Raw genomic sequence first — 72,089 nt, 5'->3', positions numbered from 1 at the left:
AGAAATACTGAACCTTGAACTCAGGTCCTGGTATGTAAGAAAAAAGTTATTGTCAAATGTTATTTTAAAATAAATGTGTAGAATAAGTCTACCCATGTATTCTGTTAATGATTCAGGATGTTAAACAATGTCTTAAATTATTTTACAAACATTTCAAAAAGAAAAGGAGTACTTGTGGCACCTTAGAGACTACTCCTTTTCTTTTTGCGAATACAGACTAACACGGCTGTTACTCTGAAACAAACATTTCAGTAAACCTTGAAGTCTCTGCTCTCTGACTAGCTCAGGGGCCAATAGCTTTCTCTGGGCCTCTAATTTATAGCCTCTTCAGAATGTCACATTTTTTAAAATGAGACACTGAAGAAATTCTTGGCCAGAACAGGGAGATTGCCAGATACGTCTGAGGGGGGTGTTCAGAATGTCTGAAAACAACATATACATTGGCTTCATGTGTCAGTGAACATCAGGAATTGTCTTCCTGCGTCAATAAATCTTGATTGTCATCTTTACATTTATATCTGATTATTGATCATGTCCACGGCAAGAGTTACATGGCCCATTAACTGTAGTACTAGGGTTAGAATTACTGAAAAAGAAATGGTCTCCTAATCTTCTACCCATAGCAATTAGCTTCATAAATAAGGTTAGTTAATATTTATAGCACTTTAGATAAAACATGGCACTATACAAGTATGTAAGAGATGTCTGCTCCCAATGACCTTTTAATCTAATGTAGATACAAATCAAACAATTAAGGATCAGTGGGTGAGTGGGAGCAGACAGTCTGACAGCAAAAGCTGTGATGGTTTATTAAAATCATCCTAAGTGGAGTTCAAGCTGTGACATTGCACTCCATATGTTTTATGGAAATATGCTAATGAGTGTGAATATAATGTAACTGGAATATGTTTCATGCAAAAGGTCTCTTGTGAGGTATCATTACAAAATTTATAATCTATTGAGTGTGTTCATCCTATTTGCATGCATGTATCATCTTGTATCTAAAGCTAGAAATATGAAGTATTTTTCTAAAGTCCTATTGTAACTATGCAAAGTGTGGGCCATTAATAATAGCTTGGAATCTTGATGGCTCCCATTAACCAGGAAAATTGTTTGTAAATGGCTCTGTTTACTCGCAAACCTTCCTGGGTACGCCAACCCTGAAAGAATGGAGAAAGAGGTCTTACAGTGACCTGATCATGTCACCTGGTAGTGGAATCCATCTTAAACCTGGTGCTTTTCCATTTAGAAGGGTGGGAGGAAATCCAGAGAAAGACAAAAGATTCCCACCTTGGGCCAAAGCTATAAAAGGGGGTGGAACAGAACAAAGGTGGCAGTCATGAGAAATCCCCTAGCTACCACCTGAGCTGGAACAAGGACTGTACCAGAGGAAAGGATTGGGCCCAGACTTGGGGTATGTCTACACTACGAAATTAGGTGGAGTTTATAGAAGTCAGTTTTGTAGAAAGCGGTTTTATACAGTTGATTGTGTGTGTCCCCACACAAGTGCTCTAAGTGCATGTAGTCGGCAGAGTGTGTCCACAGTACCGAGGCAACGGTTGACTTCTGGAGCGTTGCACTGTGGGTGGCTATCCCACAGTTCCCGCAGTCTCCGCCACCCATTTGAATTCTGGGTAGAAATCCCAGTGCCTGATGGGGCTAAAACATTGTCGCGGGTGGTTCTGGGTACATATTGTCAGGCCCCCGTTCCCTCCCTCCCTCTGTGAAAGCAAGGGCAGACAATCGTTTCGTGCCTTTTTTCTAAAGTTACCTGTGCAGATGCCATACCACCGCAAGCATGGAGCCCACTCAGCTAACTGTCACCGTATGTCTCCTGGGTGCAGGCAGACGTGGTACTGCATTGCTACACAGCAGCAGTTAATAGCCTTTTGGCAGCAGACAGTGCAATATGACTGGTAGCCATCATCGACGTAGTCCTGGGTGCTCTTTTAACCGGGCACTTGGGCAAACATGGGAGTGACTCAGCCAGGTCATTTCCCTTGTTTCGTCTCGTGGCGATTCAGTCCTACCAGCAGTGTGTTGTCTTTTAACCTCCAGCCAGCAGAAGATGATGGCTAGTCGTCATACTGCACCGTCTTCTGCCAAGCACCCAGGAGATGATGATGGCTAGCAGTCGTACTGCACAGTCTGCTGCCAGCAAGATGTATAAAGATAGATGAAGTGGCTCAAAACAAGAAATAGACCAGTTTTGTTTTGTATTCATTTTCTTCTCCTTCCCTCCTTCCCTCTGTGAAATCAACGGCCTGCTAAACCCAGTTTTGAGTTCTATCCTTGAGGGGGCCATTCAGTTTCTCGCAAAGCCACCCCCTTTGTTGATTCTAATTCCCTGTAAGCCAACCCTGTAAGCCATGTCGTCAGTCGCCCCTCCGTCCGTCAGGGCAACGACAGACAATCATTCCGCGCCTTTTTTCTGTGAAGACGCCAAAGCACGACAAGCATGGAGCCCGCTCAGATCACTTTGGCAATTAGGAGCACATTAAACACCATGCACATTATCCAGCAGTATATGCAGCACCAGAACCTGGCAAAGCAATACCGGGCGAGTAGGTGACATCAGCGCGGTGACGTGAGTGATGAGGACATGAACACAGACTTCTCTCAAAGCATGGGCCCTGGCAATGTGGGCATCATGGTGCCAATAGGGCAGGTTCATGTGGTGGAACGCTGATTCTGGGCTCGGGAAACAAGCACAGACTGGTGGGACCGCGTAGTGTTGCAGGTCTGGGACGATTCCCAGTGGTTGCGAAACTTTTGCATGCGTAAGGGCACTTTCATGGAACTTTGTGACTTGCTTTCCCCAGCCCTGAGGCGCAAGAATACCAAGATGAGAACAGCCCTGACAGTTGAGAAGCGAGTGGCAAGAGCCCTGTGGAACCTTGCAACGCCAGACAGCTACCAGTCAGTCGGGAATCAATTTGGAGTGGGCAAATCTACTGTGGGGGCTGCTGTGATGCAAGTAGCCAACGCAATCAAAGCTCTGCTGATATCAAGGGTTGTGACCGTGGGAAATGTGCAGGTCATAGTGGATGGCTTTGCTGCAATGGGATTCCCTAACTGTGGTGGGGCCATAGACGGAACCCATATCCCTATCTTGGCACCAGAGCACCAAGCCATCGAGTACATAAACCGCAAGTGGTACTTTTTAATAGTGCTGCAAGCACTGGTGGATTACAAGGGACGTTTCACCAACATCAACGTGGGAGGCTGGGAAAGGTACATGACACTCGCATCTTCAGGAACTCTGGTCTGTTTCAAAAGCTGCAGGAAGGGACTTTCTTCCCAGACCAGAAAATAACCGTTGGGGATGTTGAAATGCCTATAGTTCTCCTTGGGGACCCAGCCTACCCCTTAATGCCACGGCTCATGAAGCCGTACACAGGCAGCCTGGATAGTAGTCAGGAGCTGTTCAACTACAGGCTGAGTAAGTGCAGAATTGTGGTAGAATGTGCATTTGGACATTTAAAAGTGCGCTGACGCAGTTTACTGACTCGGTTGGACCTCAGCAAAACCAATATTCCCACTGCTATTACTGCTTGCTGTGCACTCCACAATATCCGTGAGAGTAAGGGGGAGATGTTTATGGCGGGGTGGGAGGTTGAGGCAAATTGCCTGGCTGCTGGTTTCACACAGCCAGACACCAGGGCAGTTAGAAGAGCACAGGAGGGCACGGTGCGCATCAGAGAAGCTTTGAAAACCAGTTTCATGACTGGATGGTATTTCGGTGTGAAAGTTCTGTTTGTTTCTCCTTGATGAAACCCACCGCCCCTTGGTTCACTCTACTTCCCTGTAAGCTAACCACACTCCCCTCCTCCCTCGATCACCGCTTGCAGAGGCAATAAAGTCATTGTTGCTTCACATTCATGCATTCTTTATTCATTCATCACACAAATAGGGGGATAACTACCAATGTAGACCAGGAGGGGTGGTGGAGGAGAGAAGCACCAGGAGGGGTGGTGGAGGAGGGAAGGACAAGGCCACACAGCACTTTGAAACTTATTGAATGCCAGCCTTCTGTTGCTTGGGCAATCCTCTGGGGTGGAGTGGCCGGGTGACTGGAGGCCCCCCCACCACGTTCTTGGGCATCTGGGTGAGGAGGCTATGGAACTTGGGGAGGAGGGCGGTTGGTTACACAAGGGCTGTAGCAGTGGTCTGTGCTCCTGCTGCCTTTCCTGCAGCTCAACCATACGCCGGAGCATATTGGTTTGATCCTCCAGCAGCCTCAGCATTGAATCCTGCCTCCTCTCATCACACTGCTGCCACCTTTCAGCTTCAGCCCGCCACTTACTCTCTTCAGCCCATCACCTCTCCTCGTGGTCATATTGTGCTTTCCTGCACTCTGACATTGTCTGCCTCCATGCATTCATCTGTGCTATGTCAGTATGGGAGGACAGCATAAGCTCAGAGAACATTTAATCACAAGTGCGTTTTTTTCGCCTTCTAATCTTCACTAGCCTCTGGGAAGGAGAAGATCCTGTGATCATTGAAACACATGCAGCTGGTGGAGAAAAAAAAAAGAGGCAGTAGTATTTAAAAAGAACACATTTTCTAGAACAATGGCTACACTCTTTCATGGTAAACCTTGCTATTAGCATTACATACACAGCACATGTGCTTTCGTTCCAAGGTCGCATTTTGCCTCCCCCCACTACGTGGCTAGCCCCTCATCACCACCCCCCATGGCTAACAGCGGGGAACATTTCTGTTCAGCCACAGGCAAACAGCCCAGCAGGAATGGGCACCTCTGAATGTCCCCTTAAGAAAAGCACTCTATTTCAACCAGGTGACCATGAATGATATCACTCTCCTGAGGAGAGCACAGAGAGATAAAGAATGGATGTTGTTTGAATGCCAGCAAACATACACTGCAATGCTTTGTTCTACAATGATTCCCAAGTACGTGCTACTGGCCTGGTGTGGTAAAGTGTCCCACCATGGTGGGTGGAATAAGGCTGCCCTCCCCAGAAACCTTTTGCAAAGGTTTTGGGAGTACATCCAGGAGAGCCGCAAATGCCAGGGCAAATTAATCACTAAACATGCTTGCTTTTAAACCATGTATAGTATTTTAAAAGGTACACTCACCAGAGGTCCCTTCTCCGCCTGGCGGGTCCGGGAGGCAGCCTTGGGTGGGTTCGGGGGGGACTGGCTCCAGGTCCACGGTGAGAAACAGTTCCTGGCAGTCGGGAAAACCGGTTTCTCCGCTTGCTTGCTGTGAGCTATCTTTCTTGTCCTCAAAACCTGCTTTTGTGTTGCCTCCATCTCCATTGAAGGAGTGAAACAACATGGCTGGGGTAGTGGTGGCTGAACCCCCTAAAATGGCCTGCAGCTCATCATAGAAGTGGCACGTTTGGGGCTCTGACCCGGAGCGGCCGTTTGCCTCTCTGGTTTTCTGGTAGGCTTGCCTCAGCTCCTTAAGTTTCACGCGGCATTGCTTTGGGTCCCTGTTACAGCCTCTGTCCTTCATGCCCTGGGAGATTTTGACAAATGTTTTGGCATTTCGAAAACCGGAACGGAGTTCTGATAGCACGGATTCCTCTCCCCATACAGCGATCAGATCCCGTACCTCCCGTTCAGTCCATGCTGGAGCTCTTTTGCGATTCTGGGACTCCATCATGGGCACCTCCGCTGATGAGCTCCGGCCAGCGTGGCAAGCTGCAGGTGACCATGCAAACAGGAAATTGAAATTCAAAAGTTTGCGGGCCTTTTCCTGTCTACCTGGCCAGTGCATCTGAGTTGAGAGTGCTGTCCAGAGCGGTCACAATAGAGCACTCTGGGATAGCTCCCGGAGGCCAATACCATCTAATTGCGTCCACAGTACCCCAAATTCGACCCGGCAAAGCCGATTTAAGCGCTAATCCATTTGTCAGAGGTGGATTAAGGAAATCGATTTTAAGAGCCCTTTAAGTCAAAAAAAAGGGCTTCATCATGTGGACGGGTGCAGGTTTACATCGATTTAACGCTGCTAAATTCGACATCAACTCCTAGCGTAGACCAGGGCTAGAAAGGAGTCTAGTCTGTGAAAGCAGCTTATTGGAACATCTCTGAGGGTGAGATTTACCTGTATTCAGTTTCTTAAATCTATTAGGCTTAGACTTGCATGTTTTGTTTTATTTTGCTTGGTAACTTACTTTGCTGTGTCTGTTATTACTTGGAACCACTTAAATCCTACTTTTTATTCTTAATAAAATCACTTTTATTGAACGCATAGTAAGTGATTAATACGTAAGGGAGCAAACAGCTGTGCGTATCTCTCTATAAGTGTTATAGAGGATGGACAGTTTATGAGTTTACCCTGTGTAAGCTTTGTACAGAGTAAAACTGATTTATTTGGCGTTTGGATCCCAGTGGGAGCAGGGTGTCTGGGTGCTAGAGACAGGAGTACCTGCTGAGTGGTTTTTCAGTTAAAGCCTGCAGCTTTGGGGACGAAGTTCAGTCGCTGGGTCTGTGTTGCAGCAGGCTTGCGTATCTGGCTCAACAAGACAGGGTTCTGGAGTCCCAAGCTGACAGGGAAAACAGGCTCAGAGTTTCAGCACATCAGGTGACAGTCCAAAGGGAGGGGTCTCTGTGACCAAACCCATCACACAAGCATTTGAGGAAAGTTAGTGGAGTAACGAAATAAGCAGTTTTTAGCTCAGATCAAACGTCTGATATCAAAGACACAAAAGTCTGTGTTTGGAGTAGAACATGTGCATCTTGACCATTACCCAGAGAATTTAAAATATGCTGATATAGACTGAAGATAAAACAAGGTAAGTTGAACAAGTGTTTAAATGTACAGATTAGGGCGGTCGATTAATTGCAGTTAACTCACGATTAACTCAAAAAAAATTAATCACAATTACAAAAATTAATCTCGATTAATCGCAGTTTTACTGTTAAACAATAGAATCATAAACCAGTCGGAGAACACTTCAATCTCTCTGGTCACGCAATCACAGACATAAAGGTCGCTATCTTAAAACAAAAAAACTTCAAATCCAGACTCCAGCGAGAAACTGCTGAATTGGAATTCATTTGCAAATTGGATACTATTAATTTAGGCTTAAATAGAGACTGGGAGTGGCTAAGTCATTATGCAAGGTAGCCTATTTCCCCTTATTTTTTCCTACCCCCCCCACCCCCAGACGTTCTGGTTAAACTTGGATTTAAACTTGGAGAGTGGTCAGTTTGGATGAGCTATTGCCAGCAGGAGAGTGAGTTTGTGTGTGTATGGGGGTGGGGGGGTGAGAAAACCTGGATTTGTGCTGGAAATGGCCCACCTTGATTATCATGCACATTGTAGGGAGAGTGGTCACTTTGGATGAGCTATTACCAGCAGGATAGTGAGTTTGTGTGTGTGGTTTTTGGAGGGGGGTGAGAGAACCTGGATTTGTGCAGGAAATGTCCCACCTTGATTATCATGCACATTGTGTAGAGAGTTGTCACTTTGGATGGGCTATTACCAGCAGGAGAGTGAGTTTGTGTGTGGGGGGGTGGAGGGTGAGAAAACCTGGATTTGTGCTAGAAATGGCCCAACTTGATGATCACTTTGGATAAGCTATTACCAGCAGGACAGTGGGGTGGGAGGAGGTATTGTTTCATGATCTCTGTGTGTATATAAAGTCTGCTGCAGTATCCACAGTATGCATCCGATGAAGTGAGCTGTAGCTCACGAAAGCTCATGCTCAAATAAATTGGTTAGTCTCTAAGGTGCCACAAGTACTCCTTTTCTTTTTGCGAATACAGACTAACACGGCTGTTACTCTGAAACCAATTTAAATGTATTACATATTTTGGATGTTTTTCTACATTTTCATATATATTGTATTCTGTGTTGTAATTGAAGTCAAAGCGTATCATTATTCTTGAATACAATTATTTGCACTGTAAAAGATAAACAAAAGAAAGTATTTTTCAATTACCCTCGTACAAGTACTGTTGTGCAATTTCTGTGTGGTGAAAGTGCAATTTACAAATGTAAATTTTTTTGTTACAAAACTGCACTCAGAAACAATGTAAAACTTCAGAGCCTACAAGTGCACTCAGTCCTACTTCTTGTTCAGCCAATCGCTAAGACAAACATATTTGTTTACATTTACAGGAGATAATGCTGCCCTCTTCTTATTTACAACGTCACCAGAAAGTGAGAACAGGCACTTCTGTAGCTGGCATTGCAAGGTATTTATGTGCCAGATATGTAGGGTGACCAGACTGCAAGTGTGAAAAATCAAGACAGGGGTGGGCGGTAATAGGAGCCTATAGAAGAAAAAGACCCAAAAATCAGAACTGTCCCTATAAAATCAGGACATCTGGTCACTGTAAAGATATGCTAAACATTTGTATGCCCCTTCATGCTTCAGCCACCATTCCAGTGGACATGCTTCCATGCTGATGATGCTTGTTAAATAAATAAAATGTGTTAATTAAATTTGTGACTGAAAAAATTTTTTTTCTTAAATCAGAAAAAAGCATTGCACTTGTTTTGCTTTTTTTTTTTTTAAAAAAAACCAAACAAACAGACAAACCCCTTTTCAGGCTTAAAATATACATTATAATATTTTCATCCTTTGTTTGTTTAGAACCAAGTGGGAATTTCACCTGGGGCACTCACATTTCTCAGGTAGTCTGTTAACCAATGAACCCCCCAATATTACTTACTAAAGCACACTGAAGTTTTCTTGAAAGCCCCCCACCAAAATATTAGCCAGCAGCATTTACATATTTCTTGTCAATCATGTTGAGCCATGTATTCTGTGGAGTATTTTATGATAAACCCTGTTCCCGCCATAAAACCCAGGAGCTGTATGGAGCCAATGAGGATGTGCGTGCTTAGGACTAGTAAAGAAATAACGAAAGCAAGGTTGGCCTTTGGTCAAAAAGAGCTCTTGGAAAATCAGAATTTGGCATCTCCATACACATTCTGCAGCCTCATTTGCCTTTGGGGATGCACCGGAGAAAGGAGGCAGAGACAGATGGCTGAAAGACTGGAGAGGAACCAGAAGCGTTTTCTCCCTCCCCATTTTAGGTTGAGGGGAAGAACAATAAATCAGTCTCTCAAACCCTTGCCTTTGAGAGAAGCCAAAGTTTACTTTACTGAAAGAAATTTGGAGGATGGGGAAGGTAGAAGGGACACAACTTTTCTGGGCATGAAATATTTCATCTTTTTGTGAGGAATAATATGTTCAGTGTGGTTATTCAGTTAGTGAAGCCTTGCTAGTTTCTTTAGTACATCTGTAGTGAAGCATGTCTCCCATTTACTTTTCTTTCCAAAATTCGTGCAATTAACACATACAGCGCTTACCTTAACTTTCCATCTGTCCTGTCAACACACACTGGGAGATATCAAAATGTCCTAAAGCACTCGCTCCTCCCCACACCTGAGAGATAGGCACCTAATTCCAGGCTGCAGGGAGGAACTCTCTCTGTCAGGGTTCCGCAAACAGGAATCCTGGAATCAGGCAGCTTAGGCACCTTAGATGTTTCTTGAGGGAAATGGCCAGAGGAGGTGGTGGTGCCCATCTCAACTTTCAGCACACTTGTCTGAGATGTGGGACACCCAACTCCAATTCCCCCCCTCTATCAGAGGGAGAAAGGCTTTGAACAGGGGGTCTGTTGCCCTGCAGGCGGGTGCTCTAACCATTGAGTTGATGTAGGGCTCCCTCAGGGCATGTCTACACTACAAAATTGAGTCAACTTAAGTTCAGAAGCTATATGTTGATGTCAGTAATTAAATCGTTTTTGCGTGGCCACACTATGCTCCTTGCGTTGATGGTGCTCATCACCAGGAGCATTTGTACCGACTCTACTGTCAGTGCAGGGCATTGCGGGATGGATTCTGAAAGCCAGTAACAGTCGATGTAAGTCTATACTGACACTGCATCGACCTAACTGCACCAACCTAGCTAGTGCTAACTCTACACCTCTGATGGAGGTGGAGTTAAGTCAGTGTAGCGGGGCAGTTACATCAGCAGGAGCAAATTTTTAGTGTAGACACTTAGGTCATCAGCTGTCTTGAGTCTACTTAACTCTGTAGTGTAGACCAAATATATGAAAAGTCCTGTTTCCCTGAACACAGTAGGAATCAAACAGTAGTTTCCTTGCTTAATATTCCATGGCTTTTTTTCCAGCCAGCATTCTATCCAAAAAGCTGTTTCTCAGCTCTCTCTCAAGGTCACATTACAAGTGCTTCTCTGGCTGTTCTTGGCTTCCTGTTGCCTTCTCAGTACTTCTATGGTGTTTCTGGCTGGGTCTGCTCCCAGCCACACAGCTGCCTCCTCTTCAGCCCTCTCAACCGCAACAGAAGAGAAGAGAGACACTAACAGCCAAGTTCTTCTGCTGTTCATTTGTCCTTAACCCACACAGAGCCTCAAATTTGACAGGTTGACCATCAGCGTATTCCACTCCGCATTTCCTCCCTTCAATTCTTTCCTTTACAGATAATTTGCCACAGCGTATGGAGCGATGGAGATAATCCAGTTAAAAACACAGCCCACCTCCACTCTCTTCTGCTTCTCAGCCCCGCCCCCGCGCCCATCTCTTCTCCAGGGAGAGCTCTCCTGCATTACTGCCCAAGATAGAGATGAATTCTTTATGAATAGGAGCCACTGAAGTACCAAACCAGTACAGAGGGAAATGTTTCTAAACACATTTTGTTCCTCCTGTACTGCTCAAATAGTAGTAGTGAAGTACTTTCAGCTTATTTTAGCTGAAGTTTAGCTTTTTCTGCTTCTGAAAATCTTAAATAAAACTTTTAAATGACAAAGCTGGGGGGGGGGGGGGCAAAACGGGACAGGAGATAGGAAAGTTTGAATGACCAACCTGATTCACTGCCCTTATGACATTTTCAAGCAGCTTTATAAAAGGATGGCTGTTATGTTAGATGCTTGCTTGCCTCCACTAAGCCCAGGACAGTGGAGGCCTGATTATGCTCTCACTAATTTAGGCTAGGGCTACACTACAGCTTAGGTCAATATAACTTATGTCGCTATGGGGTGTGAATAAGCCACCCCCATGAGTGACATAAGGTACACCAACCTAAGCATCAGCAGGAGAGCTTCTCCCATAGTCATAGCTCCCGCCACTCATTGGGGTGAATTAAATGAACAGGAGAGCTCCCTCCCATAGGCTTAGGGCGTCTGCACTAGCAGCTCTACAGCAATGCAGCTGTAAGCTCTCTAGTGTAGCCATAGCTTAAATCAACAGCACACCCATTGGACTGGAATGGCTGCATTTTACTAGTTACCATACAAAAATGCTAATGACATCGTACTTGATATTTTTTCTTCTACGTTGGATTACGGGTTTATCCTTTTCTTTAAAATGTCATACATGAAGTTACAACTTTAATAGTACTCAGTTCTGTATTTAAGGCTATTAGTCTGCCATTATGGTACTAAGTAGATAGTTTAGGTTGCTGGTTCAACAAAACATCCCTCCCCATATTACACTTCAGTTTCTACCCCTAAAGATCAGGTAAAAAGCACAAGCAAACTGTAGGTTATGGCTTATTTCTTGCTAGTTGATCATCTCACAATGGTGGTTTACTTCATTTGGGACATAATTTTCATTTTGCTTCAACGGTCATTTTAGTCTATCTGTTAAAACAATCTTCAATATGTGATAACATTACTAAAATTAAAAAGTAATATTTATATATTTCAGTATTGGAGACTACATATTTCAAAACAAAAGGCATTCTTAGCAATTCTTACTGAGCAGAAACTTAAAGAATTACAACAGTAATGAGCTCTAACAATAGTCCATACGCTCACCAACAGAAATGCTTATTTCTTTTAGTAGTAAAATACAAATCAACTGAACACCATGATTATGAGTTGTCATACTTTGCATTCAGATTTTATTTAGTATGAACATTGCTTCTGTCAACAGCTTTACAAGCTACAGGTTAGCTGAGAATTATTTGATTTCTTTTCACTGAGTGATTTCAAACTAGAACTGTTCAGATTATAAATCTTGCATGCTCCTCTGGACCCAAGCATTTGGTGGGCGGGGGGGTGGGGGGGAACTCCACAAGAACAGACTTGCAGCTGCATAGTTTCAGCTTAGCAAGGAAAGACAAGTGGGAGAAGAGCCATTAATATACTTTAAATTTTGTTGCTTTATCTGACTAAACTAAGTTATAGATACAAATTCATAGCCAAGAATGCAATTATCAAATTTTTTTTCAGTCTCCCCAGCCTCACTTAAGTTTCTCTGAAGTGCAGGTTCTCCTTTGTCCCATAACACTTGGATCTGATCATACTCTGCCCGTCCCACTAATCATCACCTGTGTAACACTGTTCCCCACCACCAAAACCCAGAAGCCTCTCTACATGTGGGGTATCCACACTGGTGGCAGTAGCAGTAATCAGGAGCCACCACGCTGCTAGGGAATTAGAGTACATCTGTTATGTTTCATTTTAGGTGCTTTTCTGAGGTGGAGAAGAAAACTACTTCTTTCCCTGCACCTCACACAGAACAATGAGGAGAAATCTGAGTGGGAATGGACAGTTAGTCTCTATTTGTAACTCCTGCACCTAATTACTACCCATTTTCAATGAGGTTAGGGTTTTGGTTTTTTTTAATTGTATAGCCTTGACACTTGCATTCCAAGGAAAAACTGCAAGCTTTTTGAACAAATAATCCAAATCTAGTCTATGATTGTAGGCAGACTGGCTTTATGGTACTCAGAATAGTTTCAGGTTTCAGAGTAGCAGCCGTGTTAGTCTGTATATCCAAAAAGAAAAGGAGTACTTGTGGCACCTTAGAGACTAACCAATTTATTTGAGCATAAGCTTTCATGAGCTACAGCTCACTTCATCGGATGCAGTTTCACTCTTTCCTACTAAGGTGGCATAGCCTTTCCCTGATACACATAAGTTTTTATTTCTGAAGTATGAGGCTAGTACTGCCACATTCATCACACTTGGCATGGACACAAGGAACAAAGTTAAGCCTCTACTTATAAGCATCTACTTATTGCCAGCTACATGCATGACATGCTCATGTCACACACGGACTGGCACAGGGATATGGGATCATCAATATGAAGGTTGGTTGTTGGCACACTACAGTGTGCAATTTACGATGATACATAGATTATTCCATCATGTATGCTCATCAGTTTTAAGCAGGACATACAAAAATGAGCTGTTGTGAACTGGCCAGAGGTCTAGTGTAGCTGAACACAAACTAATGCATATAAAGGTAAACGTGACTGAAGGAGGGACTGTCCTACTGTGGATTGTACAGAGATATTACTGAGCTCTTAATGGAAGTGAAAAATAAATGTACAACCAGCAGATGGCATAATGCCAGAGCTGCAAAAACTGCACTAAGTGGCATGTAACCAAGGAAAAAGCATGAACATTGTTTTTTTTACAAGTCACTATCAACTGTAAGTGTTTCTAATATATTCACATAGCCCTATACAAAGCAAGTTTGATTCTTTATATTCCAAAAGTAGAAGTCCTGTGAGAAAAAGAACAATACACATTAAGTCTATTACCACACTCCCCCAAGGCTACTTCATGTTGTTCTGATGAATATTCAAAAGCCTGTGAGGTAGCCAAGTATTATCTCCATTTTACAGACAGAAAAAGATACAGAGGTGAAGTGCCATTCAAAGCCATCCTGCAGGTATGTGGCAGAATCTGAAGAGAATTTAGCAATTCTGAACCTGTCCCATTTGAGTAAAGCAACTAAAATATCTGCTACACTTAGTGACATCATAGACCCCATTGATGGCATATTAGGTACAATATGTAACTGAAGAAGTGAATAAACATACAATGTTATTACACATGGTTGCAAATTACAAAGTAAAAATTAGCATGTTGGAGGAATAGCCAAAGTCTGAAATTCACACAGCAAGACTGCATTGCTAATGCTCTGCCTACTCACGATTTCTCCAATATGTCTGATCCTGACGAGACCACATCAGAGGGAAAGGTGTTAGTGAGCTATCTGTGGTTATTCACTCCTTGGTGGTTCTTCCCAAACAAAAAGGACAATTTTTATGGGTGTCTGTGTACTAGGAACTGAAATCAAAAGCTGATTTTAGATAGGTTACTACTAAGTCATGGATCCTCGCCCTAGATCAGTGGTTTTCAAACTTTTTTTCTGACGACCTAGTTGAAGTAAATTATTGATGTCCGAGACCCAACAGAGCTGGGGATGAGGGGGCTGGGGCGTGGGAGGGGCTTAGGGTTGGGGCAGAGGATTGAAGTGTGGGGGTGAGGGCTGTGGAGTGGGGCTGGGAATGAGGGTTCAGGGTGTGGGAGCTCTGGGCTGGGGCAGGAGGTTAAGGTATAGGAGGGGGGCAGGGCTCTGGGCTAGGGCCAGGGATGAGGGGTTTAGGGTGCAGGAAGGGGCGCGGGTTTACTTTGGGTGGCTCCCGGTCAGTGGCACAGAGGGGTGCTAAAGCAGGCTTCCTGCCTGTCCTGGCACCGCAGACCATGCTGCGCCCCAGAAGCGGCCAGCAGCAGGTCTGGCTCCTAGGTGGAGGCATGCAAGCAGCTCTGTGCAGCTTTCACCCGCAGGCAGTGCCCCCCACAAGCTCCCATTGGCCAGCAACTGGCTAATGGAGTGCGGAGCCAGTGCTCAGGCAGCACATGGAGCCCCGTGGCCCCCTCACCTAGGAGTCAGACCTGCTGCTGGCCACTTCCAGGGCACAGCGCAGTGTCAGAACAGGAAGGGACTAGCCTGCCTTAGCCGGGCAGCACCGCCGATGGGACTTATAACGGCCCGGTCAGCAGGGCTGACCAGAGCTGCCGTGAACCAGTGCTTTACATTCCATGACCCAGTACTGGGTCGTGAACCGCAGTTTGAAAGCCACTGACCTAGACCACACAAACCAATGACCTAGAAATGAAAGACAGACAACAACGGTCTGGAGCCTAACAATTCCCCTGAACCATCCAGTCACCTCCCCTTCTCCCCTTGGCTGGTTCTTCTAATCAGCAAGTATGTCAAAAAAAAAAAGTTGTAAAATTTGTATATAGATCTTAAAAAGGGATTGCAGATTTGTTGTACAATAAATCATTGTTCAGTTGCAGCTGCTATAAGCTATTATCCTGCCAGTGTTTATTGAACAATACAGCTAGTTTGCAGTATATTTTCAATATAGCATTCAGATAGTGTTCTGCCTATCAGTTAAGTTTTGAAAGAGTATGCAGCTGAGGAAAATCAGCTCTTCTACAGTCTCAATACTGTAGAGTTGCAGAGCTTGAATTCTTGAAGTTACTAACAGTTATATACCCTTCCACAGAAAGACAAATAAGGTGTGCCACCTTAATCATTACTGTGATTAGTTTGCATAAGCCTACGTCCATCATACTTCTCTTACTATACCATGAACTATGACTTAAACAGAAGTGATTGGGTCATCATGCTGTAAACAAATGAGAATTCTGTTCAGGTTTTGATACTGTGCTCATTCTTGTATCTGAGCATCTTCCAGGAATGCGTGCATTAATACACACCACACTTATTGTCTACAAGAATTCCCACAATTTAAGTAAAGCTTAACAGCTATAAAAATCCAATTATTTCTCACTTAATTAGTGGTTAAAAAGTTAGATTTTCAAAATACCATTCTTGACACATCACACCTTTTTTAAAAAAAACAAGATTCTTTTTATGCAGGTTTTTAAAAAGAAACCCTATATATTTCAAACTGCTGAAATGTTTGACTGCATACCTTGTTCTTTGCAGGGTCTCTTTTTTAACCTAAAAAACACTTCAATCCCAAAACAACTGCAGCACACAAGAAAAGGATTCCCCTCTAGCAGATTGAGATTCGTTTTGGTCTTCACAGGCACCTAAATTTCTTCTATTCCCTACAGCAAAAAGTAAGTTATTATAAGCTAAGAACTTCAAGCAGTCCTTAGTAGAGAGTAATATTATGAGCATGCATCTTACAAATGGGGAGATGGAGAAATGTGCTATTACAGCAAACCATATACGTACCCCAGCATTTCTAATTGCAACCAGTAAGCGACCAAGTTTCAAAGTGAAAATATCAGTTTTAGGCAATGTCCATATTTTTAAAAACACCACGCAACAGGATCAATCAGTAAGTGATTTGCTACTCAAATAAATAGAAAATCTGCATTTTAATGTCACATTGAATTTTAGTACATTTCAATCCAAGAAAAAAAAAAAACAGACATGGTAATGAGTACAGGATTATATATTACAATATGCCTTGTTATATTACATTTGTGGCTGTATGATAAAAATAACTCTGGCAGATGGAATCTGAACTCATTAAGTAACTGTCAGGAATAAAGCATTAAATGCATTTCTGAAATAAGTACTTTATTTAATTTCAAAATCTTCAAACAGCATAAGACCGTGGCCTTGTTTAAAAAAAGTTAACACTGAGCCAGCTGAATAAGTATTTTGAAAGGTTTTAAGATACTTAAAATAGACAATGCTTTCCCCAATCTTGCATCCAATGAAGGGCTGGATGATTTCTACAGCAGCACAGATGGCTAAATCCATCATGAGCCTTGAACTAGAAATGTACACTACTGAAATCTTCAAGGAATCCAGCAAATTTCAGAAGTTGCTCACTTCATATGAAAGCAAGAGAGTTATTGTATGCAAAAATATTTTTTAAACCGTTCTTAATTTTAAATGGAAATCTAAAGGCATGGTCTTTTCATTATAAAAAAAAGTAAAGGTACAACAGAAACTCTAGAGGAAGGTTTTCAGCTATATTGATTTTGCGACCCTCTGAGAAAAAGGAAACAAACTGAAAAAAAACAAACAAAAAAAGGTTCATTCGTTAAGCTTTGTGCTCTAACCAAAGTACTTACAGTGATTTTTCAATGGCAAAAGCCCATGCTGACTGGGTGACAACAGTTCCAAATACTTTTTATTTGAAAAGAAAGAACACTAAAATTATCCAGTCATGCAATGTTTTTCTTAAGCATTCTGCATCTCTTTTCCAATCTTGTAGCTAAGGATCTTGTTCCAGTCAATCTTAGTGCGGGTAACTGGCAATTGTCGACGTAAGGCCTTGAAAGTAGTGTCTGACATAGTTTGATAATTCTCACTGATAGCAGTCTGTTAAACAGAGCAAAGAGTTAGAATTATTCAAAACAAAACTACACTGGAAAAAAGAAAATAACTGAAACAGTGGCATATGTATACAGATAATTCAAATAATCACAGGATAATGTGTAACCTATTGCCTCCTGTTCTTAAGTCTTACTAAAATTATGCAGTCTAAAAAAAATTAAGATCACACATGTTTTCAGTAAGCTGTCAAATGGGAGCCCAAACTCTGTCTTGGTTTTGAAAGTTAAATATAGGTTTTGAGAGCTAACAGCATTACCATAGACCATAACCTTTCACTTTTTTCCCCCCTATGGGGGTGATCAGTTTGCACATACACTACATTTAGGGTCAGCAGAATTAAAAAATTCAAACTGATAATATCAATGTATATTTTAAAGCATTTTTAAAAAGTTGATTTAAATTTTCAGTTGTGGGAAATTAATGACAGCAGATGCTGAGATTAAAAAAATTAAAGCTTTATAACTGTTAAACAAATTGCTTACATCACATCAAAAATATGCCAAGTAAATATCTTTAAATCAAACTCAAATTCTCAAGCAGCATTATTCTTCCTTTGCCTCGCAGTAAATTTTGATTATTGATGGAAATATTTGTTTGTGAAATCAATGCTTAATGATAAAAATCCAATCATTCCAAGACTAAATACGTGTAAGCACTACAAGTAACACTTTTAGTCATCTGAATTTAAAGTGTACAGTGTTATTTTGCTAAAAAGCACAAGTGGGATATAATTTCGTGCCTGAAAGTGATCCCTTAGATCAAAAGTTTAATGAACATGGAACTCAAATTTCCACAAATGACTCCTAGAACAGTTATATTTTGCAAACTCTATAAACCTCATCCATTTGAAATACTTGTCTTATTCAAATAAGGTGAGGTTCTGATTTGCTTAGATGGAAATTTCCACCAAAATGTGAACTTCTTGCTCTGGTGAAATATTATCTACATAATCAAGATGTGTCCATCCAATCAGAGTATTTAACTGTGGACTTGCCTTTCATAAGAGGTTGTGCACTTCTGAAATGAAATAATGTGGATTACACTTGTGCCTAGAAACTCTAGTGAAACTCAGGGTCCCACTGTGCTATACTGACAAAAAAATCTGCCCTCAAAAAGCTCACAGTCTAATTTAAAACAAGACGCAACAAGTAGGTGGAACAACCAGAAGGACTGGGAACAGGAAATGCGGGTAACAGAGATAAGTTTTAGTTCTGCACTCTAGCTATCAGCACAATTAGACTGTCTTGACTCTGTTTCTTAAAGTTATAAAATGAATGGTATTATAGCAATAATCCTTAAAATTGAAATGAAATACCAAAACTGCATTCACTTACAAAAGCCAGTTTTCCTACTTCAGTAATATTACACGAGTTTTGGTACTCAGTCTAAGTGTACACAATATTAGGCGAAATTACGCATTGTTTTACATATGAGTAATAGATTTTGGATGTTTCAGAAGTCATACCTGATACTCATTTTCTGCAGCCTCTACAATTTTTATAAATTCCTTTGCTGTTTGGGCTTCGTTCTAGGGAAGAAAGGATTTGTTTTCAAATTAAGTAACTAAAATATAACAACCCTAAAAAAGCTGTAAGTGAATTATACTTCTCCTGCAATTATAAGATGCTTAAAGTAGCCTCCAATAGCCAGAAAGTCTATAATAGATTAATTGGGCTTTCATAACAAGTGTTATTCAGTTCAAGCCTCAATTTGAAAAACTTTGTGCTTCCTAAAGCCTGAGTAACTCCATTTTCTCTTTGGTACTATATTTTGAATGCCTGAGTTATGCCTTGGTGCTACATATCTCTAAATATAGTCCTTAAGTATAAACTAAGCTCATTACTGGAAAGAGGAAAAACTAGTGAATCTTAAGAAAATTTGCAGCAGTATCACTGTCTAGTTACTTTTGGGCAAGTCACTATAGAACCATTTATGGAAGCCACGGCTATTAAATACCTGTGGGCAAGAGAATATAGAGCCATTTAAACAGCTAAGGATAGTACATACCAAAACAAGCAGATCTCATTGAGCCCTTCTCCGGTTATTTTTGCCAAAATTATTGGCAAAGACCAATAACAATAACAAGACTGTAGAGAGATGCATTTGAAAGTACTCGTACTATAACATATTTGATTATTCAACAGAAGTGAAAAATAAGTCTCTAAAAATATTGTAAAACAAGGGTGTTAAAATGTTTTAATCTTTACCATAAAACTCAGTTTACACAGGGCAACCTTAAGAATATGAACAATTGATCAGAGCTCCAAGAGGATTTCCAGCAAGAGGCTACTGCTGAGCTGAGCTGAGAAATAAGGGATACTGGAACTTGGGGGTCTAGCTTGCACATTTTTAGGAGACTCGGAGATGAGGGTGCATCTGGAGCAGGGCATCCTAATGCCAACATTTTTAGATAGACTAGCAGAGCGCCTTGGCCAAGAGTCCCATCCTAAAAGAATGGGTAATCCTCTCTCCTTGTCTTCTACCAGTCAGAATTTGATCTTATGGGAAATAAATTAAGCTAACTCCTTGAGGGGTATGCCTAGAAGGTGGTAGCCTCCAGATCTGCAAGAGGAGCTGCTTCCACAGAGATGGGAGGAGTTGTCTTCAGCAGTGGAGCTATAAAAAGGTTCCTGGAAATTACAGAGGAGGAGACCAGTGGAGGTGGTGCCCACTTAGCGAAAAAGAAGAGGCCTGAATCCTGCAAAGAGGCAAGGAAGAGAGACCTCATATGCTCTATTGAGTCAGGCAATCTTTCCTGGATTAACAGCTTCTGCTCAGCTTCCAGAAAAAAAGGCCATGTATGTTGGGAGGGCTGAGAGACATTCAATGAATCCCCTACTGATTTGGCATACTTATTCATATCTGTCTTTAGCAAGGGAGCTTTGAAATTATTCATTTCAGGTCTGCTGTTGCTGGTAGGAAGCTGCTGCTCAGCCACATGGTGAAGAAAAGGAGGGAGCCCGACAGCTAAGGCACTTTTCCTGCTCTCTCCAAGAGGACAGTGGGCTTTGCCTGTGTTGTCTTCTATGCCTTGTATGCCTAAAGTCTAAATATGCCTGAAGAGGACACATTTTGTTGCCCTTCTTCCCTGCTAATAGCAAGGAAGGCAGGCTGTTTGAGGAAGTGCTAAACACCAAATCTCTTGGTCCAGATTGGTCCTTCAGTATCTGACTGATATGGCAGGACAGGACCCACTGTTGGAACAGTCCCCTCAGTCTCCACTGAAGCAACTGTCAGATGAAAAGAGCATAAGTAAGGATGTTTGGTCCCTTTACTTGACTCAGAAATAATTTCCATGTCTACAACTTCTGAAATTTTATCATTTAGCACCACACTTCCCCACTCTGTATGCTGTTATTGTGATTGGAAAGCCAGCGAGCCTTGCTTTTTTTTTTAAAATATATATTTATTTTAATTCGCAATGTTCTTTGTTAAATCCAGTTTGGCACTCGGAGCCCAGTTCTTCATCAGCATGTCATGATCATCTGAGATGCTTTCAAAATGTACTTTTTCCATTCCCTTCCGCTAATTTAATTTCATTGACAAGTTTATTAATGGACACCCCAAGCACTAAATATGTTTATTCACTTCCTCATGCCTTCTACCAGTCATGGTATTTTATTATTAAGAGCAATTATTAGTTCATTCTGCACTCAGACAGCACCAGTCCCTATAGTGAACAGGCCTTAGGATGCAACTGTTTCCACACAAATGGTTATTTTTAGGCATCTCCTCCCTAATGCACCATAATCATCTCTATCAAAAAGGGACAGCTAAGAAGAAATAAGGCCTGTATCCAGCAGGCGTGGAGCCTCTCAGCTGCAGAATATGTGAAGTTTTGTCTCTGTCCCCTGAAATGGATTTAAATGTCCATGAAATCAAAGGCCTGATATCACTGGTTACAGATAGCTTGAACTAGTATAGCCTAACACTAGTTATGGAATTCTCCCCTAACACACTGCTATTTTTAGAGCCCTCATCTTCTCCTAAGCAAATGCTGCCAATTGTGTGGCAATACTTGGGAGGGGAAGGAGAGTGTGTTCAGCAGGTACTACAGACCAAACTCATTGCACATTCAAAATATAATTCCATAAGCCACACAGCCACCTAAAATTAACAGTTTAGCAAGAGTTAGAGTAAGTGCAGATAAATAATAATAAGTGCAGACAGTTTAAACTAGCTATAATCTCACAACTAAAATTAATCTGTCTTGTTTCTTTAAAAGTCACAAGCAAAAAAAGTCATGCAGCAAATTCAAATTACAGTACTCTGGAGGACTTCACAGAACACAGAAGACATCTATACCTAAATGTACACGCAATGTAAAAATATTAGCTAGCTACTTGCATGTACAATTTTATTCACGTATTTCTAAATGGTGAAAGTATCTTATGTCAGAATGTCTAACTAGCACTGTTGTGTAGAATACAAGAAAAAACACTTGCAGTGTAGAATACAAAGGCCAGAACTCACGCTGAGCATCAAAAGTCTTAACAGTGTCATATTAAATAATACATCCAAAACCTATACCAAAAATGTGTCACTTAAACAGATAATGAGATCTTGTAAAAAGATAACTTACAGACACTGTTAATGAATCTTGTATGTCTTTATGGCTCACTAGCTGAACATTACCATCTTCATAATAGTGAACCTATGCAAAAATAAAACAATATTACAGTACGACAGATAGTGAATCAGCATGGTGGTAAAATGCCAACGTTAGACAATATGTAAACACACTTTTCTGGGGAAAGGGCGGGAGCTATTGGTGGTGCATTTTCACTGAAATGCAGAGTTATACTTGAAGTGCTCAGCATTTATGTGCTCAGAGTAGCACTTTTCGTGTCTAGGAATTTCTTTTGCAATTAACAGTTCATTTTATCCAAGCTACTTGCGGTAGCAGAAAGGTGTTGTTCTTCAGGAGACTTTTTGGAAGCTACTCAAGTAGCGAGGATTGACTTTGTTCAAGGAGAGTTTTGGCAAAGCTTCAGACTGCAGTGTGTTGCTGTCCTCCTTGCTCACCCAGACTTTTTGCTGGAGGCAGTGTGACATCTTGTATTAAGCAAGCCCAGGTGATCTTTCTAAAAAGAATTCCCTCCTGCACAATAATATTAGTAACCTAACTAGGAGACAAAGCAGAATATGTTTTGAAACTCTTGATCTCTCCCCACAACTGTTTACTGTACTCCCCCCCGGCCCTCAATTTACAGTCCTACCAGTCTTAGTCTTAGATTCTTTAAAGGTATTAAAACTAATCTTGATAAAGTCAATGAGTTAAAAACTGGAGTGATTTGAAGACACTGAAAATGTAGGATTATAATGCAGAACACTGGTTTCTATGTGGAGGATTTAAACACCAATGGGAAATTAAAGAGGTACTTAGATGCAAGGTTATTCACAACAAATGACATGGTATTGAAGAGGAATGGATATCGTTACAATTTAAACTGGAATCTTTGGAAAATGCTAAGGATAAAAGGATTGTGGCCTTTAATGCCAGAATCAAAAGGAAATTATGATTCACATGCACTTGCAACTGAAACTGAGAGAAAGGTCTTGGAACTGAGCCTTGAGACAGAAAATTAGGATTTTTTTGTTTGTTTGTGTTTGTTTTTACACTTGTGGCCCTAGAGTTCACTGATAAAAAAAATGGGCAACTGAACTGTAAATTGTACCTAATAAATTGTGGGATATGCCCATCCATGTTTACCTTTCTAATCACTTTCACAGAGGAACATCAATGGCACTGTATCAATATAAATGCTACTTCCAAAATGAAACAGAGGAGGAGAATTTTTTTTTTTTAAGGGTAAGAGGACATCTGTTTACCAGTTGTGGCAAAAATAACTGACACCATTCATTCACAGCTGAATTTACAGAGAAGGAAATCAATTCTATTTTTTACCCCTCTAAACAGATGAAAAAGGTGCCATTCATTATCAGAAAATGAGAATTTGATACAGTTGAAGAAACATTTATTGAAAAAGACAGACTCTGCCCATGATGCACAGCAAAATCATAAAACACAGGCATTAGGATTCCTCTAGTAGAGGCTCCAACAATCACTCTTTTGGGAAAGAGTTTCTGCCTTCCCATAGGGACTGGTAAGGACGTACGTTAGTGATTTCTAATGTATATATGTACTCATTACTTTGGCTGATCTTGTAATAAGTCTGGTACGGTATTCAAGGAAATGTTTGACTTTTTTGATAGTGTAAACGCTGATTCTTAATCCTTTTTTAGGAAGTGTTTCCATTTGCATTGTAGAAGCAACATACAACTTCTGGAACAAGAAGTATATTCCTCTAATCCTATGCCTTCAAGAGAAAATAGCCTAAAGCTGCATCCAGCCTTCTTTGACGAGACACCAACCCTTTTGATTCAGGAGGCAAGAGCGCCAACAAAAAAACCCCCCAAACCAAAAACCCAGAACAAAAAACCCAACCCCCCGCTCCACAACACACAAAATGAGATGAGTCTCCAAAGCCCTCCATCATCCATTTTTACAATATATATATATATATATGAATGCATGAATGACTATTTACAGACAGAATTAATGTCAGTTTATTTTAAAATACCGCAGAATGATTAAATGTGTATTTGTTCCATTTTTTCTTGTACCACAATTATTATTGTTGCTACATCACCATGAGATTCCCGTGGTTAAAAAAAACCTAGAGACCTACTATACGCTGAAGTATACAATTTATGATAAGCCTACCTGAATTTTCAAGATGCCAGCCACCTGAGTGGTTGAAGGGGTAATTGCAAACTTCCATTCTGACCTCCAACGGCCATTCCTTAAAAATAAAAACAGCAGCTATAAATAAGGCAGGGAAAATAATTTGAATAAAATGTTGAATTTCAAACACCTAGTTTTGCACTACTAATGACACACTTGGATTTAATATGAAATCACTAAGGGAGGTAGTATGGGAAACACGCAATACTCTTACAAAAGAAAATCACTCATGGTTTTAAGACACAAACAGTTGAGAAAAACTGGGACTCTGTAGGAACACTTATTGCTGCTTTTGGATACAAAGCATGATTTTTTATTCATTTAGCCATTCTAACAGGAACTTTTTCTTGGTCTCTAAAAATGTTCCTCATTATTAATTATTTGTCAATTGGGCATGTGTAGCTAAGTACTGTTTAGAGCAAAGGAAGACTCTATTACTGGAAATCTCCAGTAACAGTCACCTTTTTGCAGCTCGCTAGCTTTAGAATCTGCATTTTTATTTAAAAAAATACCAAAACACCCATGAATCACTACAATATTAACTGTAGCTAAGGCTTTGGACTGCTCTGACAGAAATATAAAGCTCCAGAACCGTAGGCATTCCTTCCATTACAAAGGAATGCAATAGTCTTCCCAAACCACTCGAGGGGAGATTGTATCTTTCCAGATGTCAGAAATACAGGTAGGCTACATTTCAAACTTTGCCTCCCTGCAAGGCATACATTTCTGAAAAGGTTAGTGGATCATTCTGTCAGGGAGGAAAAAAAAGCTGTATTAGGACAGCCACAATTTCTACTCTGTGCATGTTTAAGAAACAAACAGTTTGGGTACAGCATAAACTCACTTTCCACAAGAAGATTAGCTACAGATTTTATTCCCTTTCAGAAGGCAACAATACAGAGACCAAAAAACAGTTTAAGATGACCAAATAATTAATCCACACAAATTGATGAAGAAATGCTCCACTGAACGTATTTCAGATGACAAGTTAATGTCCAAATCCATGATACCTTAGGCTATAATTTCAGAACTCAAAGTCCAAGCAAGGTAGGGTTTGATAGGTACTTAGCTATCTTTGGGTGGGGTGGAGAGCATAAGGTTCTGCAGAAGCTGTTGGTTCAGTGTTGAGTCACTAGTTTCCCAGCTAGGCTGCTAAATGGCACTGAAATGCTACAAGTGCCATAACACTGAGGTCCTGACATCTTGCAGCTACAAGAAGTGCCAAAGGATCAGTTATAAACAGATGTTAACCACAGTGCCCTAACTAAACTCTAATTTGTGTTACTACATTCTGCATACCTAATATTCTTCTTGTTTCAATGTGAAGAACATATTCTTCACTTCCTGAACAGTTACAGGATGGTAACTAGTATTCTGCAGGTTGTTAAATGATTGCAATATTTCACTCGAGCAGAGCCTACACTTTAGTGACAAGGTAAGTCATTTCAATGGTTTGTAAAGTCCTTTGTCATCCTTCAGTGTAAATGGCATTATCATAATTTAAGTTATAAACATTACTGTGTAATCATTGCTGAACCAAGGATTTCTAGAAGCTTGTTACACACATACCAAAGGCTTTCAACTGCTTTTTAAAATGATTTTATGCAATGTGTCTTTACTAATCTATCTATTTTATTTACTAGCTGTCAGCTGTTTTCCAACAGAATTTTCCATTGGAAAATTTCCATTGACAAAAATTAAAACGCATTTCACAGGAATATGTCAATTTCATTGGCTCTTGGACTAGGCAGGTCTGCCTGTTTTTCTGCCAGCTTGGATGCTATGCAGCTGGGAGAGCCTGGTAACTCAGGCTCTGAAAACCTCTAGTTTCCCTGATCTACAGCAGGAAGCACAGCAGCCCTTGAAGCCCCAGCGCAAACAATATGACTATCAGGGTTTCCAGGCTTCCAGCTTCTCAGTAGCCTGAGTTCTGGGCAGCTTAGTGAGCCTTGTCAATTTTGTTTGTATTGTGTATCCATTTCTCCTTTTAAGAGGAAAACCTCAAACAGCCATTTGGAATCTAAATGTTACTTATATTTTTGGACTAAAAGGAGTATTATGTCAATATATCCTAACCAAAGATACATTAAGATCAAATTAATTCACATTTATAAGCTAGTAAGCATAAGTCAGAACATTTTATCAGCTCTGCTGGTTAAGTGAACAGACTTCAAGGCATTATATTGCACCAAATCATCTCACTGGCTGATACAGATGAATACTGGAATAATTATGCATATCTAATGTCGGCTTCCTGAACTAATGACGTAAGACCTCTTTTTGTAGATGGGAATGGAAAGATGTGCATGCATATCGTGTTACCAAAGAGGGCATAGCACAAGAGATAGAGAAATAGTGTTCTCTAACAATTACATCCACTAACGGTGGAACACCTTAAAAATAATAGCAGACCATTGCACGCAACTCAGACCCAACTCCTTCTGAAGCTATCCAGAAGTTCACTTCCAATGTTGCAAAACAGTCTTCACACAATTGTGAGTGATTTAATTTTAGTTATTAACCAGATAAACTTTTACAGAGCAAAAAGGAGGAATCCAAAGAAATCCAACTTACACCAGATTTTGGCTTACTGTTTGCCAAAATCTGGTGGGTAAAGGCCTAGTGCATGTGACTATTTAGAGAAAATGAGTTAAAATGCTGGCATTTTCCATTCTTTGCCAGTCACATCCAAAAATCCTCACTATGGGACCTCATCCTGAAGAGTAAACAAATTAACAGGAGGGAACACACACAGACAGAAAATATATTGTGTGTGTTTTATATATATATATACACACATACACACACACTAAAAAGCCACATAAGGAAAAGTTCATCATTTTTAATTCTGCTTTTTTGAGGAAATTATACAAGATTCCACTCTTGGGTCTCTCATCTTCATAGCATGAGAGAGGTTGGAAATTCCCTGGCTTCTCAGACTTTAGGCCCTCTAAGGTTTAGTCATGAGGCTTGAGCACCTATATCTATAGCAACAAATGTGCTACTCTGATGGGAAAACTTCCAGGGAGTTGTACATAAGAATTAAAAAAGCCTCTGACACTGATGGGAAAAATATCTGCTTTGAGTTTGTTTCTCTCTTAAATCTTTCCTACTGTGAAAATAAAGTAATAGTAACTGATGACATTTTGCATCATCTCAAGTGTTTTGCTTGAGTTTCTGAAACATACTCTTCTCATTCTCGTTTGGTGTACTCTTTTGGAGAAGTTAAAACTAATGGATTTTTCACTTTTTGTATAGCTCCTTCATTGGGGGAGGTGGGGGGGGAGGAAGAGGGGGAGGAAGCTGGTTTTCCCTTTACCTGGAGAAACAAATTCCTGGAAAGTTTTAAGAGCTGGAGAATTTGAAAGACTGATGAAGTTTCTTAGCCACCACAGCTTGTCCTTTTGACACATGTTGCTCTACAATAGACTCCGATCTGGCCAAGAGGACTCATGAAGAAAAAGTCCTAACAAGACATTTCTCCTTATTTCTAAAAAAAAAAGCTCTCTGTATTACTGCTAGCAAAAACTCTCTCAAGAAGCTTGGATACAGATTTCCAGAAGTCATGGCTTGTCTTGCTCCCTTCCCCTCCCAATTTCCCACTTTTTCATGAACAAAACTGATGGGGGGGACGGGACGGGACGGACAGGACGGGACACAGAACTGTGTTTTGCCTGGCAGTATATGGCTGGACTCTGGGAGGGTTTTTTGATCACTGATCAGGTTCACTGATTATTCTTCCCTTTGCCTCGTGAGGAATTGGTGGTGAATGACTCATGACCAAGGAGCTGTTGGGTGAAGCACAGGCTAAATATTACTACTGAAAGAATCCTGCTCATCTCCCTTCTGACAAAAAGGAACCATTAGTACCTCTGGGGTAACTGAGGCCTTAGCTATTGATAGTTTAAAGGAAAAATGCCAAGTGGGTGGAAATTAGTGAGCCCACATCCTACAGTAGGCTTCCAATCCCCACTGATTGCCTGAGTGAACCTAAGATACTCCTACATCTGTGAAAGGACTGCTTGTGGGACTGGCTAGGAGAAATAGAAAGTGAAACAGTCTCCTTTGACATTTCTTCCTCTGCCAATAGAAAATAGCCGTAAATTTCCTGGTCCTCAATTTGCTTTTCTTTGTTGACATCTTACAGCTAAGAGAAAAGGACAGAATCTTAAAGCTAAAAATAAGTGGCTGAAACAGTGGTCAAGGAAGAAAAAATGCAAGTAAGAAAAATCACTGGAAAGTCCAGGCAAAAGAGTGGCTGGGAATTTCCCAAATGTTCCGCAAAATAACGTATCAGTAGCCTGCCATTTTGCTTCTTTTAGCAGCAAAGCTTTTTGCATAGCTCCTTATAGAAGCTTCTAAGTCACATAAAACAGATCTGGAATGTCTTCCCATCAAAAGAGGTGCACTATCCAATACTGAGGATGAGTGGATATGATTGTGATAGATAGAGTTACTTAAATATAGTGAAATATAACAAATACAGGATCAGTTAAGAACTTACCAAAAATTTTTTGCTTGGAACTGATGGCTCTCTATGCATGCAATAATGGTTTGCTGTCCATCAACTGTTTTACCATATACCTTAATTGCAAATGAAAGAGTAAAGTCATGCCAAGTTTTGAATGAATTCCTTAACCAAATTATAAGTACCCTGTGCAAGATATCTTTTTAAAAAGATATTTAGCTCTTGTATTGTACTATACTTCAGTGACATTACACTACAGAATTTTATTTTTATAACCACTTTCCATTATTTCTATGTATAAACAAAAGCAGTCAATAAATTAGCTTTAAACCATGCCTTGAGTGCTTGTATGATTTACAAAGGAGGAAAATTTAAGGGCTCAGTATTTGGAAAATCATTAGACCTGGTCAAACTAAAATTTAGATGCTGCAGTACATAAAACTTTCAGATTAGCAACAAACTAGATATATCTCAGCAACTAGGGATTTTAACCATGTAACTATGAGTGGTCATATGAGCGAGTCTTCACGAACAGTGCAACAATGGCTGGGTTTCAGATTATTCTTCGTCTAACTGGATATTTTAACTTTTAACTAGGGGAGAGGAAAACAGAGCAGTTAGACACCAAATGTACAACAGCAAGGTATATATTTGTTTCAGTATGTCTATGCCTCAGTATTTTGTCCACTGCAAACAATGGTACAAAAGAAAAAAAAGAAGATCTAAAAATCTAAGGAAATGGAATTGTAAAGCACGTAGCATGACTGATATCAGAATCAAGTGCTAGTCTGATCCACAACGAAGAAAGGTTGTATTTTTATGACGCCACCATTACCCACTTTTGCTTTTAAATGCTGAGGATGGGGCAAAGTGCTTTCTCTCCCTTTATCTTGCCATGCTATACCCAAAACTTTGTATTGTGTCTCCAAAGCAGCCCAAAAAAAGGCTATGAGTACACTTCATGTATCTTAAAGCAACACACCAAAGACCAGATTTATTCATACCAGTCTACAAGAGGCATTAAATATTAAACCTAAAACCTTATCCCCCCCCCCAAAAAAAGTGTTAACTCCTCTTCACTTTGCTTACAGATTGATGACTGCAGCCATAGTAACTTGGCCTACCCCCAGCAGGTTTGTAGAAACTGCACTTCCAAACTGAATCTTTCCCTTATTGTTTGCAGTGGTGCAGTAGCCATGTTGGTCCCAGGATATGAGACAAAAGATGGGTGAGCTTGAAAGCTTGTCTCTCTCACCAAACAGAAGTTGATCCAATAAAAGATATTACCTCACCCACGTTGTCTTTCTAAAATCTTCTATTGGACCAGTTTCTGTTGGGGAGAGACAAGCTTTTGAGCTTACAAACCTTGTCTCTTTCCCTTATCTCTAACTCCACTCAGAGTTCACTTAGTTACAGTGAAACGTCAATCCCTGTTTACTCACCCCCATAATTATCTGTTTTCTTACCAACACCACATTCTCTAGAGAAGATATAGCAAATCAATGTTCATTAAAATTTATGGTACTTCAGAGTCTAGTTCCTTCATGTTTGGAACCTTACAGATGTAGAACTGATGAAGAGCAAGGACTGTTGCTGCAGAACTGCCTACATTTTATAGAGACTCACTGGTGCTGAAGAGTTCTCTCCCCGTTCCCCAACTCTGCAAGACTGCACATCCAAATTACATTTAGCTATGATTTCAAATTGGCCTTTTCTTCCAGTTGAGATTAAGAGTTTAATTGCAGGTGTAAATAAGAGTAAAAATAAGTCACCATGCAAAATTCAGACTAGATTTTAAATAGCTCCTCAAGGCAGAGACTTTGTCTTCATGAACAATGCTTAAAATGTTCTCAACAATTCAAGTAATAATGTTAATATGATTTAGAAAAACAAATATAATCAATCAATAACATTATCAAACATTAGCCAGACAGGTATCTCCGCCGTCACAAGCAGAACAGGATTTGGGACTACTCTAAATTCTCACACACTTTGATCTTGGAGCAATACAAGAGATACCACTGAGTCTCAAGAGGCTAGTGAGTAGCTGATGCTGCACAATCAATACCCCCAGAAGTTTCAGGAGCATGTTGTTGGGGACAAGGAGAGAAAGAAAATATATGATCGTAGATGGTGCAGAGTGGTGAGTAATGAGAACACTAAAACCGAAGACATTCCCACCTGTCAATTTAAGGACATGTCTGTACTAGACTTTACTTTGTGTTTACATTGTCTTGTATTTCAGGTACCAATATTCTCCTGCAGACAAAAATATAAGCAGACAAGGGAGACTTCAATCCCCCATCATTTCATAGCTGTCTAGTACTTACTGTGCAGACACCACTGGGGTAGTGTTCTTTCACATAGGCTCTCATTGCAGTTTCTACTGAATTTCTCCAGGACTCAACCGCATTTTCAGCTTCATGTGGCCTAGGATCAGTAGCCTCCTTTCTTAAGTGATCAAATTTAAAAGCTATCTTGTTTTTTGGATCCAAAAATTTTCCATTGCCCAAATCACCGTGTTCTGTTATCAATACCTGCATTACAAAGTTGTAGTTGTAACCTACTTTTATTTTATTTAAAATATTTCTTTTTCACACAGAGTTTGGTCTTGACATCATTACACCATTCAGTACTGTGTAACCCCACCGAACAAAGGGAAAAGACTAAACTGTGCCAAGGTGAGGCTCATCCAAATCTCATGCTTTAAAAACATAAGATGTGAACTAAGTTCATGCACAGCAGCAGCAAAGAGGGGGGATGTAACAGATATTAAACAGCAGCAAACCTTGAGTTCTCATCTAGTTTACCCCACATTGTAGTAAATACAGAATTCATACATTAAATGGAGGTCTTCCAGTGTCCATGAAATTAGTGCATAATAATATTCCAAATTCTATATTACATTAATCTAATTTTTAAAAGATAGGGGTTTTTTTCCATTCATGATGTAACTATAGGGCAGAGTTAAGATTGTTTAGGTGACTTCACTCTGCATCTTACAGGATTAGAGACCATGTGTCCCCCACTGCTTATATTGTACTCTTTATGGTTTACATTATAAACAGGTTATTAACTTGGAATATTACCCAATGCATATTTTTGCAAGAAAAGAAAAGAAAAGAAAAAGTTCTAATATCATAGCATGCTCCTTAAACTTTAAGAAACCTGTTATGAGTTAATATTTCACTGTATCCATACCTGTTCATCATAACCTTCAATTTTCACTGGAGTAAACTGATCCAGATTGTACTGTGCAAATGCACTAAAAGAAAAAAAAAATGCATATCAAGTTTACCACACCACCTGTTTTGCAATAAATTTCTATACTATAGCACAGTAAAGACATTTTACAGAATAGTGTACTAGTTTAGTATGCTGAAATGCCCAGGATATATATGCTGACACAAAGCGGGCATACACAAAAAAAAAGTGTGCAGAATCCAAGAAGTCTATTTATTCCAAATGAGAATGAAAATTTCTGTCCTCTAAGGTGGAATCTATTTTTGAAGTAATTTTTAATATATAGTGTTGCTATATATACAGAAAGCTTTTAGCATAGAGGGCATGACTATTAACCATTCAAAAATCTTGAGAGGGTTAACCAACAGTTTAGAGATATAGTGCTGCCTAACAGAAGGAGCACTGAGACTCAGGAGACCTAGGTTCTATTCAGCCACTTCCCTGCTAGGTGACCTTCGGCAAGTCACTTTGCCACTATGTGCTTCAGTTTCCCCATCTGTAAAATAGGGATCACACTCATCTCCTTTCTAGAGCTTTGAGACCTGTAGATGAAAAGTGCTAGAGAGAGCTAGGTATTATCAGAATGCAAGAGATGAAACCTTTTGAGTAAAAATCTCCAAACTTATGGAGATAAGTATAAGTTCACTAGATGTGGTCCATGGCACGGGAAAATAAAGTAAGAGTCTACTTATCCCTCCCCCTCCACCATCACCCCCCATTCCACCATCTTTGGGAACTTATATTTACGCATAATTTTTCATCCAAGAGTCCCAAATAGGCTCAAACTTACAATTTACTTTGTAGTGATAACTTTGCCAACCACTTCAACACTATACAACTTTTTATGACAAGAAGTGAAGAATACCTCTAACTGAAACTGGAAGGGGATTTGTAGATAAGCATGATGTAAGTTACCCAAATAAATATATATAAACACCCCTGCAAAAAAGTGCTCTGGAATCGTTAGTGAACACAAGATACAGGACTGCTTACGCTTTATCCAAAGAGACAGCATTTATAGGAGCACTGCTCTCTTTAGAAAACTGCTCCAATGTGGTTTCTATATTCAAAGGGCTGATTCAGTATTGACAGAGCACAGATGACAGAGCCATCAACACTACTTCTGTAATGCCCGAGTTTCCCTTGGACATCTCCAATACAACTATTGACCAACGCTAACTATTTAGTTTATTAGCTCTGATGAACACACAGACAGAGTTACAAGTGCAGAAATTAACAAGTCAGATCACTGTGATCACTTGTTGGTAACAAAACTTTAATAGAATGTGAAAGACTGAAAGTGTTTAGATGCTAAGCGTAGTATGTGATACTTACTGGGCTGCTCCTTCCCTAAGAAGATTATCATTATTAAGCAGCAGCCGAACATCTGAAAGAAAATATTTAAGTCTTAAAACTATTTTCAAGATGTTAGAAGAATACTTATTTTAATTAGCCCACAAAATAATTTTAATGTACATAGTATTAAATGTAACTTATTCCCCAAGAAAATGGGGGGGGGGGGTGGAAAGGGTGGAAGTAGATAGCAAACCTGTTAAATAATAGATACTTCACCATCATGACTGCACAGTAATTGGATGCAAGACAGATGACTAAAATGGATTCTCCCAGCAAGTAGGTAAGCAGATATAAGTAGGGCCCTACCAAATTCACGGCCACAAAAAAAGCATCATGGACCATGAAATCTGGCCTCCCCTGGTGAAATCTGGTCTTGTGTGTGCTTTTACCCTATATTATATAGATTTCACGGGGGGAGACCAGCATTTCTCAAATTGGGGGTCCTGACCAGAAAGGGAGTTTCAGGAGGGTCACAAGGTTATCTTGTTGGTTGCGGGGGGCGGGGTGTCACAGTATTGCCACCCTTACTTCTGCACTGCCTTTACAGCTCGGTGGCCGGAGAGCAGCGGCTGCTGCTGGCTGGGTGCCCAGCTCTGCAGGCAGTAGCACAGAAGTAAGGTTGGCAATACCATGGCATGCCATCCTTACTTCTGTGCTGCTGGCGGTGGTTCTGCCTTCAGAGCTGGGCTCCTGGCCAGCAGCCACTGCTTTCCAGCTGCCCAGCTCTGAAGGCAGCACCGCCACCAGCAGCAGCACAGAAGTAAGGGTATGGCAACCCCTGCTACAACAACCTTGAAACTCCTCCACAACTCCTTTTTTGGGTCAGGACCCCTACAATTACAACACCATGAAATTTCAGATTTAAAGAGCTGAAATTATTAAATTTATGATTTTTAAAATCCTGTGACCGTGAAATTGACCAAAATAGACCATGAATTTGGTAGACCCCCTAGATATAAGCCATACTATACAAGAGGCATGATCAACAATCTAGGAAACTGTGCCGGATTAGCCACAAGAGCGGTGTAATGGCTCCACTTGTCTACAGACAAGTGTTCAAGATTACTAAAGATCGTACAGCAGCCTAGCCATAGACTCTAAGTACAGTTTTTGACAGTGGCGATTAGTGTTGTATACATAGTTAATTTTAATTTATTGTATTTTCCCTGCCCCTGTTCCAAGCTCCTAGAAGACTTTGCTAACCTGAACATATATTTCAATCCAGATTTCAAATCCGCAGGTGGATCAGAAACTGAATTGCAAGTAACTTCTTACATTCTTAAATATTAAGAATTATTTTCAGATACAGAAAATCTACACTCCTATGCCAGTAAAATCCTAACCTGATAAATCACCACTTTGTGGATGCTTTCATGTGAAACACCTATATGCAAAGTTAATCACAATACTGTTCAGTACAGAATACATTAAAATGTAAAAGGCTGGTTATAGGGTTAAAATTGAAAATAAAACCTAATATACGCTCCCACCTGCAAATCTGAAATTCAGATTTTCATTTAAAAGAACAATTTAAAATATTTCCTCATCTGAATGACTAATGTTACTATTATGCCACCTAACCCTTAATATTCTTTCCTCTCACCCAAATATTTATAAGGATCAAAATGATCAGATTATCAGAAACTGATACCTAGAATAGGAGATGGAATCTTTGTGTACTTAAATTACCAAATTTATTTAACAGACTTTGGAATTAGTTTTTCCACTGTACATTAAAACTTTGGTTGGTGTATAGTGTCTGAAGGAGAGCCCTCTCAACCATGGCTCAAAGCAGGGTTTTTCTATAAACATTCGCAAATTCATGAGGCTTGTGGGAAGGAGAAGGTAAAATATGGGAGATTTATCCACATGGAAAACCCCAAGTTTTATACCTAAAAAGTAAGCTTAACTTTTTAAATGACAACAGGGGGCTGCTTGTTCCTGTCTCCTGTTCCTTTCATTACTCTTCTATGTCTCCATCTTTATGTACCATCTAGGTTACATCCACACCTCCCACCTATACCATCATGTATAACTGTCCTTTCAATGCCGGCCTTCTACCCTCCTCTGTGCCGTACCCTCAATATCATACTCTCCCAGATCTTGCCCTCTTCCATACCCCCACACACCTCCCAATACACCCGCCGCCACACACTCCCTTTTAGGCTGTTCCCTTATGTACTCCCCTGCCTCCTTCCTCTATATCCCCAACATCTCCTGTACTCTATCACCATACCTTGGGCACTCATGCCTCAGAGCCATCTCATTCCGAAATAGAGGAATACAGCTCAATATCACTCCTCCATGTTCCCCACCCCCACCCATTTCACCTTCCCCCCAACCCTAAAACTATTGATTCATTACATTTCCCTTTGATCTCACAGCCTCCCACTCCATACCTTCCCCCCTGCAGCTTATCCCCACAACAGTATTAATGAAGTGTAAAAAAATATCAGCACAAGGTCAGTTTAACATTTATTCATAAACATTTTCACTTTAAACACTGCATTTTATATACTTAAACTCAACCAGCTCTTAAAACCTCCCCCCACCTGCCTCCAACTAACCACACCCAATATACAACAAGGTATTTTTCAGCAAGGTCAAAAAAACCTGGAGTGTCTAGCCTCGGTATATATCAAAGCATGAGCAGTTAACTGAAGTATCCTTCTTTTCATCAGATCAAACGCTATTAGCAGTTGTCAGTATTGCAGAATTGGCAATGGTGGCAAAGCAAGGTCTCATCCCCACAAAGCAGCGACTGAAGATAAACAGCATGAAATGGCAGAGAAGGGTGAAAAAACAAAAACAATGAACACCTAATCTCTTATAGCTTATTTAAAGTTATTAAACACACACACACACACACACTCTATCTGAAATGCATTAACAAGTTAGATCCAGAGCAGGGAAGCACAAAGATACTCACCATTGAACACCTCATTAAATTCCCCAGGAGGAGCATGAATGATGAACTTCGCTGCTATGTGCACCTTAGATAAAATAAAAAGTATATTCTTATATAACTCTACAGCAAAGGAAATAAAAATATGTAAATATCAAGACTTCCAAAACTCAGTGTCCATCCATGCAAAACAAATCAATTCTACTTTGTATGGTTTTAACGTCTAAAATATAAAGTCCTCCAAATCCCACTATTCAATACAATCCACATTCCCAAAACTATTTTTGTCTCTGAATATACCAGGAACAGGGACAAGGAGTTGTTTCTAAGCATAGGGGACAACATGGATAGAGGCTATCATATGCAACACAGAGGAGGAGAGAAGGGATACAATAAGTAACAAGACCCAAGTTGTAGAGCTTGCAATTCATAATATAATTTGCAATCACTATAATGTCCCTTTGTAATGCCAAGGCAGGGGAAATAGCTCTCTCTCTAATAGAATCAGGCCTCTACACTGGAAGCTGTCTATGGAAAGGGCCGTCTTTTGTCTGTACAAAACCTAACAGAGTGGGGTATTTGTTCCATTTTATAGTATTAAACTGAAGTGGAAGTTTCGTACTTGTTTCTTTAATTACCAGAATTTCAGATTTTTTTTTTCTAGGAAGAAACTTCACACTTAAAGCTCATCTATGCCAAAACAGACAAAACCAAGACCTCATTAACATCATTACTGTAAGACCACCAGAAACTCAAACAGAAAATTGCCCCTGTGCTATGTGCGCTATAGAGTACTGCTTTCCAATATACTGAATTTTCACAAATCAAGAAAGCTGAAATGCTTCAGACTATATTCCATCAGGGTTTGCAGTTTCAAGTCAATAGGCCTAATCCTTGCAGGTCACTTAAATGTTTTTTTTGAAGATCCCATCTAAACACAAGCTTAGGAGCTTACAGCTGTGTCTACACCACAGACTTCTACCAGTTATTGACAGCTGTATAAGAGGTATGATCTAGAGCAGCAGTTCTCAAACTGTGGGTCAGGACCCCAAAGTGGGTCGCAAGTTCATTTTAATGGGGTTGCCAGGGCTGGCGTTAGACTTGCTGGGGCCCAGGGCAGAAAGCCAAAGTCCAAGTCTTGCCATGAGGGGCTGAAGCCGAAGCTTTTGTTCCCACGGGGCTTGGGCTTCAGACCCACACTTTGGGCTTGAGCTTTTTGCCCTGGGCCCCAGTGAGTCTAATGCCAGCCTTGCCAAAGCCTACGCCCCACTACATGGGGCTAAAGCCCAAGCCTGAGCAGCTTAGCAGTTCATTGAGCCCCGTGGCATAGGGTCATGTAGTAATTTTTGTTGTTAGAGGAGGATGGGGAGTGGGGTAACAGTGCAGTGAAGTTTGAGAACCACTGATATAGAGCCCTGCAGTGGGACTGGGATCCTGCTCCCATAGTAGCAAAAAAATGTACTTTGTTGCAGGTGGGATTGGGTGGGCAAAAAACCAACCAACCAACCAAAAAAAACCAAAAAACAGACTGCAGTAATTTGTGGGAAAACATTAAATCTCTCACCAATTTGTCAATAATAGAATTTCAGCAATGTACAGCAAATTTTCCTTTGTTTTTTAAAGGTTTTAATACAAAGGTTTTAATACTTAAATTGAAGCAAGGGTAGAAAGAGATTTGATGTCTACTATAACATAAGTTAAAGTATTTTTTTTTTACATGGTTTACGCAAGATTTGTTTTATTCTTTTAGTGGTAAAAAGTGTCTGAATTCTGTTTATATATTTTATATAATATATATTAACTGACTGTTTGGGTTTTTAGTAGTATGGGGAAAATCTGTCTCTTGTGGAATCTAAAGTTTTTTGCAGGTGGGAGCACGAAAAAAATGCAAGAAACAATGTAGGAGCAGGTGGTAGTGAGTATTGTGGGACAGGAGAGGGATTAAAAAGTCCTGCACAGGACTCTAGTGTGATTCCTGACACAGCTATGAGAGCAGAAGCCCCTCGTATATGTTCAGTTATACTGGCATATCTATTATGTTTGTGTCGGTGGTTTTATTGCACTGGTATAAAGCACAGTTTTGCCAGTATAGTATACTAATATTCTTTCATCAGTAAAGCACTTCTAGTTTCAATATAACCAAGCTCCTATTTTTCAAAAATTTGGGTTGTATAGATGTGAAAAAACGTCACAATAACTTAGTTCACTGAAAGTGTAAGCTTGTTAATACTGAAGCAATTTTGTTTTGATATGATGAGTTGATTCTACTAAGAGCATTTATTTAAAAATAAAAATAGTGTTGGCTCCTGATGCTGCAAAGCACATGAGTCCGATTTACATCAATGGAACTATTCAAAATTACAAACCTGCTTAAAGGGTCTAATCCTGCAACCACTTTTTAGGCCACTTCACCCCAATCTGTACTCATACTGCAATTTCTTAGTTTTTAAAGATATGACAGTCTTCATACAAAACAAAGCTGACATCGAGTGGCTCAACTGATGACTTATGCTGTTTTAGCCATTTTATTAAGAGCAGCTGCACTAATTCAATCCCTGTCTCCAATCCACTAATCCAGGACAAGGCCAACTCTTCAAGGATCTGACATTCTCTCTCATTTGTGTCCAGGATTAATCTCTCACAAACAATGGTATGAAATATAACATACAGATTGCCAATCCTTGAAAAAGCTGAGTTGTTTCATAGCATTAAAGAAAACACTGATTTATTCAAAAGCCTAGTGAAAGCTTGAGTTTATGTTTACCTGGAAGTGGCTTTTTAGAATAACTTAATGCTTTGTACTATTTTAAGCCTAAAGTTAGCAAGATGTGTGCTATAACATGGATAATACTTTCTAATTTCAATTCTTCATTACCAGAATAATGGATTCTATAGTTTGTCAGAGGTCAATAAACAGGTACATTACTGAAAAGAAGTAGTTTTATCATTACTAAAGAGAAATTTTCAGTACTAATTATACCTTCTTCCCAGAACTGAATGGTCCTTTATATTCTTTCCAGGACAGATGGTGCTCCCTTATTTGGTGCAAGGGTTTTACTGAGGAATACTGACTAGTTTTCTAGTATCAAATTTTTTGTTTTGTTTTGTGGAGTACAGAAAGTCTTAGAAAAAGTCTGAAAATAGGCTATCAAAACTTCCATAACAGCCACCCATTCAAGAACAGAATAATTTTATAAATAGGTATTTAAGAAAAATATACCAAATCATTAACTTATGGTAATATCTTAGAAACTAAGTACTTACTAAGCATAAAAATTTTCAACAGATAGGGAGTTTTTGTTTGTTTAAAATAAATTCTTATTTTGGTATCTTCAGTCCATGTTCACTGACTGAAGTCAACTGAGACTTTGCTATTGATTTTACATTGAAAGCATTCAGATTAACAGGCTGATGGTACTAGTACTAAAAAAATTCATGATAGATATCAAGGACCTGCCATTTTAATGGTTTTCCTAGCACAGGTCCCACTGGAAGATGTAAATTAGAACAGGAAGAGAGTAAGTATAGTCATTTAAACACATTTTGAATGACTTTACCAAAGAAGTCTAAAGGAAAGGATACAAATACACTAAGAGGCACAACTAATTATGCTTTGCTTTGATTCTTTTCTATTTGTACAATGCAAATCAGTATAAATTACAAAGTCAAATGTTGGCTTTTTACAGCTTAGTTGGAGTTAAATATTTATGGTTATACAAAATTATGTTTGATTATTCTAGACAACAATGTAAAATAAAGTTTAAAGACACCATTTAAAATTAAAAAGGAGGACTTGTGGCACCTTAGAGACTAACAAATGTAGTTGAGCATAAGCTTCTGTGAGCTACAGCTGACTTCATCGGATGCAAGCAGTGGAAGATACAGTAGGGGGATTTTATATCCGATTAAGTGAGCTGTAGCTCACGAAAGCTTATGCTCAAATCAATTTGTTAGTCTCTAAGGTGCCACAAGTACTCCTTTTCTTTTTGCGAATGCAGACTAACACGGCTGCTACTCTGAAACCTGTCATTTAAAATTAGTTTCACATTTACAGTAGAAGTTCTATAATTCAGAAGAGATTGGTTATTTAACAGTTTAACAAGAAAAGACTGGTTAAGAGTTGGCTCAGAATTTCTTAAATTTATTACAAATACTTTTAGAAGAGTGAAAAACTCAGAACAAATGCACAGTTTAAAAGAAAACTTGCAACTCAAACTCTGATTTAATTGTTCCAAAAGGAAAACATTTTTCAGTCCCACTTTGCATAAAATTGTCTAGATAGCAAATTCTTATTTTTTAGAATTTTTTTAAAATTCTGTAATTAAAGTTAAGAAATTTAAGATTACACCTGTGTCTTCATTTTTAAAAACATCTCATGTTTAAAAACTCAGAATTCTTTGGCTTTTGAGACAATCATACAGTTTATATGTGAATTAATGTTATACAAAAGTTAGGCAAAATTATGGTAATAAGAGACAACAATCACCATATAAATTCACAGAAGAAAGTTGTTTATCAGAAACAGATCTTGCAGGTTTTGCCATAAGTGTATTTTTAACCACACAATAATGCTTTTAAGTTAAGTCAAACAGGCTAACCTAAATATACTTTGCGAAACATTGTATCTCCACCACCACCCCCATGGCTTGCTCCCCCATCCCCTGGGGCTCACCTGCCACCTGCACAGCCAGGCTGGGAGGAGCTGACATGGAGCCTGCCCAATCAGGGCACAGTGGGGCATGGCAGGGGTCAGTCCCCGGAGAGAGGTGCTGGTTAGGGAAAATCGGGACACAGCGGGGTAGGGTCCGTCCCTGGAGCAAGAGGTTGGGGTGGGAAAATCAGGGCACAGCGAGGTGTGTGGGGGGGATCTGTTCCCGGAGCAAAGGGCTGGAATGGGGAAATCGGGGCACAGCAAGATTGGGGGGGGTGTCCATCCCCGGAGTGAGGGGCCAGGGAAATCAGGACACAGCAGGACTGGGGGGGACGGGACAGAAATGTTAACACTCCCCCCTCCCCCCCCCCCGGATGGCACCAGTACCTGCTTTGCAGCCCAGTCCAGTAGCCAGCCAGTTCTCTCTGGCAGGCTAGGGGGTGGTAAAAGCGACAGCTGCTAAACAGAGTGCCTCATCCAGGAGCAGCTGCTGCTGCTCTTCCAGCCCCTTGGTGGCAGAGAACTGCAAGTAACTGGACTTTATCTATGCTAACTGGATTCTGCCCGTTTTCCCTGTTCGACTGGACATTCCAGTCAAAAACTGGACATCTGGCAACCCTATCCCTAACCCCCAATTGCCCTCCCACCCAGCCCAGAGACTAAGGTGACTACTTCCCTAAACTAAAAATGGGATGCACAGGGCTGTCCTGAGCCATCTGGCATTGCCGCCCACCCCCCGCCCCAAAGTTCCTCCATGGCCCCAGATTGAGCCAAATAGTAGAGCTGGGGCAGAAGAATGAGTATGGGCTGGGATCTGGGCAGAAAAGCAGGGTGTGAATGAGTACTTTTGAGCTTGCAGCCAGGAGGTGAAGCTGTTGGACTACGATCCTGCTAGTGGTGCGATGTCCCTTTGGTACCTGGGATAGCATAGATGGGGGTGGAGTTCTGGGGACGGCTCGGGGGCAGGAAACTCCAGGGACCGCCACATGGCTCCAGCTCAGCAGTGACACAGGCAGTGACTAGTGGGGTGAGGGGCCACAAATGAAAGGTTCTTGGGGAAGGGGCACATGCCCCCCTGATTTTGCAGGACTCCCTGAAGCAAGGAGGCAGCACTCCCCATGGCAGAAGCACTCTCCATGCATCCATGCAGCACAGGGAGGGAGGAAGCAGTGGGACAGTTGGCTGAGCTCCTCCACCCCCAACACAGGGCTGCTTTGCTTTTCCTGCTGCTGTATCACGCATTGCCTCTCACCTGTAGATGGTCTGCAAAGCAGGCAGCAGCACTGGGACTCCAGCAGAAGGGAAGGCAAAGCAGCCCGGGGAGGAGGGACTCAGCCAGCTACCCTGGTCCCTCCCTGTGCTGCACAGACACATGGAAAATGCTGCCTCCTCCAGAAGTATCCGGAGCAATTGGGGCCACGGTAGGAGGAGGCAAAGACACGTGATCCTGAACGCCCTGCCCATGCATCGCCTCGCCTCCGTGTCCCACTGAAAAGCTTCTGACGGTCTGGATTTGAACTGTGGTATGCCTATTGACTACGCCAGTGTAGATGAAGACCGAGGCTATACCTCGGCCCAATTTCAAATGCATGCGATAATCTGAAACTTTTGTGATTTTAGAACTGAAATATATACAGCATTAAAACTGAACTTGATGGAGAGGGAGAAAGGGGAGTACATATATTAAATATCAAGAATTTCAAAGAAGTTCGACTTCTGTATACTTGAGATGTTCTCTTTATTACAAACTAGCTGAAGGCTCTTTTCAGCCAGAGTTGATTGACATAAAAAAACCCTCTAGATTTCACTATCTGCAAATTCCATTCATACTAGCAATAAGCCAGCTGTTCAAAGGCCAGTATTAGCTATCTTAGGTCTTGTCTACACTACAAAGTTAGGTCGACGCAAGGCAGCTTATGGAAATGTCTACACTTAAATTTTGCTCCCGACGACACAACTGCCCCGCATGTCGACTTAACTCCACCTCCACAAGCAGCATAGAGTCAAGGTAGTTAGTGTAGCAGAAAGAAAGCCTAAGACATAATGCCTTGTGTCAGAGGACTGGTGTGAGGATTAAGCTAAAGTAGTGGTCAAAACTTTGCTAATATAAAGCAAAAAATCAGACTGAGATAGAAGCAGGCCCTGCTCACAGAAACTGGCAAAAACAGAGCTAATATTGCAAAAACACACATTCCTAAGAGGTGCTAGGCACAGAGCATTCATGCAAACATATTCCAAAAGGGTGGTACCAAAACACCTCAATACCAACACATTCCCTAAAGATGATAAACACGCAAACCATCCTTAAAATAAGGTCAGAAGGACCGTGTAACAAATAAATAAAAATATACAAGGTAATGTGTGGCAACTGGCTATGTCAGAGGGTGTCAACTAACTACATTAGAGGGACAGTAAGTAACTTGTTTGTATTAATGTATAGAAAGATATCTCACAGGGAGCGTCTTTTGCTGGCCTAAGGGATAATGGAAAGTCCGCCATTAATTGAGCTAGTCCATTGCAACAGGCATACATGTGTTAGTGTACTTGTAACTATTGAGCCAGGACATTAGGACTGTGCTTCATTGACAGTAAACCTGACCAAGTGCCTTTGCTATGAACCGAGTCTGGGGATTTATTGGGCAGTTCAATTGGAGCCTGCTGTACAGGCTATCTGGCCAACACCAGTACAGCACGCAAAAAGAATATGCAGCCAAACACCTAACAGTTAGGTCAACATAGTGTCAATGTAGACACTGCGTTGGTTATGTCGACTGTTACTGGCTTTCAGGAGCTGTCCCCTTGCCCTACACTGACAGTACAATCAATACAAGCATGCCCGGTGAGGATGCGCACCGCTGACACAAGGAGCAAAGTGTAGACACACACAAGCGATGTAATTACTGTGGTGGCTGTATGCCAACTAAGTTAGGTCAACTTAATTTTGTAATAGAGACGACATTAGAAATGCTGTTTTCAGACTTATGTCTTCGCTCCACCCACAAACTGTCCTCTGAAGGCATGCTATTAATCAACCAGAAATGCACTGGCTGAGCCCAAGGCTCTATTTCCTCTTCAACTACTTATACAGAATTTTTTCTTTTTTTATAAGATGAGATGCTCCAAACCACTACTCTTCCTGTTTCTGGCCACACTGGAAACTGACATTGGTTGAAAGGCCAGACCGTCTGCAATTTACATGCCCATATATGGTAGTGAGTAAGTGCAAGCAAAAATGCTATTACCAGCAGCTCTGAGAAAGTCAAACTACAGTACCAAATATAAAATACATTACTCCTGTTAATCAACTAACATTCAGCTACCAACAAAAAAGGCAGCAAAACTTAAAAACAGAACTTGTTTATAGAAAATATAAAAGATTTCAGAAAAAACTATTTGGCTTAAGTCTCTACATTACCTGGTATTCTGACAATGCCTTCCACAAGAGTTACTGATGAAAGAGACAGTAGAACATAAGATGATGCCCTGAAGTTTAAGCCAATATGTTTTGATATAGTCCCATATGTCGTTAACCTCCGACCCTTGTGCCTGGACTCCTTGGTCACTCACATATTTCCAGTTACATTGGGAGCTCTTTGGGGCAGGAAACCATTCTTTCCTCTGCGTGTGCACAACATCCAGCACAGCAGGCTTTGGGCACTACCATAATACAAATCAATAAGCTATATGTTCTATATAAAATATAGCTTACATATCAAGCAAGCCTCATTTTCTTCTAAAATGAGAAATAGGTTTTTTGTGATTAAAAAGGTTACTCAAGTTTGCTTCACAGAACTATTACGACAGTAGAAAAAAAGCTAAATGGCAGTGTTTGTCACAAATGTAAAAATGTTTTGCTATGACTTTTCAGAACCCTGCCTTTAAATGGAATTTTCTTCTAAAGCTGTACTTACTTAAAAGTTGTAGCATTCGGTTTCTAAACAAGCCCAAACTTGGCCAAACGTTGGCAGTGAAATACCCTGAAAGGTCACACTGAATGTTACACAAAAAACAGTTAGGTTTCCACTCTAGAAAGCCAGAGAAGATATCATCAGTACTTGTTGGAAGAGCAATCAATATTTTGTTTCCACTTTTACAGCAACTTTCATTGAACGATTTCAAAGCATTTTACAAAGCTTTAACTTTCAACACCTCTGTAAAGGAGATACAGTATATATGGCTCAATATCAGGGTCCTTCCTTCCATTTAGCTATATGGGAAGAGCAGGATGGACATGACCCCCTAGTGGGGAGAGGGAGGGCAACCCCCGGTTGAGAACACATAGGTTAAACAGAAGCAGATCATATTCAACAAGGTAATAATGGGATTTTATTTTCCAATAAGAACTAGAGCAGAAGAGTTTGGTTCATAAAGATCATGCCTTTTGCTAAACTGTACATGCTACTTATTGGTAATCCTTCCTCACATAAACCAGAAATCATAGAATCACAGAATATCAGGGATGGAAGGGACCTCAGGAGCTCATCTAGTCCAACCCCCTGCTCAAAGCAGTACCAATCCCTAACTAAATCATCCCAGAGATTTTTGGTGGAGAATCATACCTTCAATAAAGGCTTCATGCAGAGTTCATATTCAGCCACAGGAGGGAAGTATTTAGAGCAAGCCAGCACTCGTAAAGTATTTGGCAAGAACAGAAGCACATTTAGCATTTTTGCCTCCTTAAGCTTAAACAAGCTATTCAAAGACTCATGTACAAGACGACCAGCCACTGTCAAGTATCCATCCATTCACATAAATAGTGAAGAGGCATGCATTGGTAGGTTTATCTTTAATAAAGTTCACAACTGTTACAGCCTCATCAAGTCCCACTGTTATCCTCTTTGCCACCAATGCTTCCCGGTAAACTGAACAATGTGTCCAAATGGCTTAGCTGCAGAATAAGTTCTGGTCACAGGCTACTGTGTTTTCTTGTCATAGCTTGCCATTCGTTAATGCAAATGATCAACACAGCTAAACTAATCCAAACCAAACATTCCCCCCTCATAGCATGCCCCATTAGTGGGCCCAAAAACCAGGAAATCATGCATTGATCCTACCCACTCATACCAGAGTAATGCTGTGCAGAAGACATCTGTGGTTTCATCTGGTGTATGAAGAAGAGCACTGGTTCACCTGAACTCTTCTTGAAAGCTGTTCAGAACTAGCTGGCCAGTTTTCGATGGAGAAGGGGATTGTTTTGACTTGACTGGCAGCAGCAGATCACAATTTAACACTGACATTTGGGGAAAATGCTGATTGCAACCTATTAGGCTGACAGCTTTTGTTATTTGCAGTGATGCACGGAGAGCTTTCGTGTTTACACTACATACAAATAATAAGAGTCTTGATTTTGTAAACTCAAGCTTTTGCTTGAATAATTCAATGGGCTTCGTTTGTAAGCCCATTGAATCATCATCATTAGTAGCTCTGCTTCTTCACTTTTAACAGCTATAGGCACATGCCAGAATCCTTCACCAACTGCTGCAACAAATCCTTTAAGAGACAGTAACTAAGAAGCATATTGATGTGTGTTTTGGGCCAAGCCCGCCAGAGAGGCTACAAGCAATAACTCCACAGAAGGAACAAAGGCTAAGCAACAGAATGGTCATGACTGCTATGCTCCCTGGATCAATGGAACACAGCAGGAAGCATGTACTGTAAGGAAGAAAACTGGAGAGGTCCCAATAGGGCAAAGAGACAAAAACAGCAAAATGCAAATCCTCAGGGGGTGGGGGGGAGACACCCCCCCTCCACACTGAATTCTGTGGCATACTGGAAAAACTGCCAGATTTTATGGCCAGAGAATAACTGCTCACAAGGCCTCACCTGAGATGAATGGAGCAAGTCACACTTATTGTTTTATGCTGTCTTCACATATAAAGTATGTCTACACTGGCAGAGTTACCACACCAGCTGTTACAGCACCGCTCAGAGTGTGCTGAAAGGAAACCACTGTTGTGTGTTCATTCACACTATCAGCTGCCTGAACAACAGTGTGTTCACACTTGCGGCACTTGCAATGGTATTCGGAGAGGTTCACTCTGAGCAGCTACCCCAGAGAGCATCTCTTCCTCTTCTGCCGCTAAGAGTTATGGGAAGGCAGAGGGGATTGCAGGGCATCCTGAAGCTTGTCCCAATGCCCCATGATGTATTGCTTCGCATCCCAGCAATCACTGTGCTTCTGTCCACATTTGGTGCCATCTTTCAACGATTTGTGTACTGCGCGATCTGCCTCTTTGGTCTGCAGGAATGGATCCTGCACCATTGACCAATATGCTGCTCGCTCTCACTAAGACATTATGAGTGGCAGTGGAGTTATTCCTTAAACTACAAAAGCAAGAGGACTTCGACATGGATCTCACCACTTGTAGTAGCTACAACACGAGATTGCTTGGGTCATTCACAGAGGCGCTGATCACAGTGGAACACCGCTTTTGGGATCAGGAAACAAGCACTGAGTGGTGAGATCACATCATCATGCACGTCTGGAATGATGAGCAGTGGCTGCAGAACTTTCTCATGAATGTGGCTTTTCTCATCCGACTGTGTCATGAGCTTCCCCCAGCTCTGCAGCGCAAAGGCACAAGAATGACAGCTGCCCTACCGTTGGAGAAGAGAGTGATAGTTGCACTGTGGAAGCTGGCTACTCCAGATTGCTACCGATCGGTCGCTAACCAGTTCGGAGTGGGAAAGTCGACCATTCGACTCGTGTCGATGGAAGCGTGCTAGGCCATTAATCACATCCTGCTCCGAAAGACTGAGACTGGGCAACATGCATGATACTGTAGATGGCTTTGCACAAATGGGCTTCCCTAACTGCGGCAGGGCGATAGATGGCATGCATATTCCAATTCTGGCACCAGACCACCTAGCCACTGAGTGCATTCATTGGAAGGGGTATTTCTCAAAGCTTCTCCAGGCGCTTGTGGATCACCATGGGCGTTTCATGGACATTAACTGGTCTGGAAAGGTGCATGATGCACGCAGCTGTCTGGTTCAGGAAGCTGCAAGCAGGGACTTTCTTCCTGGACCAGAAGATCACCGTAAGGGAAGTTCAAATGCCCACTGTGGTCCTGAAAGACCCTGCCTACCCCTTAATTCCGTGGCTTATGAAGCCGTACACAGGGCATCTTGACAGCAGCAAGGAATGGATCCACAACAGGCTGAGCAAGTGCAGAATGACTGTTGAGTGTGCTTTTGGCCATTTAAAGGCCCCCTGGCACTGCCTATATGGGAGGCTGGACCTGGCCGATGACAATATTCCTATGCTTATAGCCACTTGTTGTACATTCTATAATATTTGTGAAGGGAAGAGTGAAAGCATCACTCAGGGCTGGACCGCTGAGGCTCAGCGTCTGGATGCTGAATTGGAACAGCCAGAGACCAGGGCTATTAGAGGGGCGCAGCACTGGGACATAAGGATCAGGGACACCTTGAGGCAGCAATTTGAAGCTGAAAGCCATTAATATTTGTTGCTATACTTGGGAGTGCAGTACTTGTAACACTAGGAAGTGATTGTCATTGGTGTAGACGATGCACTATGAAGGTTTAAGAAAATTGCCTGTTGCTTTGCAGGGCTCTGTTTGCTTTCAATTAATGGAATAAAGATTGCTTTCAAACCAAAACAATTCTTTTATTAAAAAAACAAACAACCGGAGGGAAGGACAAACAAAAAACACACCAGCACTGAGGGGAATGGGGGAAGAGAGGGTCCCAGGAAGAGGTGGGGTCCCGGGACGGTTAAAGATTTCTGTATGTCCAGGTATCATATCCAACCTTCTCTTCTGGAGTACAGTGCACAGTGCAGTGGGTACTGTACTTCAGCAGGGGTAAACTGCAGAGGGATGGGTGTTGAGTGCAGAGGGTACTGGGAGTCTGAAGGGCTTGACTGTGATGGGGGAGAAGTGGAATGCAGCGGGTACAGACTGGAGCCAGGAGGTTGATAAGAGTGTGTTGGCAGTGTTGGGGGGGGGGAGGGGGGAAATGGGGAAGAGTTTTGCGACAGCAGTTTCAGGGGAGGGCGGGCCTGGAGCTGCTTAGTTTGCAGTGCTAGTAGCACCTGCAGCATGTCCACGTGGCGCTCCATAACTTTTAAGAGCCGCTCCATGGCTTCATTCTAGCACATCGGTTTGCCTTTCAGTCTCTCTTCTCACTGTCCTCCCACTCCTTCAATTCTTGTTTTTCGGCCATGGAGTGCATCATGATATCATGCAGAAAATCTACTTTAGTTGTTTGTGGCCGCTTTCTAATTCTGTGCGGCCATTCAGCTGGTGATAACACAGAGGGAGGCTGGGCTCCCAAGATCACTTATGTGAAGCCAAAATGCAATGCTTTACAGAAGCAGTATTGTTTGCAACACACAGACCACTGAATCAGTGATTTAAAACACAGCCACTATTCACATACTTATCACTGACTGGCTGACCCCAGGCAAGCACACGAGCCACAAGACCCCCAAAATGGTGAGTAACCGCAGGGGCAGGGGAAATCAGCATTCCAGGACTGCACTCTACACTGGGCAAGTGGCTCTTGGAGAAAGCCAGCACTGTAGAGGGGCGCTTATAATCATTACTGTCCCCACATTTTCCACAGGCTGTTCATTATGGAAGATGCCTCACTGCTGAGGGTGAGCAGGGAATCAAGGGGGCGGGGTGGGGGGGTCTTCTCCAAGACTGTGACTTCTGCCCTAGCCCCTATGGAACTCACCTCTGTGTAGCAATGGTCACCCCCCACCGTCCCCATGACAGAAGTGGCACGGGAAAGTTACCCTTAATGGGGCAAGAAACAAAACAGCTCTGCCAAAGAACCTGCGGCCGTGGATTGCCCAGTACCTCCATGACAGCTTCCTGGAGATCTCTAAGGCAGATTCCTGTGAAGTGAGGGAGTCAATCAACACCCTGTTCCGCTGCTCAGACTAGGCACGTGGTGTTAAGCGCATCATACAAGACAGAAGTCTACTTTCTGCAACCCTCCTGCCCCCCAACAACTCACTTCAGTGACTCCCAAAATCAAAGCCACTTACCAGGGGCCTCCTCTCCTGTTTGCACTTCGCCAAGCTCTGACAGCTGTGACTGGCTAGCCTGCTCCGGGGTATAGAAGAGCTCCTGGCTGCCTGCATCTCTGACCTTCAGGTTGTCCTCTGCCTCTGTGTCTCCCTCCCCCTTCTCATCCAACATTTCCTCCTCCTGGCTCGGTCCACTCTCGACTGGCACACAAGCCACTGAAGTATCCACAGTGGCCTTCACAGTGGAGGTGGGGGTCGCCGCCAAGTAACAAGTCCAGCTCTTTGTAGAACCGGCAGCTCATAGGTGTAGCATCAGAGCAGCAGCTAGCCTCCCACGGTTTGTGGTAGGCATTCTGCAGCTCCTTCACTTTAACCCTGCACTGCAGTGTGTCCCAATCATGGCCCCTTTCTGTCATGCATCATGAAATCTGTCCGTAGGTACCATAATTCCTATAGCTGAAGTGCAGCTGGGACTGGTCAGCCTCCTCTCCCCAAATGCTGATGAGGTCTAGCAGCTCAACATTGTTCCAAGCAGGGAATCACCTGGGGCAGGCATGGTCACCTGGAAAGATGCTCTGAGACCACTGCACGCGTCACCGAGCAAACAGAAAGGGAACTTTAAAAATTTCCAAGGAATTTAAGTGATGGAGCTCAAGGTTGGTCACCTGAGGGCAGGGCAGTAGAGTTCAAACTGATGACCAGAGAGGCGAGAACAGGCATTGTGGGACACCTCCCGGAGGCCAATCACGGAGCTGTAATCGACCAGGGTATCTACACTGGCACCGCAGTGCTGTAGCCCTGCTGCAGAAAGCTGTACGCCTCTCGTCGGGGAGGTTTTTTTTGGTTTTTGTTTTGTTTTGTTTTTTAACAGTGCTACAACTGCGCAGTTTCTGCACACTAAGTAGCTTGGCAGTGTGTACACCTTGGGAGTTACAACGCAGAAAGCTGCTTTACTGCGCAGAAACTTGCCAGTGTAGACAAGGCCTTAGACATTATGCAACTGTTAACCTTAATGGTATAAATAAAAGTATAATCTCTGCAACCTGAAGAGCTAGGAAAAAAAATCCTTGAAAGTGTAAGAATTGAAGGCAGAAAAGGTTGTGAAACCTACGGGGTTGAGAACCACTGCTTTAGGTGCTCTGAACCTTTCCAGACTGCGGTACCCCTTTCAGGAGTCTGATTTGTCTCGCATATCCCCAAGTTACACCTCACTTAAAAACTACTTGCTTACAAAATCAGACAAAAATTCGAGTGTCACAGCACACTGTTATTGAAAAATTGCTTACTTTCTCATATTTACCCCCATATAGTTATAAAATAAATCTATTGGAATATAAATATTGTACTTACATTTCAGTGTGTACTATCTAGAGCAGTATAAACAAGTAATTGTCCGCATGAAATGTTAGTCTGTAGTGACTTTGTTAGTGCTTTTAATGCAGCCTGTTTTAAAACTAGGCAAATATCTAGATGAGTTGATGTACCATCTAGAAAACCTCTGCGTACCCCTTGTTGAGAACCACAGCTATAAAAGGATAGTGATCTATTCACCCACCAACGAAATACAGCTCTCAATGAACAATAGTAAAGGTTTAACAGCACATAATAGTACTAGTACTTAACAGGTTTGGACAAAAAGCAAATATAGTATCCAACCAGGAATTTCAGGAGAAATTTAGATAAAAAGAATGCAATCACCAAAGTCATATTGAAGTAACATCTTCTTATGAAAATAACCATAAGCTCTTTCAAGACCACAACTGGTCAGAACCTTAATTTTAAAACTGTAGACTTCAACAGAAGCATCTAGATAGTATAGCAATGAGCACTTTAGCAAAAGCCTATTAAGCTGTTGGTTTAATAATGTCACACTACTTTACATGGAAGAATGCAACCTTAGAATGCTTCCTGAAGCAAAAGGATGGGAGCACTCTAGAGGCAGTATTTTTTAAAACGGACTAAACACAGAGCTTATGGAGAAGCAGTGCGGAACATGTCCCTGCACCCAGAAAATTCCATACCAGTAAATTTAGACGCAAGATAAGAAATGCCATTTGAGGCTCCATCTAGCCCAATATCCTGTATCTGACAGTGGCCAGTGCCAGATGCTTCCAGCAATTGGAGGTTTAGGGTCACCCAGAGCAGAGAGTATTGCATATCCCTGATTATCTTGGCTACTGATGTGCACTTGAGCTACTGAGGGACTCATGATCAGCTAATAATTTTTTCTTGTAATGCATCCATAATCAGTCCAATGACAATGAGAAGTAAGGGAAAGAAAGAGGGTTCTGTTTTTAAGAGGGTTAGATCAGAGACAGATGGCAAGAAGAAAGATATAACAGGCAAGGAAAAAGAGTAGGATGACAGAGGTGTCTCACACCAGTGACGGACCATGTAACTAACTAGACCATGTTAAAAAAAACCTGTAGCAAGACAAAATTTATCTTGGTTATTTTGCATAATATTCTGCTACCCCCTAATTATTTTAGCTATTTAAATTTTAACTTCTTCAGGATATGCATCTGTCTAATTCTATGCCCATCATCAATAAAAAGGTATGAAATTAGAACTTTACTGCCATTATGACCTAGAAAGCAGAATGTGCTGTAGCTATAGTGGTTCAGGAATACTAATCAGAAAAATTGCCAGTAACTAGCTTGAAAGTGACTTGAAAGCCCAGAAAATAGTATATGTACAAAATGCAATCACAGAACTATTTATTTCTAGTATTTGCCCATTCATTTATTTTAAGATCCTTGGTCCATTGTGCCCTACATAACTCAAATTTGAAACATAATCAAAACACTTTTCTTGCATCTGATTTTTCTTTAAAAAGGTTCACTACGAGATCTTCTCTCTCAACACTTATACAAAACATCTCAAGCTAAGTGACTGGTAAAATGCCAACCTTTGTTAAAAAGCTTTAATATATTATGAACACCTTTGCTCTCAAATAGGTTACTTAACCCATACATGACTACACAGTACTAAAGGGTAGTACTGACAGGGGATCACACACAGGGTGATCTGACATTCCCCCAGGTACCCTACTCCCTTGACGCTTGACGCTCCCTTGTAACACTAGCGCTACTGAAGACACTTCCACGCAGTTAAGATGACTGCAATGGACCACTTGGTTGACATGTGGAAGATTTTCTTCACAACCATGAGGGCTAGAATTTTTAAATGAAAGCTTACACTGTGCAGAAGTTGATTGCATGCAACTACGTTTCAAGCCCTGACAGTAAGCATGCATCCAGGAGTGGGAGAAATCAGAGCTTGTACCTATGAACATTTTTTTTTTTTATTACAGAGTGTAGCTGCAGCATGATTAGTGCAACTCAGAGTTCCATCTTAATCATAAGAACTTCCCCCCCCACATGGCTTATAAACTCTTTCCCAACCGTGTCAAATTACAAATGGAATATTTTCAAAATATCCCATTTTCAAGAGTTAAAAACAAAAATTGTTTCAGCATCTAAGTTCACTCCCATACTTATGTTTTTAAAAAGTTTACAATTATTTATGCTTGTATAACCTTGATTCTACATGTTAAGTTAAAATTTGGCACTATACATAGCTCATGGAAAAATGCAAACTTTGCTAAGTTTTGCTGTCTAACCTGACTTCCTCTCCTACTCAGGGTTTATTTGCTAATATTAAAACAACCCAAGATGGTATTTCAAAGTAGATTTATATTCTTTGATGAATTTCAGTTAAAATATGCAGAGTGACTTAGTGAACAGGGCACTGATGTAGAGCCAAGGTCTCCTGGCTCTCATTCTGCCTCTGACCTCCTCTATTTCCCCTCCCATCTTCTAGGTTTCTTGTCTACTTAAATTATAAGATGGGGGGGGGGGGGGTGATTGTGGTAGGTCCTTAAAAGCACAGAGACAAATGGACCCCACTGAGGCTTTTATACTGTAATAAACATACTAATCTGTATAAGTTATTAGTCACAAATCAACTTCGAATCATTTGAAAGAATATTAACTGCATGGAAGCTGCAAACTGATTTTTTTTAAAAAAATCATTCATTGTTTTCTTTCAAGAATGGATGTCACAGTAAGTTTTTGATCTTCAAGCTTTAGAATTTAAACAACAGTTTCTTGAACTGGTCAGAACTCAGACAATTACACCTCTCATAAATAATCAATTGGAAAATATATTTTTTTCCAGTTAATCAGATGATACTGGAACGGTTAGCAACTTTTCAGCCAACCTGTGCAATGTTGATACTTCTTTCTGCCATTCCCTAATACATGGATGGCAAAAGATCTCTTTTCATCAAGCCTTCAGACATCTTTTCTATAAAGTTCTGTAGACTGAACAATCCTCAGGAGTCAAATTTCAACATGCTAAGGTTTTATGCAGCCATAGTGTATAATCTCAATTCCGAAAGTTATGCAATGCTGTCTTCCTGAGTCTGCATACTGCCTGAAATAACTGCTCAGAACTGCCCCATCCATATTAAGGGGTTAACTGAAATCTGAACAATAGTGTTTAAACCAAGTCAATATGTTTATCCCATATTTCTGAACAACCTTCCACACCTTTTCAGGTATCAAAAACAAAATGTCACATATTCCTTGCCAAAACATCCTGCTTCCACTATCTCCCTCCCCCAAATTCTGACACAGTTAGGCATTGCCAATACAAATATCTGTGGCACAGTGAAAATATGCAAATGAGCAACAAACTGAACAAAAAGACAGACTAGATTTAATTTTACATCTAATTTATTGGAAACCTCAATTTTTGCTTTATCTGACACTGCTACAAGATTTCCAGAATTTCCACAAAATCCAAGGGTTATGCAGCAGGATTTAGGTCCATCTTGCTTTATAACAAGATATTTAGCAAACTGTATTCGTTAGTTAAGTAAAAAATTGACAGTGTTACAGCTACCTATAACTATGAACATACAAAATCTGTTCTTTAAACCACAGGTGACAGCAGCAAAAGAGTTTCATTTTGACTAATATGTTTTTAACATCCTGTTTAATTCCTCCAGTTCACTCCATTCCTACTTATCTGCTGTCTCCATGTCTCATCCCAATGACCTGTGCAGAGCATATAAACTTGATAGACTAAGTTTGGAAGACAAGCTGGATAGACCAGATTCAGAGAACACATCTTTCATTAAAGTAGCAAAAATTAAAACTGTCCCCCACTGTAACTGCAGTAGGATGCCTATGACTCAAAAGCCATTTCTGGGGGAAAAAAAATAGGATTAGGGAAATACCTGAATTTCCCTGTCAGTGCCAGGAGTAAATTTAGTACTTAAAACAGATCCTAACTGCTTGTGCCAATAGTTATAATCACAACAGGTTATGAAAGTACCCTATATTCCAAGAGATACTTTTAGTCAATGCTAATGTCCTAACTGTGTGTGTCTTATGATCATATACATTTTAAAAGGGATTTTTCTTTCACAAAAATTATGCATTTCTTATAAGAATAGAAATTCTAATTACTCATGTTAAATGAAAGCTTACCTACTGATAACTTCTGCCTGAAGCCAGTATTCCCTCATCAGCAAGTGCAGCCTCTAAGATGTGGCTCTTTCATAAAACGTAGAGTTATTTCCTGAATGTTGTTTTACCACTCCCATATAAGTGTTAAACAGACCAAAAGTATGTGGATTACCTTTCTGAGGGCTGCCTTGCAACAGATGCTATCCTTTACTAATAGGCCTCAGTTAATTTATTTAGAAGCGTGTTCCCCAAATAGATACAGTTAGGAAAAGGTCAAGGTGGGTCATGCACGTCCCAGAGGCAGGTCCCCCCGCCATGCTTTCACTTTCCCTGGGTAGCAGGCAGAAGTGTACAGAGAAGGATCTGGGCATCAGTTACAGGGCAGAGGAAGCACCTCCAGGACACGGATAGGCTACTGACTGTCCCCCCACTGGCTCTGGCTGCTTCCATTGCCCTATCCTGCTCTCACTTCCCCTGGGCAGCAGGCAATGGCATGACGAGCAGGATCTGTGCGGCAGCGGTGCAGAGGAAACCAAAAGTCCTACCTGTCTGCCACCTTCTAGTCCTACACATTGTGCCAACCACCTAAGGTCTCAATCTGAATAGTTTCAGAGCTTACTGATGCTACCTTTTTAGTCATCCTGAAGTGACTATTGGAGAGCAACAAGAAGCATATCCTTTCCTCATGACCTCAGTGTTGCCTTGGCAGCACTTCCAGCCACCACTAGTACATAGAACAAGAAATCAAGTATGTATCTTTCTCAATGGGTACTGTCACTAGAGCATCCATAAAATCCAGTATAGAGCCTGGTATTACTCCCTTACGTCTCTGCATGTCTGCCCTCTTTTCCAGGATTATGCCTGTACTTCTGCAAACAGCACCTGTCCCACTAGTCCCCCTCTATCAAGAGGATCACCAGCAGCATGACTATTACAAGATCCTAGTCAGTTTCACTCTATTGCATCATGAGGAAAGCAAAATAGAGAAGCCACACAAGTGTGATTTACTGCTGGGGCAGGGCAAGATTAACATGTTTCTCCTCCCCCTCTCCAGAAGCACTCCTATACTCTAGGAGTAACATTGCAGCCCTATCTTGACAAGAAAAGGATGTGTATTTTTATGTGTGTTAACTCAAATGATTTATCTTAAATACTATAGAAAGAATCCCTCAAGATGCAGGCTAACAAGTCTGAAGCTGGTTAGCTGGCCACATTTTAGCCTAGAAAAAGAAAACTTGTTCTGACATCCATAGTAAGTGCCAATGAGAGGCGAATTTGACTAAACGTGTCCACATCCATTTAGAAAACTTACTCCCAAGTCTTCCCTAGGGATCACAAGTAGTAAAAATTCTACTTGAGTAAATTGCTGGCTTAAAATATGCTCTTTGTTTAATCAGAAAAAAACATCTGGTATACTTTTGCTGTAAAATATGAATATTTGTCTTCCGCTCAATCTACTCAAAGCATAAAATCATTCAGCAGTCATTTAAATTTAATAATGTAAGAATAATTAGCTTCATGAGGGGCACACACCTTACTGTAAAGGGCAGCACAACTCAAATACTTCCATAGAGATTTAATGTAAAGTCATCCAGAATATGCTGGGGACGAGTCAACATAGGAAATCATGTTTTACCAACCTATTAAAATTCTTTGAGGGAGTCAACAAACATGTGGACAAAGGTGATCCAATGGATATAATGTACTTAGATTTTCAGAAAGCCTTTGACAAGGTCCCTCACCAAAGGCTCTTAAGTAAAGTAAGCAGTCATAGGATAAGATGGAAGGTCCTCTCATGGATCAGCATCTGGTTAAAAGATAGGAATCAAAGGGTAGGAATAAATGGTCAGTTTTCATGATGGAGAGAGGTTAATAGCAGTGTCCCCCACAGGCCTGTACTTTGACCAGTACTGTTCAACATATTCATAAATGATCTGGAAAAGGGGTAAATAGTGAAGTGGCAAAATCTGCAGATGATACAAAATTATTTAAGATAGTTAAACCCAAAGCAGACTGCGAAGAGTTATAAAGGGATCTCACAAAATTGCGTGACTGGGCAACAAAATGGCAGATTAAATCAATGTGGATAAATGCAAAGTAATGTACACTGGAAAAGAATCTCACAAATACATACAAAATGATGGGGTCTAAATGAGTTGTTACCACTCAAGAAAGAGATCTTGGAATCATTATGGATAATTCTCTGCAAACATCCACTCAACATGCAGCAGTCAAAAAAAGCTAATACAATGTTAGGAACCATTATGAAAGAGATAGCTAACAGGACAGAAAGTATCATAATACCTCTATATAAATCCATGGTATGCCCACATCTTGAATACTGCATGTAGATCTGGTCACCCCATCTCAAAAAAGATATACTGGAATTGGAAAAGGTACAGAAAAGGGCAACAAAAATGATTAGGGGTATGGAACAGCTTCCGTATGAGGAGAGATTAAAAAGACTGGGACGTTTCAGTTTGGAAAAGAGAAAACTAAGGGGTCTATAAAACCGTACTAGTGTGAAGAAAGTGAATAAGGAAATGTTATTTACTCCTTCTCATAACACAAGAACTAGGGGTCAACCCAATAAAATTAATAGGCAACAGGTTTAAAACAAACAAAATGGAAGTACTTCTTCAAACAACACAGACAACCTGTGGAATTCTTTGCCAGGGGAGTTGTGAAGACCAAAACTATAACAGGGTTCAAAAAAGAACTAGATAAGTTCATAGAGGATAAAGCCATCAATGGCTATTAGCCAGGATGGGCAGGGATGCAACACCATGCTCTAAGCATCCCTAGCCAGTTTGCCAGAAGCTGGGATGGGACAGAAGGGGGTGGATCACTTGATGACTGCCTCTTCTGTTCATGTCCTCTGAAGCACCTGGCATTGGCCACTGTCAGAAGACAGGATACTGGGCTAGATGGACCCACTATGGCCATTTTTACATTCTTAATAAGGTGTGTAAATAAGTAATACAGTAATAGATGCTCAATAAGTAAAAAAAATAGTGTCATCTGGGAAGCCTAATCTTTCAAAAGAATACTCATGGAAGCTATATGGGTTATAGCGTGTACTAGACACTGCTGCTTTGGAAAGGACAAATGCAGGTCAGATAGGATATCTGATTATACCCAATGAATCTTATCAAACAGTTTGATTTGCCCTAACTGGTGAATGTGCCTCCTTTACACAAACTGAAAACTTTCAAGCATCTCAGCACGTTGTACTCACACCAGCCTACTTTTGTAAACTTGCAATATTACCCTTTTTCTGTATTGTCCAACCAGACAAACTCCAGGGCATGAAAAACACACACTCACCTAGGACAATCAGAATTTTGCACAGATGACAGGGTTGAGTTGGGTACCAGGAAGTCACTGCCTCTATCTTCGCAAGAAAAAAAAAAAAAGAGACACTCATATGTCACTCTTTTAACAAAAGAGGAGAGACATACAGGAAACAGAGAGCCTCTAAGCTGCCAGTACGTTTCAGGAGGGCACAGAAAGCACTGAAGGTGCACCACTTCTCTTTAAAGACCAGGGGCAAAGCGACTTGAGCCAAGGCTAGGACAAGGAAAAGGGTTAACCCACCTGAAGAAGAGTTTGTGGGAGGCACAGGGCTTCCTCAAGGGCTGAAGCTCTGTCGTCCCAGATGGGCCCTACACCGAGACCCAGTATTACCTTATAGCTAAGGCTACGATTTAGTCATGGAGGTTGTTGAAAGTCACGAAATCTGTGACTTCCAGTGACCTCAGAGACTTCAGCCTGCAGCAGCTGGGAGCCACAGGGACAGGGGTTGCCGCCATGGGGAGTGGGCCCCCCCCCCCCGAACCACAGGGGAACCCAGCAGCTTCTAGCCACCATCAGGGGTGGGGAGTTGTCACGGCGGGGGCACTGCGGAGCTCCCAGCACACCCCAGAGCTCCCAGCCGCCACAGGACCCCTGGAACTGCAGGCAGCAGTAGTATCCCAGAGCCCACAGCTGCTGCAGGCAGCAGGGGCTGTGCAGCTCCTAGCCACTGCACAGTCCCGCTGTAGGGACCCACTGATCCCCATTTTGTTACAGATATTTTTAGTAAAAGTGATGGACAGGTCACGGCTTCTGTGAATTTTTTTTTTATTGCTCTTGACCTGTCTGACTGTTACTTAAAATAGCCATGACAAGATCTGAACCTTACTTATAGCAGTGGAGTGCACGTCATTTATTTCATGAGCCTATAATTTATTACTGAGAAGGAAGTAGAGAGTCCAGAATTCATTTGTATACTTTTTGAGGAAAGGAAGAGAAATCAGAATTGCAGTAAGAGACCTCAGAACTTCATTAGATTAGTGGTAGGAGAGAAAAAAGAGCCTAGACTCCATTAGCTAGAGTGAGAGTCAATTGATTTGAGGGGCAGAATTTATTACTGTAACAGAGCAAAGTTATGGCAATGTAGCGACAAGTACTTCTCAGCCAGATAAGTAGATGTTGTTTCCAAGTTTATCCTTAGGTATGTATGTCAATATAGGGTTGCCAATCCTACAGGAATGCCCTGGAGTCTCCATGAATTACAGATTAATCTTTAATTAGAGATTATGTCATGTGATGAAACCTCCAAGAATACCTCCAACCAAAATTGGCAACCCTTCTACCCAGAGGATGCCAAAGTGTCTTTGTTTAGTGTTATTTTTATTTCCCTATGTTTTTTTAAGCAACTTTTCCAGACAAGGTTTGGACCAGAATATCCAACTACAAATGTGTATCTTTTAGCGTTCATGGTAGCTAATCTTACCTATTTTGCTGCTTTTGACATCACAAACAGGAACAGTACTCAACGAATTAAAAGAATAAACTGCAGCCTTAAAGTCCCCATCCTGAGAAACTATGACCCACCCTATGTTCTGGTGCTAAACTACTATACTTCTCACAACTCATAGTGACTTTTCATTTAGCCACCTGCTTCTGAAATTCAGTTCTAGCAGGCCTCAGATATGAAGGAAAACTCCTACATTACAATTAACAGTAAGGCATTTTAAAAGTCTTCCCTTTAATTTCAAGGGAATGTAAGACCTCTCTCAATTGCTTAAAATCTCCCACACTTGAGTTGCCTCCACAACTTCAGCAGCTCTGAAAACTTACATTTATTAGAGATGAGTGACAGTTACATAAAGACATGAGAGCTGTACATCACCATCCTCTAGACATCTCCACACCCTGCCTCCAAAGCCTCCTTTTCACAGGCAACTGTAATGAGCCTCCCTCCAACAGAGGAAGGACAGACGAAAAGAAGAAGAGCAGCTTTAACACTTGGGTTTTACAAGCTGCCCCTTCCCTGAAGCACCATTTTAGGAAGCTATTTTCAAGCCACAGAGACCAACTAAGCAAAGAAAAAAATCAAATAGCCAGGGAAAGATTATAAACAGCTCACTGAGCCACAACCCTGTCTCCTGGGAGGGTATTTAAGATCTGTCCTTATAATTCATCCCTAAGGGTGGGATCTGAATTCCCTTCCCACTCTCCCCCAGCAACGGGGATAGGCGATACACCACACCCCCAAAACTCTCCTCCACCCTGCCAGAAGTCTCCCTTTATTTGACCCCCGGAAGTGAAGGGAGCCACTAGACACCGCCCAGAAACCAGCCCCATTAGTCTCCCTCCCTACAACGCGGAGTGGGGAGAGACACGGAACTCAGCCCTTACACCCCAGCCTGCGAGGAGCTCTGGAGAGAGGGAGCTCCCAGGCAGGCCGCCGGAGTGGGGCGAGGGGAAGGGCCCCTCTCCGAGACCCCGCCACTAGGCTCGCTCTCCCCACGCCCCTGATCAATAGGAAGCCGCCGCCCCAGGGCGAGGATCGGGCGAGCCCCGGAAAGCGGGGGGAGGGGAGGGAAGAGGAAACTGGCAGCGCCTGAGGCCGAGCTCTCTGGGCCGGGCGGGCGGCCTCATCCATAGGACACTGGATCCTACCCCCCAGCCCGGCGCCTGGGGCCTATTTTCAGCCCTCGGACCGTACAAGGCGCGGCGGGAGAGGCCCTTGGCCGGCCCCGGCGCTCTCTGACTGACAGCGCCGGGAAGGGAGGAAGCTAAAAATACAAACGCCGCCACCTGAGGCGGCGAGAGCCCAGCCCGCTCCCGAGCCCCGCCGGGCGCTGCCCTGGCCCTGGCCCGCGTTACCTTCTCCTCATCCGAGAGCTGCTCCTCCAGGTTCGCCATCTTCCCGTCTGACCACGAACAGCTCCCTCCGGCAGGAAAGGCGGGGCCCCTCTCGTGTGTGTCCCCGGCGCCCTCCGCGCGCGGCGCCGAGGGGGCGGGGCCACGGCCTGCGGCCAACGGCCGAGGCGCCTGGGCGCATGCGCGGGCAGCGGAGGGCGTCCTGGCGGTGGCAGCCGGAGAAGCCGGGGTGGGTGTCCCCGCCCCGTGTCAGCGCAGCTGCGGCTGTGGCGGGCTGGGTTCTCCCGTCTGGCGCGTAATGGTTGTGCGTCTCGGGCGGGGGCCTTACAGAGCGGTATGGCCTGTCAGTACATGGGGGGGACGGGCCCTTCCGCACGAGCCCTCTGGGGTACGTTTGACACACCGCTGCCTCCAGGAAACATCGGTGGGCAGGCGGGACCGCTGCGCTCCCCCCTCGGCTCCCCGGTCTGTGAGCGGGGTAAGGGTGATCACTGCGTCCGGCTTCAGGCACAGAGCACCCTGCGCCCACACCCTGACCACCGTACATGAGCATGGCCACACTGGGTCCGACCTACGCTCCGTCTAGCGCAGGGGTGGCCAACCTGAGCCTGAGAAGGAGCAAGAATTTACCAACGTACGTTGCCAAAGAGCCAGGGGTGAGCTGGAGCCCGGTTCGCCGGCTGCTAAATTTAGAAGCCCTTTTAGAAGCGGTTGTTCCCCCAGGGACAACTGGTTCTAACAGGACTTCTAAATTTAACCGGCCAAAAGCGGCGCCTTAGGCGCCGACTCCATGGGTGCTCCAGCCCTAGCGCACCCAAGGGGAAAATTTGGTGGGTGCAGAGTACCCACCAGCAGCTCCCTGCCCCACCCCTGGCCCCAGCTCACCTCTGCTCCGCCTCCACCTCCTCCCCTAAACGCGCTGCCCCACTCTGCTTCTCTGCCCCCCCCCCCCGGCTTTGCCCGAATCAGCTGTTTGGCGTGGGAAGTTGGGGCAGGCTGAGAAGCAAGCTTCCCACTCAGGCCCAGGGAGGGCAGAGGTGAGCTCGGGCAGGGGCAGGGGCAGGGGTGTGAGGAGGGCCACCCGCGCTGCAGCAGGTAACCGGGGGGCGGGGGAGAGGGGGGGCGTGCAGGGGAACCACTCCCTGCCCCAGCTCACTTCCACCACCCTCTGCCTGAGCAGGAAGCCACCACCTGCTTCTCAGCCCTCCCAGGCTTCCTGCCAAAGACCTGATTCGCAGGAAGCCGGGGGAGGGGGCGGAGAAGCAGAGCAGGGCGGTGCGTTCAGGGGAGGAGGCGGAGGTGAGGTGAGCTGGGGCTGGGAGCTGCCGGTGGGGGTTCTGCACCCACCAAATTTTCCCCATGGGTGCGCTAGGGCTGGAGCCTTCAGCCCCGGAGCACCCAGGGAGTCGGCGCCTAAGGCGCCACATTTGATGTGATCAGTGGGGGAGCGGCTGCTCCCCCACAGCTATGCTCCCCCGCCCCTAGGAGCCAGAGGGACCTGCCGGATGCTTCCTGGAGCTGCCTCAGGTAAGCACCGCTGGGACTCCCCACCTCACCCTCCGACAGGTGCCTCTAGCTCTTAGGGTTAGGAAACTGGCACCCACTACCGTGGCCCACGAGACCCTCCTGCCCAGTTCTGGGGGCAGTCAGAGGACAGGGGAGGAGAGTGGATGGGGCAGGGGTCGTGGAGGGGGGGTCAAGGAAAGTGGGGGGGTTGCATGGGGCAGGAGTCCTGGGGGGCAGGGGTGGGCAACGACCCCCTCGTGGGGTGAGGAGGGAACCCGTTGTTAAGATTTTGGCAGTTCATCACTGCAAAGAGCCACAGTAATACATCAGCAGCTCCCTTCCCTCATCAGCTTCCCCCCTCCCCCTCCCCTCCCGATCAGCTGTTTCATGGCATGCAGGCGGCCATGGGGGGCAAGAGCGAGGGCGTGGTAGGGTCAGGGAGGGGGCAGGAAGGGGTGGAGTGGGGGCAGGGCCTGTGGCAGAGCCAGGGGTTGATAAGTCAGCACCTCATGGTGCATTGGAAAGTTAGCACCTGTAGCTCCAACCCCAGAGTTGGTGCCTATACAAGGAGCTGCATGTTAACTTCTGAAGAGCCTGATGTGGCTCCGGAACACAGGTTGGCCACCCCTGGTCTAGCCAATATCCCATCTTCCTACAGCAGCTGCCAGATGCTTTAGAGGAAGGAAAAGAACAGGGCATTTAGCAAATGATCCAACCCCCAGTGTCCAGTCCCCAGTATCTGGCAGCTGTATGTTTAAAGACACACTCAGCATGGTGTGTCCCAGATAAGCTTGGCTAATAGCCTCCAGGAATTTATCTAATTCTTTTTTGAACCTCATTATACTTTTGGCCTTCACGATATCCACAGCAATGAGTTTGGCAGGTTGACTGTGCACTGCATGAAGAATGACTTCCTTGTGTTTGTTTTAAACCTGCTGCCTATTAACTTCAGTGAGTGACCCTTACTTCACATGTTACGTGAATGGGGTAAACAACACTTCATTATTCATTTTCTCCACTCCATTCATGATTGGGTAGACTGCCATCACCTCTCTCCCTTTGGTTGTCTCTTTTCTAAGATGAACCGGCCCAGTCTTTTTTAATCTCTCCTCATATGGAGGCTGTTCCATACCCCTCATCCCTTTTGTTGCCTTTCTCTGTACCTTTTCCAAGTCTAATATATCCTTTTTGAGATGGAGCAAGCAAAAATGCAGAGTATTCAAGGTGTGAGCATACAATGGATTTATATAGTGGCATTATTATATTTTCTGCTTTATTATCTATTCCTTTCCTAATGGTTCCTAACACTGTTAGCTTTTTTTGTCTCCCACTGTACATTGAGCAGATATTTTCACAGAACTAATCAAGACTCCAAGATCTTGTTTTTGAAGGGTAACATCTAATTTAGGATACCAATTATCAGAGAGCAGCCAGGGCAGGGAAGGAGTTATTGTGAACTCACCCTCACTATCACCCACTCTGGCAGGTTTTTCATCTCTCCAGCTGAGTGCACAAGCACCAGGATTTCCTAGAAGGGGAAACTACTCAGAATGTGGTACAGAGGGCTGATAGTGAAGACAAACACCCACGGGAACCATGGAGAGGGTAAGAGGAGAGTTGCTGCTCCTGCTACTAAACAGTCACGAACGTGTCTCTCCTGGACTGTCATTCCACAAATGACAGTAGTCATGTATATACCTCTCTGCTGCTGTTATCAGCAGTAACATGATACACATGGTAACACGGACTGACCTCAGGGTTTGGCAACAGCATCAAAGCCGCACAGGAGATGCCACTAGCTCTGAGTTGCACATGGTTCATTGTTGACATAGACTGGGCTGCATTTTCATGAAGCGGGTCAGTAGCAAATACTTCAGTCTATAGCACCCACATTACCGTCAGCCTACAGTATGGGCAGCACGGGGCTGGGTGTGTCAGGAGAACTAGAGCTCCAGCGTGATGCTGAGCACAACAGACCCCCACCCTCCTCAGCATTTTCAGAATACACAATATTAATTCCCCTGTGACAGAGCCTGTGCAACTCTGTCCTTGCTTTTTGGTTTCAACAGTAACATGAGCCATTTAAATATCTCATTGGAAGTTTGTACGGGCAGACACACAGCTGAAAATGCCCAAGTTTTCAGACACCCACTCAGCAACATCCCCATGGCACAGTGACAACTACTGCAGCTTCTGGAAGGGATACACAGCTACTGAGGATGCAGCGTCTGGGCTGCAAGAAGGTGCTTTCAAGGAGACAGTAACAGATAAGAGGAAGAAGGCTATGAACAATAAGTGAACCAAATGTTTACATTGCCAATCCCAAGAATTCAAAAATCATGCATCAGGCCCCCAAGTCTTTTGGGTACTTTTTGTTTGCCTTCTGGTTTTTGAATCTTTTAGGTTGCACTTGTGTTGTGTTTTCAAGCTTTTCTCCACATTCACTAGAAACTTAGCTTCTATTCTAAAAAAAGTGAGATTCTTATGCAGTCACATGAATCTAGGAGCTGGGGCTTTAAGGAAAAAAACCCACCAAATGTTGCAAGACCTGCAATGAAATTGTGAGTGTTGGCACCACTGTGTTCAGAGCACAAAAACAAAGTGTTGTTTTACAATCAGGAAGACTGCTATGCTGTTTATGAAAGTGAATCCTAAATTTGATATTATGCAGGGGAAGCCTCCACAAACATTTCATTTGCAGTAGAAACACGTGATATCCCTTCCGAAATTCAAAACAAGCAGCCAAATATTTAATCACACCACATCTAACACTTTTCTTCCCTGTGTCTGCTGGGCTGTACAGTGCCTATTGCAACTGCTTATCTCCTTTTCAAAAATGTCATGACAGTCCAGAGGCTCCAAAACCTCTTTTTAGCCACCTGTCCTGGGTCTAGCTGCACCTCTGGCCCCTTTATGGTCTCTTTGAGTACACCCCTTCAGCTGTTGGGCCTTATGCCCTTACCTGTCCTGGGTGGACTTTTGCAATTCTCCCATTCTTAGACCATGAGCAGAACTACAGTACCCTGTGTAATCAACCATTCTTACCTCACAGGTATGAGGTGAGTTCAGGCTGCAGTGGTTCTTACCTTCAAGAGTGTTACCAGTGGTATATAGTGACCAAACAGCCCTCTTAAAACAAAAGTATTGTTTATTTTTGCAGTAGGCATTAAGTATTACAGAAAAAAAGAACTTTAAAAGAAACAGTCTACATACATGTCTAATTTACCTAAAGTCTTACTACACCCTGATGGTAACCCAGACAGGCTTTCTGTATTCAGATACCCCTAGCGAAGTCCTGGGTCTCACTGACTCTGGTTCCCCCCAGACAGCTACTTTCTTTCGAGAGAGGGTCTCATTAAATCCCACCAGAATTCTTTGGTTATTTGTGTTCATTGGGCTCTCTTTTCCTGGTCAAGACCAGTTTTGTAGGTTGGCTGGAGACAGAGGCAGCCTCATCCCAACAGCAACATGGAGCCCCCAGCTCCTGAGACAAGGAGGGGAAAGATCTCCAGTGACTCTAGCTTACTCTCTTCTCCCCTTCTTGCTTCCTTCCTGTGCCCATCTGGGCTAATGAGTTAATTAGCCTTTTACCTCCTTCCAGGCAGCGCTTTCCAGGCTATCAATAGGGAGCCATTCCCATAGTCAGGTATGCTCTGGGACAACTAATTGGAGATGCAGTGACGAGATCGCTGACCCAGCTCCTGTTGCCCAGGGTGTCACAGCCCCAACCAGGCCGAGATCACTCTTGCTGGCTGCCTGCTGGCCTTCCTCCTGGGAAGGAGGATGTGACACCAACACCACCAGGTTCTCTTCTGGCTGGGAGCCTGTTGCTGCCACTGTCAGAGGACTTGCTGCGGCTACTGCTGCTGGAAGAGGCTGTCATAGAGGTGCTGGTGCCGCGACAGAGACTGCTGCTGTTACCAGGACTGAGTTTTGTTCCATCATTGTCTTTGCCGGCACTGCAGTCATCTGGGAGCAGTATGGGGGCATGGAGCTCTCTCCCCAGGCCATCTTCACCTCCGCAACCATAGATGTTGAGTTATATGGGCCCGTAGTGCCCATGCTCCACCAATATTTAGGAACGTGGGCCCAGCTCCACCAATGTTTGGGCTTACTGCACTTTGGGGGGCCCTGCGCTTCAGGGGAACGCAGGGTCCTGGGCAGCCTGGGGAATTAGTGGGGGGCCTGGCGCTGCCAGCAGCAAGCGGCCCAGCTCCAGCCCACCCCACTGCACTCCGCCCCACTGGCTCCTGGCATCTCTTGGGGGAGGGGGTGAAAGCAGGAAAGAGGCAGGGTGGGGGCTTGAGGGAAGAGGTGGAGTGGAAGTAGCGAGGGGGCGGAACACGGAGAGGCTGGGGCGCTCGCTGCTGCCGGCGCCAGGTCCCCTTCTAACCCACCAGGCCACCCTGGACCCCATGTCTCCCTGAGACGTGGGGCCCCTCAAAGTGCAGGGCCTGGGGAGGTTGCCCCAGTCCCTCCTATGGACAGGGCAGCTCTGCTTGGACCCATTCTGGGCACCACCAAAAATTATACAAAGCTGGCACCCATGTCCACAACTCCTGTAGACCATCTGGAACTGCCTCCTCTTACCAGACCAGCCAACTTGCCTTCACCCTGCTTGCCACATGGGACTGACAGCAACTGGGACTTTTTGGTCACAAGCATGCATGGGTGCACATGCCCCCCCCCTTGCAATTACCATTCCCCCAGCTGCACTGAGCTGGCAGGCCCACCCTTTGTTTGCCCACCAGGCCCCCTGCAGCTGTTTGCTCTCCTCTTTGCTGCCTGCCCTATCTGCCCCACTACTGCTCAACTTGTTTCTCCTCCCTACCCTGCCTTAGTCCCCTTATACAGTTTACTTTGTTCACCAGCCCACCCTATCCCTTGGGAGTTTGGTTACCTTTCCTGTCCCACCGGGTCTATTCTCAGCCCATTCCATTCCCCATTATCCTTGGTTGCTTGACCCCTACCCCACTCCATCTTGACCATGAGCAGACCCCCTTAACCCCTACCCCACCTCCACCTGTCTTACCTGCTTTCTGAAGGAACCTATCAACAAACACCTCCCACACCAGGTGGCTCCCCCTGCCTGGCTTTAATCAGTGGATGCAGGCCACATACTCAGCAAAGTCAAGACCAGGACCTGTGTGGAAGCCTCTAGGGTCAGGATGCCTCTCTAGTTGAGGGCCCCACAGGTGCAAGTAAAGGAAAAGCTAACAGTGGTGTTGGTTACACACCATTTCCCTCCCATTGTGGTTCTTTCTTGTAGAATACCTGCAGGTTAAGAAAAAGAAACACACCACACCTCCCTGCCTTCCTCTGCTGGTGAGCTTCCTTACTCTCCCAGCTGCTTGCATGTCATCAACTGTATATCTTAACAGCTACTGGGAGCCTGTGTGCTTTTTAAAGCCTGGGCCTCACACACAGCTGGAATGGTAACTCAACCCCTGTTGCTCAGCTGCCTCTAATCATTGGCTTATCCAATCAGAAACTGCACAGCTCCCACTTCAAAGAGTCCTGCTCAAGCCCTTCAAAGAGCCTTGCTAGAAAGCAGGTGCTTACTCACCTAACTGAAGGTCAACCTAGCTCAGCCAGCCAGCAACCAAGCTGAGATTTCAAAACACAGCAATCACACCAACCAGCCCAGAGTCCTACCAAACATGATGGCAAGTTCCCAGCACAGAAAGTGTTCCTCTTTTGCCCTTCCTAAAGTTAATAGCAATAAAATGGTAGTGCCCCAGTGATACTCACCAACTGTCTCACTCCCTTAGTTTCCTAGCTGTCTTTGTGTCACCAGCCACATGTCTCAAGTTTGGAGTTTAACAGTTGATAACATATCAGATGTGCAAAAGCATCTCAGTCCAAAACTCTTTGATGAAATATTCCTGATTTCCTCTGGGAAGAAACACAATACTCTCATATCTCATTTACTAGGCAAAGAGAGATTAGCAGAGATTTATGGTGTATTTTGTTTCAAAGCTAATCCATTTATTTAAATTGCAGCTGCACCAGTTGTCTTTTCTTTTTGAAGCGTGAGGAACTGCAGTGTAATAAAAATAAGTTCTGAGATCATTACAAGGTAGTTTGATTAAGATATGCTTGCTTGTATTGAGAAATGATAAGGCTTGAAATTCCAGCACCAGTGTTATCTGGACTAAGGGGAAGACCGTTGGAAACTTTCTGACTAGTATGAGGATTGCTCACTGTGCCTTACTGAAAACTTGCCACTATGGGTTTTGGCCTTTCTGATGATGACAAGTATTTTTAAGTGAATGAGATGATAGCAATGTGCCCTAACTGTAAAACAGAAACTAGAAGGCCTATTAGAGTTCCCATTGTATACCCAGTTATTCAGAGGTGGCATCCTAGCCTTTTGGGGTTCTCCCTTTCCCCAAAGTACAGCTACCAATGGAGAGAAACTCAGGTGGGAATGGAACAGAATAGGGGAAGAATCCAGCGGAAAGTTGGAGAGGAATCCAAGTGGCATGTGTATGAAACAGAGCATTCAGTGACAAGAAGAAAGATTCAAGAAGGGATCAGGAGGAGAAGTAAACAAAGGCTGGGGAACCAGGATCAAGGAGAAAAGGGAAAACAGACCAAGAGAGGCAGAAGGACCACTGGAAAGGAGAAAGAACAATGCTGAATTTGCCTGTTAGTCCTACGCCCCCTAGGGACTCTTTTACTTTACAGGTATTCGCTAGAGTGGGGAAGGGCAAATGCCCTAGTGCTCCTTTGCACCAACCTAGCTGTATTTCTGTGCCGTCTCTACAGCAGCCCCCACACAGGCATAGCGGTATTACAGGAGCACAGGAAGAGCAGGAGTAGGCAAAGGCCATCAGAGGGAATGGGTAGATTGGGAGTGGGAGGAGGCATGGCCAAGGTGGTCCTGAACCCTTGCAGTGGCTCATCAGGCCCATTAAAGTAGGGGCACGACTTAAGGAAGCTACAAGCATTCCCAGTAGCCTGAGTCAAGGGGTGATTCAGTTTCTAACAGTCCCTGAATATGGGATGCACCAGCTACCTTTCTCCATCTCTGCTACACCAGGATGAATCTGGCCCTATGGGTAAACCTGGAGGAAGAGGAAAAGGATCAAGGAGTTGTAAGAGAGTAAAGAGAAACAAGCAGAGCAAGGCAGGAGCAGGGCTTGCCAGGCTTTTCCCAGACCCTAATCTATTAGAACAATATAACCACCCTAGTTTTCAGAGGTTGCGTAAACAAAACATGCCAACTGCTTTCTTTCACTTTCACCACACCTGATTTTTTTTTACAAAAATTGGTTCGGTTTCTAAAAGAGAAACTGTAGTTTTCCAGCTGGTGTTTTAGAAAGGACACAGCCTGGCAATCTTACTTTTATTCAACAGGAAATTAAAAATGTCCTGGTTTGTATAACCCGGTAGGGTTCCACAACAGGAGTCCAACATTCCTCTCTCCCTGCCCTCCTTCGAGTTCACTTTCATCTGAAGATAAAATCCCAACAAATAGAAACCACAGTTTGAGCTAACTTCCCTACATGGGCAGATGAATGAACTAAAGGTTCTGCCTGAAGGTCTCCTGTTCTCTACAGAGCTCCTCTAGTTACTGGGAGAGGGCTTGGCAAACAGAGCTACATAATTCAGGGCCCCCGCTGCATAATTCAGCTTTAGCATACCCTATGGAACATGGGCTTGGTTCTAACTGAGAGACTATTGTGTACCACATATTACAAGAAATCAAAGAACACAAAGGCCAAGATTTTCTAAAATAGAAGCCTAAAGCCATTTTTCTACATACACGTTTAGGCCTCTGCTTGATTTGCAGGAGTGCTGAACACCCAAAATTCCCAGTGTACTCAGTGGGAGGAGCTAGGGCTAAGCACTGCTGAAAATCAAGCGCAGATATGGATGCAGAAGACTAACTTTAGGCTTCTACTTTTGAAACTATGAGTTTCAGCAATGACTAGTGATTCTGAGTGCCTCCGTTTCAAGGTACCCCATCTGAGGCAATTTAGAGTCATAGAGTTAAGGCCAAAGGGATCACATCAGATCATCAAGTCTGACCTCCTGTGTATCACAGGCCGCCACCACCACCCAGCACCTGCACACTACACCCAGCAGCCAAAATGAGACCAAAATATTACAGCCCACAGGAGATTAGACTATTATGTGGGACAGACAGAGACTAGGAGGAATTTAGGTGCTGAAGCCCCCACAATGGCAGGGAAATGATTACGTGAGATATACCCAGGCAAATGACCACCTGTACGTGTGCTGCAGAGGAAGGGACCCCTTGAGCTGGGAGATATTTCCTTCCTGACCCCACATACGACTATCAGTTAGATCCTTAAAGGGGCCTGATTTAGAAAGAGCAGGAGCTCAGCAATGATAATCAGGTCCCTTTCAGGTGTCTCAGGTTGGGAACCCTGCAACTGCAGCACCCAAAAATCACTAGACATTTGAAAAACTAGGCCTTTTGCCATAGGTGTTTCTCTTTGGTGGACAAGAACGTGAATGAGCAAAGCAATGATGATGTATAAAATGTACTGAAAAATATGCTAATGTTGCCTTCTTCAGGTGGACGCCAGCAAAGTCCAACTTGCCTGAGCCCTGCATCTTTAGTGTTTGTGCAAATAGGAGTAGGCTCCCATTCACACTGGATGGGCAGGAAAAGAATAAAGTGACATTCTCAATTCAGCTGACCAATGGCTTGTGAATCAATACCAGAAAATGCAGGAACTGTACAGCGAGACTTAGGTAATGCTAAGAAATACAGACTGGGAGTGTCTCTGCTGTCTGAATAACTATGGTGTAACAGTATAACTACAGGTGAGCACTACTGATTACCTGGCTTTCTGTTGAGAGTGAGATGCAAAGGGAAGTTCTTGAAGCTGTTGGAGATTTCTGATATCAGTACTCATAGTTTTCATGTATGGGCAGAAAAGGTGTTTTAGTCCACATGCCAGCATGAGATTCTGTTCAGCTCTTTATGACAGTAATTCATTTTCAAGGGATGCTTCCAAGTTTTGCATCAAAGGAAGGAAAAAAATCATATCTATTTTATTTTTAAATGAGTTAACTATGCTGACAATGGAAATGGGCCAGATTCAAAGCAGGGTTACACCTGGGTAAATTCAGGCACAGGGTTTCCAAGACAAAAAGCCTGCCAGAGAAGGAATTAGGGCAGCTCAAATCAGCTACAACTTCAACTTCCTTTGTATGAGCCCAAACATTCAAATAAATGGGATTTGCAAAGACTGTAGGATTAGATCTTGTATTTTTATTTCTAAATTAATCTTGGCTCTCTATTTCTAATATAGTAGCTATCACCATGGCATCAAAGCACTTCCTCTCCATAATCCAAATATTATTGAAAGGCATGTTATAGAATTAAGTTGTATTTCACAGCATCTAGTCACCAGAGAACATTTAAAGTAGCAATTGGGTATAAAGAAGTTTTCATCATTTCAGTTGAGTGCAGCCTGTGAATTAATTACCCTTTGATGCCATTGCAATTGATGCA

General features: G+C 42.8%; 1 protein-coding gene across 1 annotated transcript; it reads right to left on the bottom strand.

The window, feature by feature from the left end:
• Window positions 1-16,093: 16,093 nt before the first annotated feature.
• On the bottom strand, window positions 16,094-61,222 carry CAPZA2 (capping actin protein of muscle Z-line subunit alpha 2). The gene is made up of 10 exons (XM_077834276.1): window positions 61,091-61,222; window positions 35,830-35,893; window positions 32,880-32,931; window positions 31,503-31,566; window positions 30,632-30,838; window positions 28,338-28,417; window positions 23,813-23,891; window positions 21,668-21,739; window positions 18,551-18,613; window positions 16,094-17,070 (listed from the first exon to the last, which is right to left on the bottom strand). Exons 1-10 carry the CDS (start codon window positions 61,127-61,129, stop codon window positions 16,930-16,932), a joined length of 861 nt encoding a protein of 286 aa, XP_077690402.1. The 5' UTR covers window positions 61,130-61,222; the 3' UTR covers window positions 16,094-16,929.
• Window positions 61,223-72,089: the final 10,867 nt, after the last annotated feature.

This window comes from Eretmochelys imbricata, chromosome 1 (genome assembly GCF_965152235.1).
Source record: "Eretmochelys imbricata isolate rEreImb1 chromosome 1, rEreImb1.hap1, whole genome shotgun sequence".
NCBI classification, from domain to species: Eukaryota; Metazoa; Chordata; order Testudines; family Cheloniidae; genus Eretmochelys; species Eretmochelys imbricata.
This window is presented reverse-complemented; position numbering and strand designations above follow the sequence as displayed.

Bases quoted from the DNA above. Each gene is read 5' to 3' on its own strand.
- CAPZA2 (XM_077834276.1), bottom strand. From the start codon at position 61,129: ATGGCGAACCTGGAGGAGCAGCTCTCGGATGAGGAGAAG. The intron at 31,567-32,879 runs GTAAGTATCACA...TTTTTCTTTTAG, and splicing joins CTTAGGGAAGGAGCAGCCCA to TGCATTTGCACAGTACAATC. The intron at 28,418-30,631 runs GTAAGTACTAGA...TTTGCAATTAAG, and splicing joins ACCCCAGTGGTGTCTGCACA to GTATATGGTAAAACAGTTGA.